This window comes from Gymnogyps californianus, chromosome 7 (assembly GCF_018139145.2).
Source record: "Gymnogyps californianus isolate 813 chromosome 7, ASM1813914v2, whole genome shotgun sequence".
Lineage (NCBI taxonomy): Eukaryota > Metazoa > Chordata > Aves > Accipitriformes > Cathartidae > Gymnogyps > Gymnogyps californianus.
In genome coordinates, this window is record NC_059477.1 from 36,784,839 (window position 1) to 36,856,927 (window position 72,089).

At 37.8% G+C, this 72,089-nt stretch overlaps 2 protein-coding genes across 3 annotated transcripts in view; both read left to right on the forward strand.

The window, feature by feature from the left end:
• Positions 1-2,973: 2,973 nt before the first annotated feature.
• R3HDM1 (R3H domain containing 1) lies at positions 2,974-58,011 on the forward strand. Its single transcript, XM_050899469.1, is given in 27 exon segments — positions 2,974-3,037; positions 3,938-4,148; positions 12,109-12,150; positions 12,598-12,687; positions 18,284-18,398; positions 20,949-21,027; positions 22,593-22,652; positions 22,734-22,874; positions 25,396-25,504; positions 25,602-25,697; positions 27,188-27,225; positions 27,308-27,358; positions 27,508-27,734; positions 30,500-30,577; positions 30,580-30,753; positions 34,225-34,379; positions 35,859-35,960; positions 39,671-39,931; positions 40,434-40,554; positions 45,481-45,635; positions 46,213-46,361; positions 48,639-48,742; positions 52,625-52,788; positions 53,012-53,156; positions 54,608-54,690; positions 55,506-55,590; positions 56,599-58,011. Coding segments are annotated over 26 exon segments (3,363 nt in total). The 5' UTR covers positions 2,974-3,037; positions 3,938-3,977; the 3' UTR covers positions 56,967-58,011.
• Positions 58,012-65,391: 7,380 nt separating this feature from the next.
• UBXN4 (UBX domain protein 4) overlaps positions 65,392-72,089 on the forward strand; it is a 16,786-nt gene continuing 10,088 nt past the window's right edge. For both annotated transcript variants that reach the window (XM_050900172.1, XM_050900171.1), the window contains exon 1: positions 65,392-65,473. In XM_050900172.1, coding sequence (XP_050756129.1) covers positions 65,392-65,473 — 82 coding nt within the window. The remainder of the gene's footprint in view (positions 65,474-72,089) is intronic.

Below are 72,089 nucleotides of genomic sequence, written 5' to 3' on the forward strand. Positions count from 1 at the left end.
TATGTGTGCTTTGCTGTTAATCTGAAGCACAGGCTTTGTCATTTACTTATGGGTGTGCATATAGTGATTCCAGCTGGCAAAAAATAGCTACATCCTATAAACCAAAAAAATATATATTTCATGTGTATTGAAACTACACAGCTTTTCCTCTGTTCTGTCCCTTTTACTGTAGGTTATGTAGCACAAAGTGTGCAGGCTTTAAATCTATCTGCAGGTGAAAAATCTGTTCATAACAAGTTATAAGCAGATTTGCAGTTAGGTTGTTGTAGAAAGTAAAGGACTCTCTTCTTGTGCCTCAGTTTTCTGGATTGGCATAGGCAAGAAAATGTGTTTGCAGCATGAGTTTTGCTAACTGAGTATGCTGATACCTTTTTTTTTTTTAAATGGTGTTGCAAAGGGACAGGAGCTCTTAGTGAAGTTGGTAGAATTAAAGAAAAAACTTCAAGATGTTGATTACAGTTACTACATTTCTGACTTGTGTAGGGAGTAGCAATTAAATTACACTTAATTTCCAAGATTATATTTGCCACTGGAAATAAATGGGTTTTTTCCTGTCTTCAGCCTGTAATATTTTTTAACATATTTCTCTAAATACAATACAAATCATATGTCAGTCAACAAAAACAAACAGCATCTCTATTGAAGTCTTGTTTACAGTAAAGGTTGTTAATCTGAGCTTCTTCATAAGTCTTAAATCGCCATCTGGATTGTCTGGAAAAACTAGCTCAACAACCAAACAGTACTACATATCCTTTGTTGCATTTCTGCACCTTTTTATTTGCAATTTGTTCTTTCATCTGTAATCCTTTCCCCTCCGTTAGATTTAGTGAATAGAGTCTTTTACGGGCCTGAATCACAGCCCATCTTTTATCTTTCTTTTCCATACTTCTTTGCAGCAAGATTTATTAAGTCAAAATGTCTATAGTATCTCATGTCTCTTATCAAACTGTATGTTTCCTCAGATCTAGAAAAGTAATTGTAGCCAGGCTTTAATCTCACCTGCAAGGAAACCTGGACGTCTGTGGGCCATTGTGCTGCTGTTTCATGCCATTGCAGTCTTCTCAGTCATACCGAGGGAGTAGTTCAGCATGACGAGGCGTTCTCCTTAGAGCTGTCACTATCTATGATGAATTACGATACCGTAGCACTTAAGGAAGAGGTGTTAAATGCTACACACTGTTTAAATGATAGTTTAAAATTCTTCTTACCCAAATGTCTTTTGCAGGGTTTATTTGGAGGCAAGGGGGAAGAACATTATTCTTCATTCTTTATGTGCATGTATCTTCTGAAGTGTTGGTTTCTGCTGGTTTTACAATTGTTGTTTTCCAGGAACGGATCAAGAGATTGCAGTATCTTTCTGTGCATACAAAACAATTTGAATACAAGCTGGTGATACTGTTGTGGAATGTAAAGAATATAAAGTATTTGCTTTCTTCTGTTTCATTGTAAATCCTACTTCCCATCTTCAGTTCTGCAGGTTTTTCTTCAAACGGGATATGGCTTTTCTCTCATGTAAAGTCAGTGTTATATTTAGCTAGTTCTCTGTTACATTATTTTATTTTAAACGCTTTGTTATGACAAAACATTAAAACTGATAAAAGGCTGGGCACTGTCACAGCCTGACCTTGTAATTTTGCTATTAATTGCTTTCTAGTGACCTCATACTACAGAACACAGAACACTTAAATGCTTTCAATTCTTGCAGCTAAGATGCAGCTTGTTGGAGACATTAAGATCTTGCACGACTTGTCTTTCCATCCTTTCTTCGTGCATGTAGTGCAACTCTTCATTTTGAAAGAGAACAGTTTAGTGCAGGTTCTTCACCTACATCGATTAAAATAGTGTTTTATAACCATGGTGTAAACGTCTCATTTGTTTCTTAATTTCACTTCAAACAATTCTGATGTTTTTCACTTGTTTGTTTGTTTTCCTGAACAATTCAAATTAACATGTTACTCGCATGGAAATTAAATAGCTCAACTGAGGGGACAGAAGGTATTCTTGATGTTTATTATCATTTGTACTGGTTTTAATAAGCCCCTGACTAGTCATGAGAAAAGTGTTTGGGGACTGCAATACAGAGATCCTTTTCAGCTATTTTATTTCAGTGTATCTTTCACAGGTTTGATAGTTATTTGTGTTCTTTGCTTTAGGATATTTATGCTATGTTCATAGGTTACATTTTGTTTGCTCTTAGATGTCTGTTGTTGCCTACCACTTCAACTGCATGCTTCCTTGTGGGCAGTGATATTACTTATTTCTCAGAAAAGCAAATCTGAAAAAGAGGGAAGATGGAACAGTGTCAGTTTTGTAGAAATTTGTAAATCCTCATTTAAGGGCAATTACTTTGTTGAATAAAATAAAATTGTCTTCTGTAAATCAGGTTGCCTAAAATATGGGTTATGTGTTGTGCTTGTAGATTATTAACTATGACAAAGAGAAAAATGCTGTTATGCTAACAGGGATTTGTGAGCTTTCATGGCCTATTACTCCTCCACACCTGCTGGGCTGCTTATTTCAAACTGTCTTTTCAGACTCTTCTGGAAGATATCTGCTTGTTTATAGAAACAGAGTTTCACTAGGAGTGCCAACAAAATGTTTATTATGACTACTTGTTAACTCTGTAATGCAGAAATATCTTGGAAGTCATAATGAAAAATATTATTGCTGCTAGATAAAGCAAGTAGAATGAGTAGATATGACAAATGCTGATTTCTTCTGTGCTTTTTTTCCTTGAAATGACTATTTAAGTTTTTGGGTGTCATCATCTTCCCTCTCCTCTCCCACCCCAAATAAAAGGATCATGTATTTCCTTTGTTGATTTCTAGGCATTCGAAAGGGATGTTCTTGCTGATTCAAGACAACATAGTTCTGTCCAGGACTCTACACTGGGGATAAGGACATGGGACTCCTCCTGCCAGATTCCAGATGGTTCATTACAACTGACATCTTGGTTGACAACTGTGAAAAGGAACTTTGGATTATTTTATTTTATTTTTGTGGGAGACCACAATCCCCAAACTGTAGGACATATCAGGTACTAATCAGATACTTACTTAGACTTTTCCATAATGTTATTTGATTGTTATTTGTTTTCTATGAAGGACTTTAAGCATTCAGATCTTATTCTTTGTTTCTTTTAAGAAATTGAAAATTTTTGTTTTTACATCTTGCACTGTAGCTGAGTAATGACAAGAAGTTGTATTTCTTATTTCTTAGGGTAAATTGGGGTGGTTCTGTTATAGCTTTGATCATTAGAGTTATCTTTATATAGTATTTAAAATTATTATTATAAATTATAATTACTGATAATGGTTGTTATTATCCTAATTACCAAAGCTGTCTCTTTCTTTCTTTTTTTATTGCTTTTGAGAGAGTGCTTAATTTTATTAAGACTGGTTTTGCTACATTTAGTAGGAAAGATAGTTCCTACATTCAGAACTTGTCCAGCTGTTACCTGGCAACTAGGAAACTTAAAACTTTTAATGAAACTTATGAGTGTTTGTACACTTGGTGCATTATGATTCATCTATTTACTTTCAACCCTTTTTAAAATAAATCTATATATAATGGTCTCTTCCTTTCAAATGAGAAAAGTTTCCCTTTTTTCTGTTGGAAGCTAGTTTGATTTGGAGTATCTGAATGCTCAGGTATTTATTTTAAAATACAGAAGGGAAAATCTGCAAGTGTTGTCCTATAGTGTAGCTCTTAGTTCTCGTTTGTATAGATGTCTGTTATTATAGGCCTATTGATAAAAGTGGTTAAAAAGAAAATGATCACTCTCTCCCTCTGATACAAGACAGGAAAAAATATTGTAACAGAAGGGGGAATCCTTTTTGCAGCAAAATTGTGTTTATTTTGGATAGCTGTTTAGGTATGTAATATTGTAAAATTAATTTAAAATTACTCAGTGATCCGCTTTTTCTTTGTCCTAAAGGTTCCATATTTCCTGTAGAATTTTAAAATAACCTTTTCTAATGAGGATGTCTGATATTCTGACTGTAAAAGATGAAACTGATGCAATGAAGGGTTCAGAAGCTGAATTTAAAGATACAGACCCAGTTGAAAACCTTATAAAATCAGGAAGTCAGGAGCAGATTCAAGCGGAAAAGGATGAAAATTGTCCTGATAGCAAAAACAATATGCCGGTAAGAAGCTTTTCACTTTATTCACTAGTATATCACGTTAAATAAGTCTGTGTCTTGTTCTGCTCCCTTTCTCATGATCCTCTTACGTGTTTCTTTGGTACAGGTCAGAAAAACTTGACCGGTGTTAGGGAAGCAAGTAGGATGATTATTGCTTCCTCTCTCCTCCTTTGCCCTAATTCACTGTTTATATTCATGTGAATATGAGAGTCAGTCATTTTTAATTGTTTGAAGTAGATGAGCGGTTTTCATGGGAACCAGACAATTTGTCCATATTTGTGTTTTTCTGACTGCACATGTGAAGTTGAGTCTCTTCATTGTAGCAGAACAAGGGAGAAACTCAGCACTCAAGCTGTCTTTTGCTGTTGCTGAATCCTGACTGAGTTTCAGAGACTGGGCTGCGTTAAGAATACACTATATAGTAATAGTGTGGTTTGATCAAAACACTAAAATGTTGAATGTTGCTTGTATGAACAAAGCACTACAGCACAGCTTAGCATGTCTGCCCTGAGTAGGGGTGACCAATCTGGGGCTCTTGAGCTATGTGCAGCTTACAGGTGGCTCAGGTGTAACTTTTACAGCAGAGCTGTACAGCCTAAGGCTCAAGTAATCAGATGTAGGTAATCCAAATCCCCGGGTGTCAAAGGAATCAAGTCAGCAGAGCTCCTGAGGCCAGTAGGTCTGGGTTGTGCCCTAGCCATCTGCAGAAGGCCCAGCCTCTTTCTCCCTACATCAGTGACTGAGTGAGCTGGTGAGCTATCATCCCACCTTGGCTGCTAGCTAGTACTGCCCATACCTTCCCTTTTCCTCCGTTCTTCACCGCTTGACAATTTTGATATGTGATTTATTAGGTAGGAAAGCTTAGGCAGACCTCATGCATACGCTGAAGAGCTGATGCATATAAATGAATGGCCTTTGCAAGGTGGGAGATGTACCTATAAATACATTATGGCATCAAATTTCAAGTGAGAAGGAGGCGGGGGAAATAGTATGAAAATATCTTGCGTTAAAGGAGAACACACCAATAAGGATGGGTTAAGAATTTACGGCAGCAGATTTAATACCTCTGAGGTTTAGTTGTGCAGTTAGTATTTATGCCCAAGAGTCCTGAAAGATGGGTCTCTTCCACATGGGACAAACTAGCTAACTCCTGGCTGAGGCTGCCCACTTGGTCATTGAAGGCTCTAAGTGTCTTAGATGAGGTGAGGAGTTAAGGAAAGCAACAGAAATTTTCTGGCACAACCTAGAAAACGGGGCAAATTTCTAAGAGAAAACACAGACGCTTGTGTTTGACAAAAACTAGTTTTCTATAGGAATTTTGTGTCTGTGGGTTAATAATAAACAATTTCTGATAAAAATCCTGGGAATATGGGGTATGGCAGTATTCTCTTGTGGGTTGCAAAAACAGGACAGTAGCTTATTAGATTCGTGTTATTGAGAATTGAGTAAAAGGTTCTTTTGGGAGTAGTTTTGTTCAAGACTAACAATTCAATATTCCACTGAGTGAAATAAGCTCTATCTGCTATGTTAAATTGCTTCCAAATAAATCTTGTAGACCACTGTAATAACAATACAGTTTTACACTTTAATATCTGCTGGCTTTATTAAGGCTAGCATCAGGGTAGAGAGATAATTTTATGAAAAAAAAAAAAATCCATAAAATGAAATACTTCTCCTGTAACATATGAGAAATAACTGCTACTGAAAAGCTGGTAGATGTTATAGCTGAGCTTGTATTTTCTTTAATCAGTGGAATATTGTAGTAGTGAGCCTTGAAAATTAATTAAGGTCTATTTATTTTCATACAGTTCAGTAACTTGGAAAAATCTCATTCACATTTTCTCATTCAACAAATCTCATTCAACAGATTTTAGTGTGGAAACTTCTATGAGACTCGAGTGGCAAATCTGCCTTCCTGCAAACAAATGTTGCTGTATAGTCAGACCTAGTCTAGAGGAATGAATCTGTTGGTGCTGTCAGTGGCTGTGGGGTTTGGCGAGGAGGTTGGTTGCTTGGTTTTGTTCTTGTACAGGAGTAATAGCTGGTGGCTGAAATAATTATCTAGCGTACACAAGATGAACTGAACAACGGTGTAATGAAGTTTGTTTGATGGAGACAGCTTTAGTGTCGTCTTCGTTTAGTGTTGATGTGAGTGTTGTGTCCAGGAGTCTCCATCAGAATCAGAACACTGCTGTTACTCGAGTAGTGTAATTAAAAACTGAGTTTGTAGGCTGAGGATGTTTATTTCCAGAGTGGTAGGAAGACAGTCAATTACAAAGTGGAACCTTGCTAATGTAAGCCCTTTGCAACAATTGAAGTCAATAAAAGTTAATGTCACTTGTACTGTGGTAGCTGCTAGTACAAATATTTGTGTCATATATTTGAGGCTAATTCATTGAAAGCATGTTTTATGCTAAAATACAAAACAAAAATTTTGGCCTGTCCATAGTAAGCAAAACTTCTGGGAACAGTAGAGTAGTCAGCAAGTTTTTTAACTACTGGATGATTAAATAGTTTGACTAGTGAAATTTCACTGGATGTACTAGTTTTCATTAAGTGCAGGTTAAACGTTACTGTAGTGGTGGGAAAAAGAGCAAAGGATTTGCTGAGAAATGTTAGAGAAGATTATCAGAAGCTTATTGGAATTTGTTGTGTTCTTTTGTTTAGTAATTGAGTATATCAGAGGATGGGTTGGGGGATGGGAGTTGTATGGGGTTTGGTTTTGGCCTTCCTAGCTAGTAGCTAATTGCTTAATAGGTTTCATACCTATTGGCAAACTACAATAGTATTCCTGAGTACAGTTATCACTTGATTTCTAACTTCTTTACAGCCAAGTAAGAAACAGGCTATGATCTTCCCTCTGTCTAAACCTATCAAGGTTTGAATTCAGGTATGTTTCTGGATCTTCACAGTTCCAGAAACTGGTGATTATATTCTGAAATGTAATTGTGGCTCTAAATTCCAGATGATTTTGAGATGTTGTGCATTAGTGACCTATTTGCTGTTGTGTACACTGTTGGAGGTACAACGTGAATGAGAAAAATATCTTATTAGAGTACATGGCTAGCACTCCCAATTTCTTTAAGCAGTGCGAGAGTAGTATAATTAGTATAGACATTATTAGGGAAGATTTTTGAATTGTCATATTTTGAAGTGACCATCAAGTAACATTTAAATGGGACTGGAAATAAGAGGCACTCATATGAAAAGTACTTTTACAGAAGTCATGTGCATGTCAGCACTATGGTAGTTTTTGTGATCAAAAAGGTTTTGGTTCACCAGTCACTGTTGTCTCCCACCTGTTAATCTTATCCAGGTCAGGTGACAACATATTAATTCTGAATTAGCTAGAATACAGGGTCTGAAGTTTGTTGCCTTTGTCACTGGGTGCTAGGACAGGCAATACTTCATCCACTATAAGGACTGCTGTTAGAAAGTTAACGTGTCAGGAAGTACTGACAAAAAATGAAATAAACAGCCTGGATTTATCTTACAGGATAGTGCCTTTTATTCACTATTAGGAATATATTTTTTTTTAAAACCAAAAAATATTTAAAATATTTAAACTCCATAACAATTCACGTTGGCTTCTGTATAATCCAGAAAAGGAGATTTGTTCTTATTCTACAATACATGAATTAGGGAGGTTGGGGGGAAGAAGAATGTTAGTCTTAAATACTGTCATCTCTGCACTGAAAAGTAACCATTAATGAGTAGATACAAGGTCCTTGATGGGATGATGATTGCCAAGGCAGTAAAAGACTGAGAGAAAGAAAGCTGCATATCACTATGTATCAGGAAAAGTACTTGCAAGCTGTGGAGACTACAGCCAAAATGCCACCAACAGAAAAAGCCTCACGGAAGGATGGAGGCTGGTGCATGACCGCAGGAGTGGTATACATCCACCATATGATATGGGCAAGGCAAATGTTGTATTAAGTGAGTAAGATTCTGTTTTGAATTTATGCTAATTAAGGAGATATCCCTGTCCTTTGGAGGAACTAGATTAATTTTTTTACTTAGCAACTAGACATCTCTCTCTACAAGTTTCTTCCCTCCATACTAGCACAAAGCTTTTTCTCCCTCTGCTCCACAGCTTGAGTTCTCTGAAGCCTTTCTTTGCCTCCTCCCAAGCTGTTTTGGTCTTGTCAGATTTACCTGTCTTTGTCTCCAAAATATGTGACTTAATACTTTTTAATAGATAAATGATCCGGCAGATTCTGTTTAGTTACTTTTGAACTGTTGAAAATGCCTCTGTGTCCAACGGTGAAACTATTTTTCCATCAGTCATCCTCTGCTGTGTCATGGAAAATTGCTGTCACTACTCACTAATACAGGACAGCAAGTAACGATAGACCATGCTGTTCCTTCCTTCAGTATTACAAAGCTATCTGTGGTTGTTAGGACTGTAGCCCTTAACTGGATTTAAAATTGAGACCTAATTTAGAAGAAAGGTGAAAAACTGAATGTCCTTAGAACACTCTTTGTTCAGGTCTGTCATGTCATGCCTGTCCTCTGAAATGTCCAAATGGTACTTCAGAAATAGATATAGTACCTTCTCACAAAACCTTTCACACTTCCAAGTTTGCCATCTTGTGCCTGACCTGTTTTTATCCAACTTGTTTAGACAGCATAGTGCCGATAGAGGAAGGTGTGTAACAGCTCCAGATCTTTACTTTGTATTTAATATATGTGATCTGTGGAGGTAATCAGGAAAAAATAAAATAGGCAAATACTCCTACTGAAAGCCTGGATATATATGATTATATGTGTTTGCTAAACTCTATCTTAATTCCCTTTTTATTTTGTAGTTGGAAATGAAGCATAGCAGTTGGTCTTAAAAGTTAGCTTTTTTTTTTTTTAAAGACAAACGTAATCATTTTCATTATCCAATTGTTTGGAATGCTTACTTTTAAACACTATCTTGAAATCATGCCCATAATGACTTTAAATGGGGCATAAATTTATTTTTAACCTTGCTTTCATTAACACAGTGTTTTCTCAAGTCAGTAAAAGTCTTTGAGAGTTGCAAATATAAAGAAATGGCTTAATTTGCAATCACTAAGGATTACATATTCTAAAGTAGCTATAAATTGTTTTTCACAAACGGGGAACATAAAGATGCTCTGTAGGAGCAAGACTTAGTAAATGCAGAGAAATTAGGACAGAACTAAAATTCACAGACCTGAAAAGAGAGAAAATGTGCGTTAACAGCTACAACATGCATTGACTACCTATTGTCCTGGAATTTCAGTGGAAATGTAGTTATCCTCAGTCAGTGTGGTTTTGCCCAAGAAAGAAACTGTGCCCAATCATCTTCAAGTTTTGTGAGTGCAGTTACTGTTGATATCACAGGACTTTGGGTTTTGTATTTCCAGGCGCAGACCGTACATCATAGGCCTTTTCTCACATTAGCTGTCCCTGCAGTCCAGCCGTACCAGATTTCTTCCAGTGCTTCTTACTTGTCAAGTGTGTGATGCTTATTCCTCACAGTTACAGCTGGATGTGGGGGCTTGTATTTCAGATTTTGACATCCTTAGTCATGCAGGAAAGCAAGGAATCCATGCCTGTCAAAGGATTGTTTTACAAGGCACTTGTTTCTAGATAACAAGTCTTAGTGTGATGGGTGGGATGATACTTATCTCATATGTAACTTTGAGGCTTGAGTCATTTCAGTCAAGGGAGAATCTCCCTCCTATAGTGGCCCCCCAGCTCTCCCCAATGGTGTTGGTGTTGGTTTGGTCCCTAAAAATTGTCAGGTGCTCATGAAATTGAGCACCATGGTATTCAAATACCTTAGTTTACTACCCTGAATATCCTATAGTACTTTGATTAACTTATTCCCCATAGGTTGTGAACACCTATCTTTAAAAAAATCTTTAAATGCAGCATAATTGATAGTGTCAGTTGGGTTGGCTTTCCAGCCTGGAAACAGAACTGTAATTCTGCAAGCAAAATGAAAGATGAGATACAACACACGTAAAACACTTAAAGGAATGTACCATCAAACTTGTACTATTGTGATTGAAATCTGAAAATCACGTTAATTTTAAACATTCTTACAAAGAATTCAGATTTGATACTAGATCATTTCAATATCTCAATTAAATTTTGAGGCATTTGCTTCACTTTATCTGGCATGAACAAACATGCTTAAGTTCTGGCTGCAATGGATTCCTGAGACTTTACTGAGGTAAGGTGAGGAGGAGATAAGTGCTTTGTACAGATCTTAATTAAATTTAATTATTATATGGTTCCTGCTTCCCAGCAACAATCTCTTCTCTGTTTTTTTTGAAATCGCTCTTAAAAATAATTGAAATATATATGTCAAGTTTATGCTACTTGATTTGAACCCACCTAAGATAATTGATGCTGGAGTAATTGATACGAGGCTGGGAACTCATCCAGTTCTTGAAAGTTCAGTAGCTTGGTATAATAGAAACTTTGCCAGAGCGACAGCTTTCAATATGCAATGTATGCTTTCAGCATAGCTGATTGAAAGAAAAAAATAATTTGCAGGTAACAGCAAAACTCAAAGTCTCTGTATTGTTCCAGGTATGAGAACATTTGAACTGTCTTTGCTCAAAATCTCAGCAAGCTTCCTTTAAAAAACTTGTGATGAGTTCAGTTAGTTTTCAGTGCTGCTATTTAAAATCCTGTTATATAGTGAAATGAGCTTAAATGAGCTCCCCTTCTGCTGTTCTTCAGCTAAGCTGGTGCAACAGCCAAAAAAGACATTTGGGACTTGAGGAAAATGAGAGAAATAGCGGTTCTTCTACCTTTATGTGGTAGAACCCTTTACTGTAGGTTAGGTCTTCTTTTTAGCAATATGTATGTCCTGCTAAGAAATTAAGGCACTTGATAGACATCTCCTATGAGCCTAGGGCAAGGAGGGCTGTCTTCATGTAGTTTTCAAACGGAGTTTTTATTTAGTTTCCTTCTGAAAGGATACCCTTTTCATAAAGGAGGAAATACTGTCCATTAAACAACGTTTAAAATTATATTACCAAAGTTACTTTCTCCTTACAAATATTAGGCCTGTGCTCAGTAAAACCAGTTCTGTTAAAGGCTTGTCTATTCACCAGTTTTAGTTCTACAGTGAAACCAATACTTAAATTAAATTATGCCACTGTAAGTGCTTCTATTCCTGTGTAACTGTCACAGAGGGTTGAGTTAGTTTTAACTATGCAGTTAAGAAATTGTTAAACACTTCTGTTGATTCAAATGTACCTTTCAATCGTGCATACTGTAGTAAAATTCTGGTAATGCTTTTTTTTTTTTTAAAGAAACAATAGTAATAGTAGAAAGGATATGGGAGCAGAAAGAGCAAATTAATGCATAGTAAGTTACTAAAATGGCTCTGGGAGGAGAAAGAGCATATTAATGCATAGTAAGTTACTAAATTAAAGAAAAAAAAAAAAGACCAGTAGCCTATTTTAAAGTCCACTTTCATACGTCCTAAGATGAAAGAAAAAACCCACATACTTTAACCTGCTTATGATAGGTCATCATCTGTTCCCCTGGTAGAGGCAATGCTTTTTTTGTTGTTGTTTTTGTTTTTTCTTTTTTTCACATAATTTTTCCAGGTGGATTTCAGGAATAGGAAGAAAAATTATAAAAACCATGTCAAGTTGCCAAGGAAATTAGGACACAACAATTTAAAATGTAGGAGCTGGCTGAGAGAGTAAACTGCTTGGACCTTACTGAACAAGAATAATGCTTGCTTCCTGTTAAATTCCTGTAATATCTGTTGTTGATAAATGAAGAGGAGAAATCAAGGACAAGCATGATGAAATTGGGAGGGCATATAATCCTTCAGCCAAAAGCATTTGCTGTTGCTTTCACAGATTTGACCATCATGTCAGTAATAACTGTTAAAACTTTCTCTTATACAGACTTTTGCATTAATAAAATTGTACTATTAAGTTTAATATAAACCTTTTCTGTTGTGCCTATCATTCAGCGGCCAGTGCAGTCTTTTGGACAGACAGCAAAAAGGTCGAAGGTACAGTAGACTTGTGTGCTGGCATGCTAAGGAAGCCCTTCATGCTTGATGAAGCTTTGTTACTTTGTGAAAAGTGCCTTTAGTTTTATTTTTTGGCATTGAAGCTTTGTTTTATTCTGTTGGATTTTTGTCTTGCCTAGTTGTCTGCTTTTGTGGTTTGCCTTTATATTTTTGGTGGCTTTTTATTGTTATGGAGAGAAACACTTTCCCAAAGATTTTATTTACTTTTCATTAGATGTGCTCTATTGTGCTGACAGTGCCTTCAAAAGCTGCAATTGCTTGGGTATTTTCATCCTAAAGGAAATTATTTATTCTGCTGAAAATAGTAAAAATGCAGTTTTCAGCCATTTTGTTTTACATAAAATGAATGGAAAAATAACGGCTTATGGTATATTTATATAATTTTTTTATAAGCCATAGTTTTTAATTTTACATACTTTCCTTTAGTCAAACACAAAGTTAAAGTTAGTTCGGAGCCTTGCTGTATGTGAAGAATATCCACCACCTCCCACAGCTGAAATTTCACAGGACCTCCAGGTAAAAATCATGTTACTGAAGTTTCTGAAACAATTTGAAGTAACTTATTGTTTAAAAGAAAATCTTCTGGGTACTCTTTAAATATGCAGACACCATATGATTTTAACTTATTTTTTTTTAATACAGCTTTAATAGAGGTGATAATGTCAGACAAAGAATTTGCTGCTTTGTTTTTCTGAACTATAATGGTTGATATCTGGGGAACAGGAAGAGGGGTTTTGTTGTTAACTTTCTAGTGTTACAGTGCACTTGAGGTAGTCTTAAACTGCTTAAGTGCTGTCTGCCATCAGTAAGACAGAAAAATGATTATTAATATGCAGCATAATTTATTGGCTTTTTATATTTAGAAAATTTGAACAGTTGTAAGTTCTGATGTTTTAACTGAATTCCTGCATATTAGTCATAATTGCTGGTAGTTCTATTAACACACGCCTGAGGTATGTCTGAAGACTAATCTATTAAGATGATATAACACACTTGAAGTTCCTAAATGCTGGACACAATATGTAAAAATACTTTAGAGAATTTAAAACAAAACCTAGCTTTCCTGACTTTACCTTCATACCAGTCTGTATTTTTAGAGCAAAATACTGTTACTGGTTTTAGTTCTATGCATGAATGAGGGGCATCAAAATGCTTTTCTTTTTTCACTCCTAACAAAACTGAAATGGTCCTTAGTGGCTTACTCATAGAGCATGTTGACTTATTTTGCTGTTATTTGAAAAGCTTCTAAACTGTCTTTTTGTGAAAAGTCTCACTTTTCTTAACAAGCAGAAGGAGCCAGTAGAATAGCAAGGTGCGAGGGGGTTTTGCTGGGGGAGTGGTAATTCAGTTTTGGGGAGGGAGGAAGGTTGAGAACTCATGTAGGTATTTGTCAAGCTAATTAAAATTTTGTAAGATTGAACCACAAAGTATCTAGGTTGTTTTGTTGGGGTTTTTTTGTTTGGTTTTTTTTTCCCCCTTGGGAAAACTGAGAAAATAGTATTTTTTTTTTGTAGTCTTTCACTAATATACCAGTATTTGAAGAGTTGACCAGAGAAATTTTGAAGCTGGGCCTGCTAATTTGATTAAAATCTAAGTCTTAGATTGGTATAGGCTGCAGAGTAAGAGATTAAAAGACAACAGAAAAGCTAATGCTATTTACAAGGATTTACAACCCTGCTGTAATGTTTTGCGTAAGATTAACAAAATTGACTGAGAGATCTAGTTCAGGCTTAGTTGTTTAGTCTGAAGCAGTAGGGTTTAACTTTTTCAGTCACTGTATCTAATTACAGGAAGAGAGAATCCTAACTTGATGGGCTGTTCATCCACAGTATATTTCAAATGTAAGAGACGTTAGGATTTTAAAAACCTCCAGCACTATACAACACCATGTATTTAATGGTTTAAAGTCAGACATTTATAATAAGCGTTCTCTGCAGATGGCATTTGTTACTGTGTCCTCTGGGAATCTATCCTTAGCGGTGTACTGCAAGGTGGTTCTTGAAAGGAATTATTACAATAGTAGAAGAGATGTAAAGGCCAGTTCTACAGAATTAATTGAATTGTGTGATAATCTAAGTTTGTACGAAAGGAATACCATTAACCAGATTGTATATTAAGAAACAAAATTAGATCTAGCTGTGAGTTTTCTTTAGAAGCAGTAATCTAGAAAAAATGGGTTATGAATCCCAATAACTATGCAAATGATTGAGAGAACAAATTTAATTCTTCCCTGTAGAGTGGAGAAATGCATGTTGAAGAGAAGAGTTAGAAGTAGGAATTTGTTAGAAGTTCTCATGCTGGAGTGCACATCCTATGGGGCACAGGTCTTCCATGACCCTCTGTAACAACTCATACAGGCAATTTCTTCACCCATTTTGCTTTCTTTCCCAAAGAATCTTTGGGAATGGCATGGAAGATTTCTTCTGTAAGCACCAATCGGCTGCTGGCTGTCTCAAGCCCCACACTTTGAAGCATGATGTGTATACATTAATTGTTTGGGACGTGTGGGAGGTTCAATGGCTAGGTGAAGTGAGAGACTGTCTTGCACAGCGCTCTCTGTCAGCACAAGAATAACCTCTGTGATTGCTTCCCCTTGCTTGAAAAGTCACTGCTCTATTGTTGAGAGATTGCAACTGAAAAATGGCTTCCAGTTTTGTGTTAATACTTAGAATGGATTTTAAGAGTTAGGAAGAATAAAATTCAGGATAATGTTGCTGATAATTGAGGAATCCCAATTTTTAATGATTAGAAAGTGTGAGCCTTGATAGGATGAAAAATATACTTATTCAACTAAGAGCTGGTGTGAGTTTTGGGATAACTCTGTAGTCTTGCCTGTGACTGTTTATCAGTCACCCCTTCCACACTAGTGTGTACAGCAGCTCTTAGCAAGGTAAAACTCCTAGGCACATGCAGGTGTAGAAGTCACTTAGCACGTCACTGCTGCCGCTGCTGGCTGCTTCTCCTCAGAAGGCTATAATGAAAGGTTGACAGACCGGAGAAATTGTCTCAAGCAGATCAATTTATTTTCTGATATACTTATTTATATTTTCTTGAGCTATTGCAACATGAGGAAAGATACTGTTTCTTACTGAGAAACCTAGGTAAGAGCTCACAAATTTTTAAGCCTTAATTGTTAAAAAGCACTGGCAGCCCTTTACTAAAAGGTGCTATGAAAGTACAAGCTTATCAATTTATTGCAGGAAGAAGAACATAACTGATTTATTTCATCTTTTATCTTGGTAAATACTCTAACTCTTTATTCTCTTGCCGTCCTTTGTCTAAATATTAGGTGCTGGGGTTGTTCTGATTCTGTATGCTCTAATACAAAGTATGAACACTAGCAAAGGATGATCCATTTCAACTCTTCTTAAGAAAGGGCTGTTTTCATATGAATGACAGTTGTTATTATGTGTAACAAGTAAATAAACCTTCAAATGATTGAACTTTTTCTTCTTTAACAAAATAAAACAACCCAAAGGAGGGAGAGTGGGGGGAGAAGATCAGGGTCTGTAACGTTTATACTGACTTGTGTAAATTCAGGTTGTTGTTGATTTTAGAGATTGCTGGTAAAAAGCCAAGACCCCAGGACGTAGGGCCTTTGAGTAATATTCTGTAATGTTTCCTGACTCTTACCTTTTCCTCAAGTGTTTTAAGCTGGAGGAATTTGTTGGGTTTTGATGGTTTGGGGGGGGTTGCTTTTTGCTTGGCTTCTTCTTGTTTGATCAGGATTTGGTGACAATTTCTTCTGCTACAATGAGAACTTCAGATAGGTGATCTGAGTTATAGCGAGGAGTCTGTTAAATCAGTGTGCCAGCAGAGACCTGCTACAAACAGGGTGGGATTAAAAGAATTTTAGGGGAATATAAGTTAAAAGATTTTTCGGCAGCTTTCCAGTCAAGTAGGTCATATTTAATTAGATGCTACAGTTTTTATAGCATGAAATCACAAGAAAGTGCCCTTTGGTACAGAGTTACATTGTGTCACACTTTGAAGTAGAATTGTTGGTAGTAGAAGAACTGGCTGTTCAGATGGCTATTCCTTTTTTAGCTCTCGTTGGGAAAAGAAGTATGAAAATGATTACTTGCTGAAATCCTTTGACTAAACTATTGCTGTATGCTTTTACTTCAGATGGGTTTAGAATATGTAGTCAGTCAATTTTGTAGTGAAGGAAAATCAGACTGTGAAAATTTCCTTAATTTACTGATAGTTTTGTAGAGTATTATTGCAAAATGGAGAATAACATATTGGTGGATCCAAGTCAGAAATAATGTCTTAATAAGACATAAACATGTTTGTTTCTTTCTTTTTCAAATAACTGTTATGCAGCTACTAGGTGAACAGTAGATGTAATGCACTTTGAAGTGACAAATAAATTGCTCATTTGAATTATATTCAGGTTTATGAGGTGAGGAATGCAAAGGTTTGTTTTGAACTCTTCAAGGTTTGTAGCCAAGTGAATTCTCAAGACTAGGAAAGAACTATACAAAAGAGTTCATTATTAGTGATTGGTAATGGTTTTTATCAGACTTGGTTATAGATAATCTCATAAAAGCTGAGAAGTCTTCACACTTGTAATGCTGTTTTGCAGGGTGTTCATGAATTAATAAGTTTAATTAGAGCATTTAATGTGGGGAAAAAATCATAATGAAAGGGAGAGCTGATAAAACCATCAGCTAAACTTTTTTCTCATTTGAAAAAGTTGTTACTCCAAAAATGCATATTGAAACTAGTTTTTAACCATAACGTCATTAGTATAGGGTTCCCGTTGCCCAGCTCTGAAGGGACCAAGGTAGAGAGACCAGTGTGGTGTGCTAGGGCAGGGAGGAACGTTACTGCAGGTTGTGCAAGGATGTGTTTGCGTGTGAAACAGTCTTTAGCCTTGGTGAATCCTGACTATATTTAACTCTGTCCAGCTTACATGAGTGAGATCAAGTCTGTGGAATAACACACGAGGAGAAGCTTAGAGCAGGTGCCTGGATATGGGTAAGAATGGGTTTGAAGGAAGAGTGATGACTTGCATGGGAAAGGATTAGGTGCAGGACAGAAAAGTGATAGTCAAGAGTGGGTGAGAGGCAGGTTCTTTGGGAAGGATCAGATGTTCTCGGGTGGGGGGTGACAGCATCAACTCAGTTGGCATTTGGGGGAGCAAAAGCGACATTTGAGGGAGTTCAAGATAAAAGGTAATGGGGGAGTCTCACTCTTACTGGACTTTGCCACTCAACCTTTTGGAATCATTCAGACATGTGGTGTCTCCGTTTCCCCCTACTTTGTCTGATTTTGCTGTCTGAAATATGTTAGTCCTTCACTGACAATCATGTTAAAGAGGCATGAAAAACAAATTGCAACCTTCCGCTATTTAGGGGAACATTATGTCACTATAATTTCAAAGGGAAGCTCTTTTTTTGCTTTATTTGGGAAACAAGTTTTACGATAGTTCACCTACTTGTATAAAAACATGGATTTTGAGATGATTGCACACAAAGCTACTCTGTCAAAATATACAGGAAGTTAAGAATCTAAGCCTTGATGACAGTAAGGTTTGCAAATTTTGCCTTGATATATTGTACTGTAAATATTTCCCTTTTTTTTTGTGGATCTGGGAATGCTGGTCTGTCTGAGATTTAAAACATTTGGGTTTGTTGTTGGTTTTTTTTTTTTTTTTTTCTTCTTGGTATAAACCAAACTGAAACTTGAAACAAGCTTTTATAATCAAGAATTTTGAAGAATGAGGAAAAAAAAGCATCGTGGATGATGCATTACTTAAAAATTTAGAAGCTGTACAAAATTTATACATCTGAAAAGCTGGAATATTTTCATACGTGTATCAAATAAGATATTTAGGATTCGTTATGAAATAGCATTCAGGGCCTGGAAGTGTGTGTAAATTCTAAAATGTGGTATGGTACTTTCTATGCCTTCTCAATAGTTTTTGATTTACTGATAAATAATTCCATTTTGTGGTCGCATAAAGTACATGTGGGATCAGAAAAAATATGAAGGCAATTATTTTCCTTATTACTTATTTATTTTGCAGGTAATACAGTACAAAACAGTTCTCCTGCAGGTATTGTTTGAAATAACTTCCATGATGACTGATTTTTACTTTTGACAGGAGAAAATTCAGATCCAGTTGTCACAGTCTTTTGAAAAAGAAGAAAAGCCTGCAAAAGATGAAATGGAAAAGGAAAAATCCAGTGATAAACTGTCCAGAAAAATGTTATCAAGAGGTTTGCTATCTGTCATTGTGCTTTTAAATGTACTATGTAGATAAAGAATATTTAGAGAAAATACAGGTTGTCATTGCATAAACATTGCTCTTTTTTTTAGCAAATGAAGCAAATAGATCAGATACCTTTGAGCTGGAGAAGGAATTGGTCCCAGAGGATACAGTGCTTTAGAGGCTTCATCAAACACATGTACTCCAGTAAATGCTTTTCCTTTCTCGCTTGTCTAGCTATGCAGATGAGCGTAAAAGCAATTGTGTTGCCTCAGTTGTGTCCAAGTGTTCTTTGGAAAACTGACTTTACTAGTTAGTAGAACTTACTATCTTATTCCTGGACTTTGTTACAGGATTTGTGAAACTTAAGTGAGAATGACAACGACCTTTGTACTTTTTCTGATCTTTATTCAACAGAAGTCAATGTTCTTGTTTGTTTGTTTTAATTTTGATAGTATCTAGAATTTTTTGGTAAGTTTTGGAGCAAGGGTGGAACTACATAAGTAAAAATTACAAGTATTACATTTTCACTTTAATTTTCCTGCATTCTGGATTGAAGATCTATTCTGTCTACTGAAAATCTTTGTTTCTTAACCTGAAATAGAACTGTAGAATTAATGACTTAAGCCTGTCTCTGTCCATGTTACCTAATGCTTCCTAAAGGTAGAAGACTTTATGCATTTAAGTTGCCAAATCATTGTATAGCTCTTGCTTTAAATAAAGGATCCAGAATGTTTATCTAAACGTCTTAGATCAACCAGTGTGTAGGAGATATCTTTAAAGCTAGAATTCTTTTTGAGACAGGGAGCACTTGTCCATCTTGTGTCCCTTCAATTCCATAAGGCCTTCCTCATGTGGCATTTCAGTGCATCTTGTCCCAGCTGGCAGCCAGGTATTTGTGAAATAAAAAGCACTGGGATGGAGAACTTAACTGCATTTATAGATCTCAGTCTTTGAAATGATGCCTTAAAAAAAAATAGGGTGTTCTTTCAGAGCTAACTTGCTCAACTGCTAAAGTACATGCCCACCTTCTAAAATTAAAAAAACAAACCACATCCCCACCCCCCTAAAAAAAATACCCAATATATTAGGAGTTGAGAGTAAAGTGACAAAATGCCTAAGGTAGAGGTAGCTCTTCTAAATTCACCCAATATCTCTTCTGGAGGTTAATTACTTCCCAATTTAGGATGTGCCAAAATAGAAAATGATGGAATTTTAAGCATCAGTCTTCTAGTAATTATAACTAAATTATTGCTGACTTGCAAATTAAGAAAATTAAAGTAAATAATTATTCAATCGTAAAGTTGTTTTACCAGGCATACCTTCCCCCTCCCCCCCTTCTTCCCCTCCTCAGAATCAAAAGTAATCCCAAACCATAAATGCTCAAACTTGCTTGGTTTCATTCATACTCTCTTGATAATATATGGGCAGGATTGACAGCATAACAGGCTCTGCAGATAAAGGAACCCACTATCATTCTTCTTTAGGGAACTAGAGATTCCCCGTCCTCAGGTGGACTTGGATTTTCTCCAGGAAAAATTTAGGTCTCTTTTTTGAAGATTGGACGCTTTGGTCACCCAGTTTCCCTCTATGCCAAGAGGCTGCTCTGCCAGCACTGTTGGTTCTAATGGAAAAGCTTGCATAGATTCTGTCTCCAACGAATCCTACCCTTCTTTGTGGAGTAGTCCCCTCATTTCTAATAGAAGCTAATTTGCAATGACTGCTCTCCATATTGATCACAAAAAGACCTGGAACAGCTAGGACCTAGGCATAGGTTTGAGCTGTGCCTAACTTGAGACTAGGTTAACACATAAGTAGTTCTTGGAAGAAATCTAGTTCCAAAAATATTTTTAAAACAGCTATAGCTTTGAGTTCTAAGACCTGGAACTGTGCTAGGTGCTCATGTAAGGGAAGATTTGGTGTTAAATCATGTCTTTCAGTGACAGATTTTAGAGAACAAAATGTAACTTTGAATACTTTGTTTCACTGAAACCAGAAAGGAGGCAGAAGGTTGTGAGACTTCTTTTTTAAAACTTCTGAACATTATGTTGTGAAAACAAAAATCCTTGTTCTGTTGGGCTTTAATAATACAAAATAACATTTGTGAAGGTTAAACTGTTACATTGTGAATTACAATATTTCTTCGGGCAACATCCAGTAATTCTGTAGATCAGCTGCTGGTCCACAGAAGCGTGTACAACAGTGCAATGTGGTATACTGAGAAAACTTGGAAGGTTGATGGAAATCAGGTGACTCAAGGTGATATACGGCTTCAAAATATATAGCAATTTGTTAATAGATTGGCAGTGTTACTGAAGCTTTTGCTTCTGTATTACACTTGAATTAGAGGATTGGGGGTGATGTTGTTGGGTTTTCTGTTTTGTTTTTTACTTGTGAGCCTTTTCCCTGGAAACTGTAAGTGTTTAATTTGGGGAATAACAAACATGCCTAATAGTTATATAGTATTGATCCATAAATAGTATGTTCAGCAATAATTGGGAAAAAACTGTATTAGTGTTTTTTCAAAGTGTAATTTTGCTCTCTTCCCCCTCACCCTTAGATTCCAGCCAAGAGTATACAGATTCCACTGGTATAGATCTTCATGAATTTTTAGTAAATACATTAAAAAACAATCCCAGGTAAGCATCAGTAACGTCAACTTTCTGTTTTTCTTTGTTGTTGTTGCCTGAGGTGTCACATCACCTGTTTTTTGTTTTGGGTTGTTTTTTTTTTTCCCCTCTTAAATGTCTAACACAACATGTCAGTTATTTAGGATGAGATTTTGTTGTGCAGGCTATCTGAAAGACCAATCCACTGTAATTTGTGTGTTATATGAACAGAGGTTCAGGACATTGAAATGGTTTAAATGCTTTTAATGTTTAATAGGCAAATAATGAGTTCTGTCTGTATGCAGTTCTCTCCCTGAAGGGACTCTAATACTATGTCTCTAAAACTTGTACTCTCTTAGCATGTGCTTGCTAGAGACCAAACTGCCTTCTCTCACTTTAATCTGCCTTGCATGGAATTTATAGACGAAGGAATTTTTTTTAAGCTGTACCATATAACCATAGTTAGAGATATACATCTTCATTCTGCACATCAGAAACCAAATCTGACCTAATTCAAGTCCATCACTTGTTAGCAACAGAGTTGACATGGTTTTGTTGCTTTGAGGTTTGCAGTATGTTGCTGTCTATCTTGTTTGTTCTTTTCCTCAATGGGATTTCATACTAAGTCTGTGGCTATATGTACAAAGCAAGAAATTAACTCGGTGGAATTGTGCTGCTGTTGCAAAAGCTATTCCACTGCTATTTGTTATGCATTCGTATTATAGTTATGATTTCCAATGTGATAATTTATTGGGATTCCATTTTATTGGCAAAAAATGTAAAATGAGCTATAATAAGGGGCCAATGTCATTTTGTCCTATAGAGGAAAATTAGAAAGCACAAACCTCTGCTGGACTCTTACATTGTTCCTATTTGAAGTCATAAAGCATCCCAATGAAAATAAGAAATTCTAGGTGTGGGTCCACTGTGGGTTTACATGCATGATAACTGGGAAGCTTAGTTATCTGATGTGCACAAATTATCAACTGTGCAACAGTTAATTTCATTACACGTTAATGATTTATTGGAACTGGCATAAGCATTTTTAAGGCTAATGTTCATTTCTGTCACCTTGAGTTTTAGCTTTTTTGTGTTCTCATAATATCACGTTGTAATGTGTGCCAGCTTTTAACCACTTGGTTGTTGGTATGTTGTAGTAGTGCCTCCCGTCACTCTGTGTCTCAGCGATCCCATGATGTGCTTCACAATCCAAGGGGCAGTTCAGGCCTTGGCAAATCTTACTACCTATGCTAACCAACAAGAAACAATCTAGTCACTGCTTTTCCTCCTTCTTGAGACTGTCTTCTCAATGACTGTACTTTCTGTTGAGCCTCCTGGGCAGAGATTACTTTGAGGATCTTTGTATTCTGATTTCTGAGATGAGAACAGCATGTTTCACTAGGCGGGTTCCATACAATATAGCCTAGTGAAAAATGAATACTTTGTCCTAAAAATACTGCATTTGACACCTGGTGGTCCTATTTACAGTCTGCCATCGTCCCTTGATCACAGATCTTATCTGTGTATTCTTAAGATGAATACAACTGCAGTTATTGGAGTGTCTCATATGTGAGTTGCTGTGTTTTTATTTTCAGGGACAGAATGATGCTGCTGAAATTAGAACAGGAAATTTTAGATTTCATTGGTAATAATGAGTAAGTACTGTACTCTTATAGGAAAAAAGAATTCAAGAGTGTTCCTGTTTATTTAATAAAGCTACTATTCCTTTCTTCCAGAGTTCCAAGAAAAAAGTTTCCCCCAATGACATCTTACCATAGAATGCTGTTGCACAGGGTAGCTGCTTACTTTGGATTAGAGCACAACGTGGACCAGAGTGGGAAGTCAGTCATAGTAAATAAAACTAGCAATACAAGAATGTAAGTGTAAAAGTCTTGAAAAAACTTTTTGATGCGTAGATTTAACACTTAGGATATATTATACAATGATGCTGCATCTGTAGCAGCAGGGGTCTGTCTACTCATTGGGAACCATGCATCAAGGAGAGGTAGTTGCAAGATCTTTACTGTTCATGTTCCAGTGCTGTGTAATAATGTGATCTGTTTCATGTTTAAACTTTGGGGGAAAAAAGGATGTTATCTGTAAATTAAGAATTTTTGTTCCTTTTCTCGCAAAGATGCATTGCTAACTTTGTTTCCATGAAATATGAATTTGTATCAACTATTTATCTGTTTAAAGATTTACGCCAGTAAAGTGTACAAAGTACATTCTTTGTTTCTTTTAGAAACATTTCTCATTTGGTGAAGGGAGGGGACAAGACTTGTACAACTTTGGCTTTTGTACTGTAAAAACCTACGGGGAAAACTCAGGCATTGAAGTCTTTTGTTGGAATAACGTTGCTTACAGATCTCACAGGGCCTTACAAAATAAACGTAGCAGGGAAAACAGGCATCTCATCGGTGGAAGTGTCAACCAGGTTAACAAGTCATGGCATGCTACTTTACTGTGAGGGCTGGGGAGTTTTTGGAGAAACCACTAGGCAAATCCATATTACAAAAAAAGTAGCACTGGGCCCACAGCAACTCCAAAACCCATGCGTAGTTGACCTTTTCATTCAAAACACCCAGCTGTTCTCTGTCCTCTGCACTTGCTCTGTCTCCTCATTCTATCTCAGAAAGACAAAGGACTAATGTGTGGTATATTTATGCCACCTAGTTTCTAGTTTTAACTTAAAGCATTTGCCTGACACCATTTTTTTGTTGTGTGTGTTTGGGTTTTTTTTAAGTACTCTATGATTTGAACATGAAAATAGGAGTTTACAGCACCTGCATCCTAATCCCAGTCTCTGCGTGCACTCTCCATAGCTTTGGGAGAAAAAAAAAATCTAGTTATCCACCCTAATTTTAGAGTCAGTAGAACTGAAATAATATGCCACACTGAAATTTCACTTAACTAAACCGTTTCCTCCTCAAAAGTTTCTAGAAAAATATATAGAGCCTAAATATATGTTAAATAACTTATGTATTCATGTATGTGTTTTTGCTTTGGCTATACGTTCTCTATCTAAGTTGAGTTATAAAGCCATGCATTTCAAATCTGTTGCCTTTGCATATACCAGCATCTCTAGACTGAAGCTTCAGTCTAGCACTTCAAGTGTGCAATAAGAACTATTAAAAGATGATTTCTTCATTTTTATGCATTTTTTTTCCTAGACTGTATTTAAATAGCTAATGGCCTCTGGAAGCCCCCTATAGGTGTAGTTACTAATTAGCAGGCATTTCATCTAACCTGCAGACATTAAGATTCTTAATGTTTTCAGTATTCTTATTTTAAATCGCTTTGGATATAAAATAAGAATTTAGAAAGAAAACCTTGGAGATCTGCTCCATGTTGAATAAAACCAAACTTACCTTTTCCTCATAGGCAGATTCCCGGCTCCATCACCGATCAGTGATGTTACTGACATCAACAACCCAGTGCATACTGGGACGTCTCAGTGGAGTGGGAAGTTGGTGATTGCAGGGCAGTAAATTCAGGGACCTTTAAAAGAAAGAGGTAAGACAGTCTAAAGGTTCTCTGAAATGCCTGCTAATTATGTTTGGGCATCCAGTAACTAATAGTTAGGCTTGGCTGTTTTATAGAAAAAGATCTCCTGACTCTATACAGATGTCCTGGGTAATGAATAAACAAACAGAAATAGAGCAGCGTATACATATGTTTTGTCTTTTATTAGACAAGTATTTCCTAATTGTCTGACAACTTCTCTTACAATAGTCGTAGTTCTATTGTCTAGGTACTTGGTATCTATTTTTAACAACAAGAGTTTGCAAAATATCTCATTTTCTTTCACAAAGTAGATAAAATACCAAAACAATATATAATCTGTTGCTTCATCCTATCACTGTGATCTTGTGAAGCTCTTGCTTGCCTGCATTGTACTGTTCTTCTTCTCTTGCTTATTTCTACTTAATTTTGTTTTAGAAGTTTGTAAGTGTCAATGCTTTCTCCTCTATCTTCTTATCTTCTGTTTCCCTTGAAATGAATTCTGAGGTATTACAGCTCTAGCAGAAAGCACCTATCTTCACTTCCATGCATGCCCAATGTCCATTGTATGGCACCAGTCTGGATGCAAGAGCACTTCTGATTCCCCAAGGGCATGTGGTTTGCTTGCCACCTTAATTGGAAATTGAAGCAAAAGCTTTGAAGGAGGAAGAGATTTTAAAAGCAGGTTTGTTATGCCTCAGGAACAGGACTTGTCAGGGGTACACATCATCTTACATTTTTGGTACCTTTTCCATTGCCTGGACAACCAAAGTCTATCACTTCAGTTAGAATATTAAGTATATTTAACATTATTCTTGAGCATATTTCAGTTTGTTCCACTGTGTATAGTATATTTTTGCAAAACCGTAAATCTTTCTTTCTAACGACTTTTCACAGACCTGACCAAAAGTTCTGTGAGCATATAAAGGATGAGAAGAGTGATGATTTCCAGAAGCGGTACATCCTTAAAAGAGATAACTCTAGTTTAGACAAAGATGACAACCAGGTAAAATACATATGGATTATTTCCTTCCACTTGCTGCATTTGACTGTGTATTTATACTATTTTCCTGTAGAATTTGACACTGTATCACTTAATTTAGATGAGAATACGATTAAAAGATGACAGAAGAAGTAAATCCATAGAAGAACGTGAAGAAGAATATCAGAGAGCTAGAGAAAGAATATTTGCACAAGATGTATGTATCAAAGAAAATCTTATGGTATTTTGTATGAATACTTCACACACATACATGCACGTGTGGTTTTTGTTAAAAGATACTTCTTTCCAGGAAATTTTCTGTTTCTGAAGGGGACTGAGCAGATAAGAATCATTAGTGTGGCTTGAGTGAGTTTTAAATGATATTGAAGTTACCTAGAAGTCTTCTGTTTTCTCTAATTACTACTGTATGAAACTCAAGCAACCTTCAAGAATTATTTTGGTGCATTATCTAGCATTGCCTATTTCAATGCATTATTTTGCCCTTTACTGAAATTTAAGTTATAGAGTTTTGGTACTGCAGTCACTTCAGCTGTTGTTCTGAGCAATAATTATTTAAAAAAAAAAAACAAACAAACCCAAACAAACAAAAAAACCACACACACAAAAAAAAGAACACCCCAACCACAAAAAAACCCCAAACCAAAACCAAAATGTTGGTTTTTCTCACTTGTGTCTATCTGAAACACATCTTATGACTGGTCACAGTAAAATGATATGAATTCCCTTATGTGAAATTTCAGTCAGAAATCTAGAAGTCTAGTCTCTCTTGACTGGAGTTATCAAGCAGGACAACATTGTAAACTATAATTCAATCATAAGTAATGATTATATTTAATTATATTGAGTGAAACGGAACAAATATGTCTTCAAAAATATGTGTTACTTCTAATAATCCACTTTTTCTGACATTTATCTGTAGCTCTTACACATCCAAAACCAGATTCTTGTTCTGAAGAAAGAGTAATGAGCTCTGAGAGGCTAATTTGCTATATCCAAATATTTTCCAAAAGCCTTCCCCCCCCCCCCCCCCCCCCCCCTTGTTCACCTTAGTTACGAACAAAAAGAATGGACTTTTGGATATAAAATTACCTTTTCCTTTTGCGTACTCATTTACCATGTATTGTACCATTAGAAGCTTTGTACCAAATGTTAGAAGCCACAGTCAAGGACAACGTAGTTGAAGTTAACAATAGCCTTTTTGATTGTATATTCTGTCTGCTTTTTAGCATATGCATACTTGTACCCAAAGAATTCAGTACAGTTATTGCAGTAGCCAGCGTCATCTTCTACTTCACACTTTCAAGCAGAAGACAAGGCAACTCAGGTGGTGTTAACAGACTTGTGAACTCACACATCAGCTGGAAGTTACATAAGGCAGCGAAGGCCCAATGGAAGAACTGTAACTTCAGAAAAATACTGATATAAACAGAATGCTCAGCGTTGTAACTATTCTAATGCTAACTTTTATTTCCTGCAGATGGGCCTTTTTATATTGTCTCTTTTTCCCCATAACATGGAAATTATCCACCAAAGAGGTTAAGTTTTCAGGCAGCTTAATATAAAGAGGATGCTATAAAAGTCCATGTATAATACAAAAGACTCCAAATTGCAGCATGTTTGTTACTGGACTGTAGTAGAGGTTCTAGATGCCATTCATATTAATTTCTACACTTCTTTGCCCCTCAGTCCCTGTGTTCCCAAGAGAATTATTTCACTGATAAAAGGTAAGAAAATTTGCAGTTTAATTCTGTTTCATTTTCCTACTTTCTTAATAAATATTAAGCTATCTTATTAAAATGTCAACAGAATCCAGGAGGAAGAAACTAATAGTACACAACAAAGACGACAGATACTTAGGTATTTGATGCTTTCTTTAAAAAAAAAATAAAATCCCAAAGTATTCTGCATGCATTTCACCTTTTCTTTTCTGTCTTTTTTTTTCTTTTTTTCTTTTCCCTTATTTTGCAATTGATGCTTGTGCTAAAAGTTTAGTTTATAACTTACAGAATCAATAAGGAAACATCAGGGAGATCAGCCAACAGCCATCAGAGCAGTACTGAGAATGAGCTGAAGTATTGTGAACCCCGTCCCTGGAGCAGCACCGACTCTGATAGCTCCATCCGCAATCTGAAGCCAGCTGTAACGAAAGCCAGCAGCTTCAGTGGGATATCAGTTCTGACAAGAGGAGATAGCTCTGGAAGCAGCAAAAGCACAGGCAGGCTGTCTAAGACAGGTATAATAAAATCTGTACAAATACATAGTTACATAGCAGTGAAGTACCTGATGGTTTGATACTTGATGCGTATTGCAGATGTGTACATATGTAGAGGCCTCAGTCTCGTAGGTGCTCCATGCATACAACTCCCTCTGGATACAGTGGGTGCTGCATACATAGAATGACTACAGACCTAGCCCTATAGTGCATAACTGCCTTGGAGAGCTAGAATTCAGGTAACAAATTAAATGAAGACTTTTGACTTTGGAAGTAGAATTTTAAAGTGCATTATAGATGGCTTTAAGCTAAATGCATTTCATCTCATACAAAGGATTTGAAAACATTTATCAACATAAGTGGTTTATACAAAAGAAAAATTTAGAGTTCAACTCTCTAGTTTCAGTGTGGCAAAGCTGCATTGTGCAATCTTAGGAAACTGTGCACTGCTATCCTACTAGCTAGGAAAAAAACAGCGTTAAAGCCTATGAATTGTTAGTTATATTTATTGTGTTATCTTTCAGTGCCATTGTTAAATTTAAATTAATATGGCTAAAAAGCTTAACTTTTACGTTGCTGAAAAATCAGATCAGTGGAACAAAGCGTACTGTTTAATTTTAAGATTCAGAAATGTTGGGGAAAAATACTCGTAAGAGTCTGGGTTTTAAAGATGTGTTAACTTGTAATTAATATCAAAACAAAATCTCAGAAAATATGGATATAAGTCTTCTGTTGGTCAAAAATGAAATTTAGTAAATATTTGTATTCTAAACGCCAACATAATTTGATCCAATAGATAATCTTGGTTGTGGAGAATTTTGAGGCTTGTAATACATGGGTGGGTTACGGATGCACTACTTCAGAATTTGAAGTAGAACTGTAAAAAAGCAGAACATTATTGCTTGCCTGTATTATGCTTGGCTTTGATCTTTATAAAATTTGTTTCTAATGAGGATCTGTTTAAATTTTTTGCTTTCCCTTAAACCACCACTACCTTATAGGTATATCACCACACTTCTATATCTTAATGCAGTAAACCAGTTACAAATTCTGGTTGTCCGTTGTATACTTGTACAAAAAAATACATTCCAAGGTACTTCTGCATATGCTGTAAAATTGTGCCATCATGTTGAGTTATTTCATTTAGCAATGTAGTAATACTATTTGACACAGGTTGAAAAGAAACTACAACCTGACAATAGTGTATATATAAAACACATTCTTAGAAATCTTTGTTTTCTAAATTGCAAGAACATAAATGGATTCTTAAAATTTCGCTGGAAACTTTATTTTGGCATTCTGAGAGTTAACATTCAAAGTTCAGAATGCCTATCTCGATGGTGGTTGCTTCACTGCAGTTACAGGTTGTGGTGATTTTGCATGTGTTGACATTGGTTTTGTTTGTTCATTTTGATCAAGGATGTAGTTGGCTTTAATTATGATGGCTTCAGCCTAATTTCTCTACATAATCTAGAAGTGGATACACTTGTAAACAAATCTAATCAAAGTAGCTCTGGTCAGGTGAAGATTGTTTTACAGAGCTGGGATATGCTATTTCGCCCAGTTTACAATTAATAGCTTTGTATTTCACTTCATCTAGCCATAGAAAAAAGGTTAATAGCATCAGCAAATGCTTCAAGGTATACTCTTTTCATACACACAAGTAAAAGGGTTACAATTAGAAATTTTTCTGAAGGACTGCAAAGTAACTTCAAACAGTAGATAAATTTCATCACAGCCCTTTTTGAGTCTTGCTTTCTCTTCTAGATTGTATAGAGGCTGCTAATGAAGAGTTCTTAAATTTAAACAACTATATTCTGTTTCCAAGTACTGCAAGTATCATAGCAAAGACTTAATAAAAAGTATGATAAACTGTATACCTAGAGATCTAGGTATACAGTGATCTAGGAACAGTGCAGTTCTACAGACGTCTCCATATAGGACTTTTGGAATATCACTTCTAGCTGCATGCACTGGCTTTCAGAAAGCTCAGGGTCTGGTTCTCCACTGCCTTGCAATGTTTATAGTCATTCATATCTGTAAAATGATTACTGCTTTCAATCAGCTATTTCATACTCCTTTTGAACTTTGAACTGTTGCATAAAACTAGGCTAAAGCTACCATATTGCCATAATTTTTTCCAGCTGTATTCTTGATTTCAGTCTGCAAATTGTCAGAGGAGGAAAAAAATAGTTTGGGGTTTTTTAGTATTCTGCAATTTGTCCAGCAGGTGAGTCAGAGATGATCTCTGACATCTAGTAGTAAAAAGAAAATGGTCATTGCTTCATGCAGGCTATGTTTACAGAGCATGTGAATTTAGCTAGCGTATCTGAAGGGACATTGGGCCCACTGCATCTGCATTACCCCATGGCCTGCACATATGCAATAGTTGTAGGCTGTGTGTTCATCACTTCGATGTATCCAATTGATACATGTGCATGCATCATTTTGGAATAAGTGATCAATCACTTCAATGAATTGCGGATGAACTGAACATTAGCACATGTGCATATGTACAGGCATGTATTTTCTGTCCAGAAAATCAGAGCTGGATATGAAAGCCTCACTTTACAGTGCAAAGCAGTGCTGAATTGACCCTTAGTTCACAGAAGGAATCTTGTAATGGTATTCCAGGGGAGATGAAGGGGGAGTTCATTGAAAAGGCCACTGTTTAATAATGTACTTAATGCTGAGCTTTAAGGGTAAGCATTTACAAGTATATATTTTAAGTGAGCATGATGTTTCTGTCTCTAGGTAAAAACAATTTCTCATTACTCCTTTCCTAGGTTCAGAGTCTTCTAGTAGTGTAGGGTCATCCACGGGTTCTCTTTCTCACACCCAGCAGCCTCTTCCAGTGCCAGCTCTAAGCAGCCTTCTCATGGCACGCCTGCCGTCTATCCAACTGTCAGCACTAGTAACTCTCTTTCCTTTGATGGTGGCATAAGCGGGCAAGTGGCACCTACTAGCACTAGCTTCTTTTTGCTTCCCTTGGAAGCGACAGGCATACCGCCTGGCAGTATTCTGATCAACCCTCAAACAGGTTGGTACATGCTTGTGGATGTTTTTGTTACAATTGAGAACTTGGAGAAAAATGCACGAGTGTTTACATAAGACTGAATGTCAGTATTGTCCTTTCTTTTTCTCTTTATTTTTTTTTCTGTGGTTGTGTTTGTTCAGTGCAGTTAATTTAAAACGAAAGCATGACTCTAGGACCAAAGGAATAAGTAAACTCACTTGATTATTCTCTAGTAGAGTTCTAACTTATACGTAAAATTTTAATAAGTGACTTGCACAAAATATGAAAATCCTGTGATTTATTATCCAGAATGCAGAATAACTTAACTGAATTATTTTGGCTTTTTTCGGGAGAGGGAAAAGTCTTTCCCAGTGCTACTATAAAACAGTTTCAGTGAGGGGAGAGACCCTGAAGAAGTATTCATATTGACTTGAAAGAATTTATCATCCTTCATTTTGTTTGTCACAACATATTCTTGTGTCTTTATGCTCATGACACTGACTTAATACAAGTGAAAGAAATAAGCATGAGATTACGTGCTATTTCTAAACTCCTGTTTGTCAGTTTAAAACGGGATTAAATCAATGTTGGCGTAGTTGGCCAATAGTGATATTTTTAGTAAGTAGTAGGAAATTGATACTTCATAATATAGATGGAAGGAGATATGTAACTACTTGTCTGGATTAAATGACTAGTTAGCATTCTCTGGGCAAACTTTTACTTTATTGTGGACGTTAAGAAATCCTGAAAATTTTAATTTACCTTTTATGTAACACATCGTAATCTTTGGAAAATTATTATATTTTAGTTTAAAGATTTATTTTCCTTGTAGAAAAGAAAATACTTCAGGATATATTTCCCATCATTCTGTAGATGGACTTTATTATGTTTGAATATAACTGCATGTGATGTTTTAAACTAAATTTTTCTCATTGGGGTTGTTAAAATGATCAGTTATTAAATTATTTCTCTTCTATAACTAAAAGGTTTAATATTGAAATAGATAAACTTCTCTTTTTCCTTAATATAAATCAATTGCTGTTGTATACAAAATTTGAGATTTCTTTTTTATTAATGATTCTGCATATTGATATGCTGCTTAAGGTTTCTCTTAAATGCCTTACTGTATAAATGAATAGTTTAAGCCAAACCTGCTAAAAAATTGGTTACAAATGACTAGCTGTAGCATCTAATTTTCATAGATAGCTATTGGATTTGGAGGAGGATGTATTTGTCATCTTAGATCTAGGTTCTGGACAATAGCACTATTGACTCAATTGTTCTAGTTCTAATATGATAGTTGTACGTCTCATACATGAATTTTCCATTGTGTGTGTGGACCATCTGAAGACAAATACGATTATTGAACAAGTTTTGCTAGAAAAATAAGTGGGTTTAGTGTTTGTATACACTAGAGTACTTTGTACTCTACATTAAATATGAAGAATGTTGGCCATCATTTTTTGTATTATGAGTTTATAGCATGACCATGCTAAAATCTTTAGAGTTACTGTACAGCAAAACAGATATTGTAGGCACTGAAACGATACCATCAGCTTGAAAGTGATTTCATGTAAAACATGATAGAGTTTTGTAATTTAAAAAATAGCAGGTTTTGAGTCATCTTCATTTCAGTTATGTGCTTGTCAATATTTTGCATGTGATTAGTTTCACTTTCTTCCTCCTGTACTGTTGGTCATTTTCCCTGTTACATTGATGGGACTTCCACAGAGCAACAGGGAAGGGCAGAGAAACAAATGTGATTGTGAAAGTTTTTCATCTGAAAGCATCTTGTACTTGCACCCCCCTCAGAAAAGGCAGCAGAATTGTAGACTTGAATCTGTTTGATATTCATTAAAGTTAGCGTGATTTTCAAATTGTGATTCTTCCTACGTTTTATCCATTTTTAATGTATTTAAACCAGTCATTAACAGTCTTTCATAACAGAAGATTATGTTAATATCTAATGAGTGTTTAATAGAAGTACACTTCCAGAACAAGGAGTATCTAGGTTCAGATAAACTTTCGACTTACAATGTAGTTGAATCATCATATTCTGTAATTGTTCATCTGGCTTTATTGTTCCAAATGACAGTCAGAGTTCAAAAAACATAGATGAGTTTCTCAGCATTTCTGACAGAGGATCTCATCACCTTAGGTCAACAGAGTCATTCTTCTCGGTAGTTGAAGACAGTAATTAGGAAGGGACAGTTCTTATTCAGGCACGACAGGAAACAAGTTAAGCTCCCATGATTACCAGAAGGTGGTAGAAGGAAATAAGAAAATCTGAATCTCTATTTATGTGAACATTCCCAAGTCTTGAGCATTAAAGAGAAATCCATTAAGCTAAATTGAATATAGCTTGATCACCTGCAGTCCAGCTGCATAATACGTAGCTTATTTTTGCAAGTCTGTTCAAGCTTCCTGTCTATCTTTTGCATTGCCTCAGTCCTCTCTTCAGGAACTTTTACACTTTTATGTTGGCCAGTTGCATTTAAATATGATGGGATGAAGAAGTCTGAAGGAGCATTAGTCTACTTCGACAGGACCCTGGCTAGGGTGCAAAGGCTTTAGTCTCAGTTTATACCTTTCTGGAAAGAATCTCAGACAAGAAAATATTTATATCTGAGGAGAGAAAAATTTACATCAGTATTTGGACCTTAAGCATCAAAATAAGCCAATGCAAGACACATGTCATTAAGCAGCTAGACACAGGTCCTTGCTAGCTAATCTGTTGTTCCTTTGATTTGTTTTGTTCTGTTTTTTCCCAACCGAGGCACCAAAATAAATCGCTGTTTGTTTATAATTTGCTTTTAAGTAGTTTATTTTTTAATTTTTTCATTAGTCCACTGCTGTAATACTGAAGTTGCAAATTATTAAATAGGAGAATAATACTACATTATTTAATTTGAAAGCTAAAAGCCAATTCATCTTTGAATAGGAAAAGAGAGTCCTTTAACAGTAATCTCATTAGCAGTTATGGGCATACCATTGCAGCTACTGCTTTATATATATTTTTTAAAATATTTGCCTTTAAGCTCTCCTGTGTTGTGATTGGTGTTCAGACTGATTAAAGGACATTCATTCAATTGCCTTTTAAAAGGTCCTTAAAATGGTATTTTTAGTAGTGTTTTCCTTTATTACTCCTGCCCTTTTCAATCCACTTAATTAAAAATGAGTTTTAAAGATAAGCAGGATACAGCAAATATTTATCTGTGTTCACAAAGTAAAGACTGGGGTATCTTTTGTTTACCTTAAATGTTTTGGTTTTTAACTGCATGTGGTTTGTCAAATGAGGCCTGTTTAGTCATTGCTATTATAAATGTAGTTGTGGGGATTTGGCATAAATCTGTCATGTAAAACAGTATGACTTATTTTCAAATTTTACTATTTTGTTCATTTTGCCTGCTGTAAATACATTTGTCTTTATTTTCTCCAAACTTAGAAGATGCAGCTGGCTGTCATTTGGTTGTTTGTTCTCTTTCAACTTTTCAGGTCAGCCATTCCTTAATCCAGATGGCACTCCAGTTGTGTACAATCCTCCTATGCCTCAGCAACCTGTTAGGACCCAAGTGCCTGGACCTCCGCAACAGCCACCTCTTCCCGCACCACCTCAGCAACAGCCAGCAGCTAATCACATCCTCTCACAGGTGCACATGTCAAATACATGATGCTTGTATTGATGACTGATACTGTCATATTGCTGTCTGATAACAAGGGATCAGTAGGTTTGTTCTGTTGAAGCATAGGTTAAGAAGTAAGAGCTACACAGGTATGGGTAACTGGACTTTTTCCCCCACAGTCCTCAGAACTATCAGTTCTGCTAATAACTGAACATGGTAGGCAGCCTTTTCTTAGAAATATAGAAGATATTTTGGTATGAAAGTGTTATGGTATCAAGAACGTACCAAGCCTAGATTGCTCTGGAAAAGAGGCCTGCCTTCATCCTTAGTCACGCTGTGTGGTTACTCCTGGCATTAACAGTAATATAGTCAGCAGTCTGGGAAGAGAGTTAATCCAACTGAAATCTTTCTCTCCTTGTCTTAAGGTTATTTTTCAGCCAGATGAATTCTTGGGCTGTACTGCACAAGCAGGACTCACAGCTCAAAAGAGGTAGCTTAGGAGTGGTAGAGTATGGATGCCTCTTTAGTAGCACTTTTGGCTTATTCTGCTCACAAAACTGCACACTGAAGTACAGGATATATTTTACCCTCATCTTGTACAAGAGGAATTTAGTAAAATAGGCCAGATCAAAGATGACCTCAGCCTTTGAAGAAAAAAAGAAAAGCAAAGAGTGTGTATGGGTAGGAGAAGGGAGGGTTCTACCTCTTTTCACAGCAGTTATTTCAGGCACCAAGCTACTGGCTGTAGTCTCCTGTGGTATTTTCAAATTGTTCTCAAATTTTATCAAAAAGTTATTTATAGAACTTCATCTAAACCTTTATCTTTGTTCATTTTCCCGGTTTAAATCTTCTGTTCAGTTTACCTGTGTATGCCACAGTAGAGATGGTCTGTTTTGAAAAAGGCTCATTTGTACTCTTTCTCCGTATCTAGTTTATGGAAGTGTGTATGTGGTATTTGTAGTTTTCGTCACAAATTCCTTACTACTTCTATGATTGCCTTCTCAATGGATACTGGAGTTGAACCTGCCCGAAATATTATCAGCAATGATACCTCTGTAATGTTCAAATAACCACAGTCTAGAGAAAATATTTTAGTATTGTTGAATAAGTGAAAGTAATATGTTTTAATCTGTGGTTAGTAGTAAATTCATTCTGTCTTTAGACGCTTTGAAACAGCTTGTACTTAGAATGCATGTGTAGTTTTTATTTTATAATTTCAAAAAAACTCTCTAAAAGAAACAGTAAATGTTAAAGAGAAGCAATTTGCTGACTTTTAGCTAATATAATGTATAACAAATAAAGCAAATGTATTTCTGCTGGGAGACTGAGATATTGAAAATTACTTCTGTTTTACTTCTATGCAGTTTTGAGCTTAAAAAAAGAAGTATCCGTTCCCTTTCTGGTAGTGGAGCATAGTTGCTTTTTTCTATTACAAAAGACTTTGACTTCGTTTTCACTTCTCTTACTCTGATGTTAACCATGTTTATAAACCTGTTATTTCTTCAGCCTATGCGGCCTCTGCAGCCTTCTTCCCAGCCTGTTCAGTACTCTGCAGTCTCTTATCCACCCCCGCTCCTGCCAGTCTCCTCTACACAGCAATATTCTGTGGTATTATATCTTCTGTTCATCTCCTCTCTGCATGGGTTAATCTTTAGTGGATGCTGACCTTTGCTTGGTTGTTTGTAAGTGGTGTGCGATACCAGTGTAATGACTGGCTAGCTTTTCAATCACAGTAAAATATTACCTGAGTGGGGGAAAATAGTTCCTGAGATTTTAACTTATCTCTTTCAAGTTCAGCAGAAATGTATACAATTAAGGCTATATCTATATATCTCTGTATTTAGATATTTAGATATATATTATTTCCCTTTGTAAAGGAACAGCTTTTCAATGCTATTGTTTTGTTAGCCAGTCAGTACCTTTTTTATGTCTCTGGACTAACCTCTTTCCATCCTTTCTTGTTGTTTCTTTGTCTGCTTGCTCTTCTGATGAACCCTAATACATTTTGAGGGATCAGCGATTCTGGTTTTTTGAGGTTACCTTTTTCTAGCCTCTTTGCCAGAACTTTTAACACTCCCTCTTCGCTAGCATCCCTTGTTTAATAAATAGAAGCTGGAAATGAAATAGCTTAGTCTTTTGTGTTTAAAAACCAAAACAAACAAAACCCCCACACAAATTGAAACTGAAACCTAGTAAAGGAGAAGAGTTATCCAAGGCAGAATCTGAACTAGAGTCCAGGTCAAAAATTGAGGGTTCCCAACTCCCCAAACTGCTCTGATACTCTAATGAATACATGGTTATGTGGCAAGGTTTTGGTAGCAGTGGGGCTGCAGGGGCGGCTTCTGCGAGAAGAGACCAGGAGCTGCCCCCATGTTGGACAGAGGCAATTTCAGGCAGCTCCAAGACTGACCCTGCGCTGCCCAAAGCTGAGTCAGTCATCGACGCTGGTGGCGTCTCTGTGATCGTGTATTTGAGAAAGGGTAAAAAAACGCTGTGCAGTAGCCATGAGGGAGAGGAGTGAGAAACAACTCTGCAGACACCAAGGTCAGAAGGAGGGGGAGGAGGTGCTCCAGGCGCCGGAGCAGAGATTCCCCTGCAGCCCGTGGGGAAGACCATGGTGAAGCAGGTTCTCTCCCTGCAGCCCTTGGAAGACCATGGTGGAGCAGATATCCACCCTGCAGCCCACCCTGCAGCCTGTGTAGGATTCCACACCGGAGCAGGCAGAGATGCCTGAAGGAAGCTGCAGCCCGTGGAGGGCAGGAGCAGGCTCCTGGCAGGAGCTGTGGCCCATGTAGGAGCAGGTTTTCTGGCAGGACCTATGACCCCGTGGGCGACCCACACTGGAGCAGTCCGTTCCTGAAGGACTGCAACCCGTGGAAAGGACCCATGCTGGAGCAGTTCGGGAAGAAATGTAACCCATGGGAAGGACCCTCATTGAAGAGGTTTGTGGAGGACTGCCTCCCGTGGGAGGGACCCCATGCTGGAGCAGGGGAAGAGTGTGAGGAGGAAGGAGCAGCAGAGATGAAGTGTTATGAACTTCATAACCCCCATCCCCCTGTGACACTTGGGGGAGGAGGTAGAAGAGTTGGGAGTGAAGTTGAGCCTGGGAAGAAGCAGGGGGGTTGGGGAAAGCTGGTTTTAGTTTTGTTTTTATTTCTCACTATCCTACTCTGTTATTAATTGGCAATAAATTAAATTAATCTTCCCCAAGTCGGGTCTGTTTTGCCTGAGATTGTAGTTGGTGAGTGATCTCCCTGTCCTTTTCTTGACCCATGAGCTTTTCATCTTATTTTCTCCCCCTGTATTGCTAAGGATGGGGGAGTGATAGAACGGCTTGGTGGCCCATCTAGGAGCCAGCCAAGGTTAACCCACCACAGTGTTATACAATAGCTATTTTAGTATGTATTCAGAGTTTTATTTTGTTATTATTTTCAACATTAATCAGAAATGTCTTCTAATAATAGATACAGAGTTATCTGAATTCAATAGCCTGCATATAATTAAAACTATATTGTAACTGTTATCTGTACTTTAGATATACAATTCTAAAAGGAATTGCACTTCATGGAGGGTGGTTTTTTATTAGTGATGTTGTTTCTCATGTTATTTTAGAGTTTGAATACATGTGGACTGCAGTCAGTATAACTTACCTCCTTAGTAATGAAATGAGAATGGTTTATTAACCAATGTGAGCTTCCTATGTGAGTTTAGTATATGACTAAGTTGCTGTTAGTAGCAGCTAGTTCAGGTGTCTCTATGCTACGATTCACAATCATTGTTAGGCATATGGTTGTTAAAGCAGAGAATGAAACTCCTTCCAGGTTTATAATAATTTCAAAGCATTTCACATTCAGGAAATGGGTTCAAATACTAAGTGTGCTGGCAGTTTCAAAAATGTATTCCTGCTTAAGTAACATAGTGAAAATGATTGATGGGCTTGGTTCATAATCTAAATGCAACACATCTGTAGTTGGTACGAGGAAAGTTTGCTTTATCTGTTTATTGGTAATACCATGTTTCAGTGGTTAATCATGCTTGTACTACACATATTACTGTAGGACAAACTGACCAGATCAGAATTTACTCATATTGGTAGTGTAACAGAAATAAAGGTGTATTGCTTGGGTCTGTCCTTTGAACATTTTTAGAGGTAATATTAACTCATAATTAAATATCAGTATCTGCTCTCTAAACTAGGTATTATGAAAAGCAGAATGTAAAATCCGATGTAGAAAAGCATTATAGTTGCATTAATAGGCATCATTAAAGAATGAAATGCCAAAGGCAAAGTTAGATTGTTGATCTAATTAAAATAGGGCTTTTTAGCTGTAAAGGTATTCTAAATAAAGTTTTAGGTGCAAATTCATATTTCTAGTGATAATTAAGAATGTCTTTGGCCTGGGAACTATAAAATTTCATCATAAAATGTGAACATAGCTAATCAGTAAAAGATAGGGCTTGCGCTTACTCTTTCTTGATTAACTCCTATCTTCTTCAGGATGATTAAAATATTTTTAATGTTCCTCCATGTTTGGAGAGTCCACTTTTGAAGTATGAACCAAATCTTCCTATTTAGCAAAAAAATACAATACTAGTGATCACTTCTAATTGCCAGGACGTTGACAATTTGATGCTAAATTGCTTGTAAAGAAAAGGAGCTTGGGGTTACATAATAGAATTTTCAAATTTCACAGAACTCCTGCAGTGCTCAGTGCAATCAGTATCACAGTTTCAGATGTTAATAAAATACAGATAGTAGGTAACCACTAGAATACATTTCTTGCAGCTGTTACTTGATTTCAGGCTAAAAAAAAATTAATCCTTGCATGTAGTATAATACCAAGTTAGAGGAATGTACCTTGTTATTCAGGATTAGAGCCTCATTAACTTAAGCTCTTAAAACCAAAAATTACTTTAGCAATACTAATGCCCTCTGGTATTTTAACTGGGGTTAGATGTTTTCACTCAAGCTTTGGAGTCCAATCAGAAAATGTTAGTGACACAAATTATGACTTCATTTTTGACAACTGAATTCTTACAATAAGTAGATAGAGGCAGATGTAATCCAAAAATCAAGTATTTGCAGTGAAATGAGTGAAGTCTCTGAACGTGGATGTTCTCTCTTGCTGTCAGCCCTGAAGATAATCTAGTACTGTGTTCCATCTTGTTCTTTCCTGTTGTTCTTTGGCTGATGTTGCTAATGCACAGTAATTTGAGACAGGCATATCTGAAACTTACTGAGGTATTTGGCTATTTTATTCTTTTTGTCTTGAATGTACATTTGTGTGTGTAACTTCTCCTTTTTTTAACTATTACAGCAAGACAACCTAGGATCACAATTTAGCCATATGAGTCTTGCCCGCCAGCCACCTGCTGATCCAGCTGAACCTCATACTGCTATGTTCCAGTCCACTGTAGTCCTCCAGCCCCCACAGCAGTCTGGTTATATCATCGCAGCTGCTCCACCTCCACCACCCTCTGGCCAACCAGTTTCTGCTCCGGGCTACTCGACATCTAGCCACCCTGTCAACCAGCAAGTACTCCAGCAGCAGGGATATATGCAGCAACCTGTGCCACAGGTACAATGGCTCTGTTTCCATCCTCCCACAAGCTATGTTTAAAAAACTGATCATGCTGTTCTATTGATGAGCTTTTTATACGGTGTGGGGCTCCCTGTAAATTGCAGCTGTGTGCGTTTATTCTGGGGTTGGGGTTTTTTTTTTCTGGCTTATGTGCTTTGAAATGAATGACTTCAGTTTACGTGAGGAGCAATAATCACCCGGGTTTCCCTATTTGCCTATAGCTGGGAAAACGCATGTTCTGCATAGTCTTCTAGTGTCTCAGATGTTTCTTTGTGGAAATTGGGAATTGTTACTTCTACAGTCAAAGTAGAAGAAATCGGCTGTTAAAGAGGGAATTTATGTAGTATAAGTATTTTTAAATTGCTAAACTATTTAACATTAGTTGCACCTTTTAATAAGTTTTGCAGCTTCTTTATCATGTGATTGTTTTTCCGTTTAGATGTCTGCCTTCTATAAACTTGCAGATTGTGAATCTCTTTAATTGTTGTTCATTTTTTAGATGCCAGCTTGTTATTGTACTCCCAATCAGTATCCGCACTCCAGTCAACAATACCGACCCGTCTCTGTCCATTACAACACACAGCAAAACCAACCATTGGCACAGCCTGGACAGCAGACAGGTTTGTTGAACTCTTTCAGCATTTCCTTAGAACACCTCGTGTGCGTTTTCTCCTGGTTTTGCTTTTTAAACTTATTTTGCTGTAAAATTTCAAATAAAGTAGAAGTTCAAATATGGGATACAAAGTGTAACTAACCTAAGGTGGAAAAATTTGAGTCAGTTGTTCATGAAACGTGAGATTTGAGCCATTGCTATGAGTGGCTCATGCTGGAACTTTAATTACAGGGTAATTTTTTTTTTTTTTAAGTTTAGAACTGAATAATTTAAAAAACTTGTAACTTAGTAACTAACTTTTTAGTAACTTGCAAAGTATGATGAATCAGTACCTTTAAATGATGTAACATTGCAGAGATGTACCTTAACTGAAAGTTCTAAACAAAAGATACTAATTTTACATGTTGTGGCATGAGAAGAGTGCTATGCAGAAGATACTGGTGATCCTGCTTTAATTTGTCTTTCTGTCCTATGATTAAGGGTATCTGGGTATTGAATAGAATACATAATGAGGCTTAAGTGGTTAGAATTAGTTTTCTGCTCCTCCTGTTTTTAGTAAAGACTTTTTTCAACTGTTTCTGAGTTACCTTTCTATGAATTGTTATCAAGCTGTATTTCTGTCTCCTTTCTTTCCTACTGTCTTTTTTTCCTTACAAATTGTAACTGTAGCTACCACTATTCTGATAATCTGTACTTAAAAATATTGTTATGACTTCTTCAGTAAGGTTTGGATTCCTGAAACAAATTTACTTCTGAGTAATATCTTGACTCACAGTCAAAACTTCCAGAAGTAACTAGTGATGTTTGGAGGCAGAGATCCTTAAAAATCAGGCTTTTATACCGTGTCTTAGTTGAATACATTAGACTTAGTGTCCTTTTGAGTTTCCTTCAGGAAGAAGGATTTTTTTAATTCCTCCCCCTGCCCCCAACTATGTGTTGCTCTACAGAAATAGGATGAAAGATCAGCTTTTACAAATATTAACTGGATTTCTTTATAGCTGTTCTATGAAGTAGCCTGTAAGAGGGATGGCTCCTTCTTCTGCAGTTCTTCTAGGAAGTGCTCCAATAGCGGCAACACTTGAAGTTGTTATTCAAGGTTCAGTTCACAAATTTACATGGGATTATTTCATTGCAGAATCATCAAGATGTGATGCCCACTTATGGTAGGGTTGTCAGATCATTTTAAAATACTGTTAGTACCTGCTTACTGCAAAATAGATCACCGCTTTTCACTCTTCAGAAGTGAAAGTATATTGACATTTTTTCAAAGGAAAACAAATTACTTGTTTTTGCAACTTGTTTTATCCACTGGTGTTAAAGATGTGTTATCCAACTGTGTAACACAACCTGCTTTCCTTCCTCAGAATTTTTAATACCTACTTAGTAGCAAAAAGTCTGAGGCTCCACTGAGGTTCCTTCCCCATTTAAGGGGACACCGTATGTGAATAGCACACAAACTCTCTAAATCGGAGAGAGCCCAGTGTATATGTGTAGCTAAACAAAACAATCTGAATTTGAATGCATGGGGTGACGGTGCATCAGCACCAAGATCCAAAGGGAGGAATCGGTTGCTATTAGGTAAGTAAGTTTCTTTCTTGTATGTTTTTAGCTCTTCATGTTTTAACTGAATTTCACTGCCTGTAATGTGGACAGAGTGAAAAGCATCAGCACCTAAAATCTCCCTCTGTGTCCTAGAAGAAATAAAATAATAAAAGCTGTGCAGACAGCTACGTTACTGCTTTGATAATGTGCCTCGTACCTGTAACCCTGACATCAAGGGATCATGTTTAAGTAGTGAAGGGGTGGTCCAGCCAATAATTCCATTCAATCCTGTTTGGTTACTTGGTGTGTACTAGCACTAATGGTAGAGAGAAGTATTTTACTAGCAACTGCATAATTAGCGTTTAACTCAAAATCTCCAAATTGCTACCAGCCATTGGTGGCTCTCATTTACTGCTTTATAGGCAAATTTGAATTGGCATTCTAGAGATGGAAGGTTCCACGTCATGTTTTCTGTTCTGTAGACTGCTCATGAGATAATGTATTTTGAAACTATCTCTCTTGCAGATTTATTTTAAACCGTAAATGTTTGTATTAAGTTGACACAAAGCTACATCCGAAATGGTTGATGCATATTAGCAACGGCTGGTTTTGAGACAAAGGCAGCATGTTACTTGGCTAATACAGCAACGTGTCTGGTCAAAAATGAGAATTAACAAATCCTGTATTACATAAAAGCCGTGGGTTTTATTCATCTTATAAAGTGGCTACTAACTATGAAATAACTTTCCGAGCACAAATTTAGATAAAAGATGACAGCTTCTGAGAGCATGGCAACTGAAGCCACTTCGGTTTAATATTATGGAGTGGCCTGACTTTATTTATGAGCTGTTGGATTCGGGGCCGTAACACTGTCTGAGAGGTTTACATTTCTCACAGTGAACCGGTCTCTTTTTCAGCTGCTTCCTGGCTTCCTTTTTAAAGGGGTTTCAGGTGAAATATTTGGGGGGTTCACTTTTAATAAAAATGCTTTGGTTGCCCAAAAGATGTTGGGAGAAGAAAACTCTCTTTAAGAAAAAGGCATTTCCAATTGCCATGATAATGAGGGCCCAGTTACCATGAGACCTAACTACAGGTTGATTAAAAATCTTATCTGAACTACAATTACGGTAGGAACACCAGCTGAAGTTCAACTAGCTGCTTCTTCACAACAGCCAGTGATAAAACTATTACAGTTGTAATAATAGCTGTAGTTGTAATAGTTGTAATCAAGCTATACTCATAGCTTGTTAACCAAGTGATTGTACTTGCTTTTCTGTTGAGTAAAGGCTGTTTCTCACTCTTAATGTGTTATTCAGAAAATGTATTTCTATATTCTGTAAGTTAATTTTTCTTATATCAAGAATAATTTCATTTTAATTATGTAAATATTAAGAAGCATGCTTCTTTTTTTATCTACTGTTTCAGAGCATTTCTGTGTAATGAGACAATCTGCTATGGCAGGTGTGGGTTTTCTGCTGAGTGCTGCACTTCTGTCAGACCACTCTCTATGCAGAGGTGAAATTGTGAAGCTAAAAATAGAGCATTCTTTGGAATGCTGTGGGGAACCTTCTTGGCAGTCAATTTGTATTGTTCCAGTTCTCTCTGCTTGCAAAATTGATCATGTCTGTTTCTGGAAGTGTCAGAAAAAGCTGAAAAATATTCACAGCTACATTGCAATTTCTGGGAAATGAGGGGTTTAGGTTGCAGACGTAGCGATTGGATCTGTCATATACTGCGACGTCGCATTCTGCTGCTTTTGAGGTGCCATAGATCATTTTGTAACACAATACATTTAAGCATTTTGTTTATTACAGATATGAGATGGATTTTTGTGCACAGTTCAAACTTAAGAGTTATTAAAAATTCTAATAACTAATCCTAATTCAAGCATGCATTGTTCTGAAGTTTTGTATAGTACTCTGAAAATATTTAGTGTTGTGTGTTTCTAATGAATAGCTCTCTTGGTTTTAACAAACAACCTTCTTCCCTTTAATTTTCTGAAGCAATATTTGATTATATTAAGTCTTTTTTTTTAAGCCTTTGTTGTTGCAATTTCTATAGAGATAGCCAGCTGAGACTGTTAATTCACAATGTTCATTGTACCCTGTATGTATGTAATCAATGAACATTGGTGGGCTTTGTTTACAAAAAAGTGTTTTGTGTTAACTGAATTATTTTCAAAATAGACCATGCAATTTTTTAAACACAGCTTAAAAAAAGTCGAAGTGAGTTTTTGCAGCCTTATTTGGTTTATTATAGTTCCATACCAAGGTAGGGAGCATGGGGAATGTCAAGGTCAGTCGAATGTGAATGTGTCCAAGTTAAATACAGACTCTTCTTGCTGTCAGTGCATCTTGACAATCCCAGTTTTGTTATTCTGGAGTGATAACTGGCTTTGTCTCAGAAACACTGATAGTTATGGTTTTTTGCTGATGTGGTAAGTAGCACATAGCTGTATAATAGAATGTGACAAAAAGAACTTTACTTGTGTTCTGCATGTGTTTTGATCGCGGCAGCAGTTACCTACTATATGCTTTTTAAAAAAAAAGGGGGGGGGGAGTTAAGGTTGGACCTAATAAATGCACAGATTTCCTGTTTGGCACTCATGCTTGGGGTTTTTTTTGGTTTTGTTTTTTGGGGGTTTGGGGGTTTTTTAGGCTATTTTTGAAAGATAGCAGAGGATACCAGTTTAAGCAATAATAAATTGTTGTAGAGGCACGATAGAGGGGTGAATATGAAAATCTTTCTTTTTTTCCCCAAGATAACTTTGAATATAAAATGTCTTCCACTGTATACAAACATAGCTTTTACCTGGAAGATTTTTCTCAGTTCCCAGTTGGTTTTAGCATTACAGATTTCAGTAGAAATTGCCCTTTTTAAAAAGATTTGCACACATGCCTTACACAAATTTTCTTGAAGTGTGATTCAGTTTTGAATCATACTGAAGATGCTGTCATCCCTAGGGCACCTGAGGTACTAGTAGAATTTAGCATAACTAGAATTTCAAAACTAAAGTACCTAGAATGGCCTTGTTCATAATAATAGACAATTGGTTTTTATATTGTCTAGCATGCTTTGTTCAAATGCTTTCAGCTTTCACCTATCAAATCAAGGTGTTAATGCATGTAACTGACTTAGAGTGTAAATAAATATTGCAAGCATGTGAGAGCAACATTGCAAATAGTATGTATAGTATTTCACGCTGGATCCAAATGAATAAATCTGTTAATTATAATGTTGGCTTCTTTTTATATGCATGATAAGTTCAACTCTTATGACTTTGCCAGATTTAAAAAGCCATTGGAAAATGCTACACATACATTTTCACATAGGCAACTGTGTATAAAATGTGTTCATTATTTCAAAATAAAATTTAAATGTATAATTTCAGGTTACCAGGTTTTGCCTAACCAACAGCAAAACTACCAGGGTTTAGTTGGAGTTCAGCAGTCTCAGAATCAAAATCTAGTCAGTGGCCAACACAACAACGTTGGGAATCAAATTCAAGGTGTGATTGTTCCATATCCTTCAGTGCCATCTTATCAGGTGGGTGATTTATTCATAACTTTCCAGTCACTCTTCTGTGTGTTTGAGTGTTTTTGGTTTTGTTTTTTTTTTTTTAAGAGCATTGCTTTGTCAATGGTAGAAAGCTGCAAGCAGGTGTTCAAAGGTGACTTTGGGGACAGAAATTAAAAAACAAACAAAAAAACCCACAGTTGAAGTGAGAAGAAAATCTATCACAAGTGTACCAGTTCTAGTCCTGTTGAAAGCCAAGTGCTATGTTAATTGCGATTCAGAGGATGGGGAAGAAAAAGCTCATAAGATTTCCCTCCCCACCACCCCGCTTTCTATTGTAGCGAAAATCTCTTTTGTTAATTGATGGAGTCTCTTGGAACCAACACTTCCATTTTGGGGGAAGAAGATAAAAAGTTGTTTTTTTTTTTTTAATAAAGCACTATTATTTCAACTACTGTTATCACTAGTCTTCTGGATTTAGAGAACTCCAACAGATCTTTCAATTTATGTTTTTTTTTTAAAAATTCTTATATAAACTAGGTGATGGTCAAGAGGCAGAAGGAAACATCGTCTGCAGAAGAAAATCTTAACGTGTTCTCAATTTTAGGTTTCGGTGCCTCAAGGTTCCCAAGCAGTGCCCCAGCAGACATATCAACAGCCTGTTATAATTCCCAGTCAGTCAAATCAAGGATTGCCCACAACAGGAATGCCAGTTTACTACAGCGTCATTCCATCAGGTCAACAGAATAATTTAAGGTGAGTTTAACTCAGTTATTTGATTTCTCAGCAACTAGGCTTAATTGCTTTGTAGTAACTGACAGGATCTGCTATAGTATTGCATATATCAAAATGAATTTGAACGGCAGACTTACAGACACTTAATTTATCAATTTATTTTTGCTCTTATGCTATTAACTAAAACAACCAGTACTGCTTTAATTGGGACATACTTGTTAGACTGGAAAACATTGTTCCATATCACTTTCAGCAATACTTTACTACAGTTCCACTTCTTAAGTTTTCTGCATTCCTTTTTCTTATACCTGAAACACCAGTGTGTTCAGTAGCAATGCCTTTTTGCAGTAACATTTAAGATGACTATCCATATTCACTGCTTATGTCAAAGATTCTATTTTAATAAGGCGTAGAGAAAAGAGAACTTGAATCCCAGAAAAAGACTGACTGACTTCTTTTTGTTGGAGTTTTGTCTGGAAGGAGCTTAGCTTACTTTGTCTGTGTTGCTAATGAAGCCTGCTGGCACAAAGCTGGCTATGAAACAAGTATAGGAACTTTTTCCTATGCTCGGCTTTTGTTTTATAAATAACTTTTTTTTTTTTACCTACCTTGGTAACAGCAAATTGGTCTACATGTACAGACCTCTCTGTGTATACATCTGTGTCCCCAACACAATTTGAGTATTTGTGAGAGAACAGATAAGCAGATACCTAAAAGAATTCATTAGGATCAATGCTTGTTACAAGTTTTTCTTTCTCTAGTTTTTTGAACTTACAAATGTGCATCATTTAAAAATACCTTGCTTGCAGCTTTTAAACAAGCAGCAACAGTATGAAGCTTGTTTCATCCTTTTGTGAGTGCAGAGACTTAAATAGTATTTGTCATCGCTACATGGCTTCATCTACTTAAATCTGAATTCTTGTTCTTTGTATCTGAAAGTTCTTTTTATCCTTTTCTTCTGTAGTTGTATTTGCGGTTGAATGAAGTCATAGGTAGACATAATCCCAGATGTTTCTTGAAGTAAGTTTTGGTGCTTGATCTTTTGCGTCATTTAGAATGTCCCTCTCTCTTGAACAGGGAAACATTTGTTAGGAATTCAGAGCAGACTAGCAACTAATGACAGCATCTTGCTTTTATCAAAAGAGTTATGTTGCAGCACTTTGACAAGGAAAGCAGAATACTGTTCTGCAGGAACTGAATCGTCTCAAACCTACAGGTCACTATTGACAACCACAGTCAGAGTAGACAGATGAGAAGCTGTGTGAGAGCACACATCCCATGCAGATATAAAACCATCTGGTTTAGTTTTCACTGAGTTTTGTCTGCTTTAATGGAAGGGAATCTTTAAATTAAAATTATATAACTGAACTGTGGGACAAAGGATGGAACAAACTTCTTGTGACGACATAGGTAAAAATGGTAAGTCCAACAGGATTACACCTACTTTTTTCCACAATTTGAAGTAATATTTTTTTCTCATTCCCTCAGAATGTTTACTTTATCTGTTAGTACAGAAATGAAGTACAGGTTTCTATAGGCTCCATTCTGATTATGGTCCACCAACCTGATGTTCTGGCTCTGGCAGTATGATCAGTTAGTGGTATGATAGAATTTGCCTATGTCTGTTACTTACCTGTTTTTTCCCCTGAATGCCCTGAAAAATACCTGGCATAAATAAACTTTTAAAGTTATCCTTTTCCTACATATTACAAACAAATGTAAGGTTGTTTATCTCTTTGAGTCATCTTCCTTTTCCCACACCCTATTTGGTAAAGCCATGGAAAGGCAATCATCTCTTTTAAGCTGTGTTACTTTACACTGAAGCAGAGGTGTGCTCGTTTGGTGTGCTGAATAAGCTGGCTCAGCCGCATGGGGCCAGCCTCCAGCTGAGGGACTCCATCTGAAATCCTCATGGCAGGTTCTACGGTGATCATTTAACTGAGACCTAATTCTGGTTAATTGGGCAAGATAACAAATTGTCTTTTCATTATTATTCTACATGTCTTTATACCGATACAGCACTATCGACACAAAAATAATATATCAAAATAGGTGAATTAGTACAGCTTCTTAATGTATGCAGGACATAAGTTTTTGCCAAGGAAGAGATGTGAAACTTCAGTCTTCTGAAGAATGAGTAGATTCGGGGGTAGGTGGGAATATTATTGATCTTAAAATTAACAGAATCTCAGTGATTTGCAGTACATGTAGACAGCAAGTGCAGCAGTCATGATTAAATAAATGAGTGTAGCGTAAATGCCTGTTAGTCATGTTCTTTTTTTATTATTATTGTTACAGTTCATCAGTAGGATATTTGCAGCCTCCTGGATCAGAGCAGATACAGTTTCCTAGAACATCATCACCATGCAACTCACAGCAGCTTCAAGGACAGCAGTGTGCAGGTTGGGGGAATAAAGTTTTTATTGAAAGATTTCAAAAATGTCTAGCTATTATTATGCTGAGTGATTGGATATTTGCTATTAAGGATTTGATTTAGAATTAACTACTGTATTATATTTCCTTCTGTGTTCCATTTTTGAAGTTATATTGGAGACAGGTTAACTTGACATCTCAATTTGTTTATCATTGAAAGCTCTCAAGTTACATCATAATGCCTTGCGTGTCTGCTTGTGAGTTGAGACAGAGATGGGACCTATATGTTGTCAGCAGAATGGCTTTCATCTTTTCCTGAATAGCTACATGGGTCTGAAATTTTTGAGATTTGGGTTTACATTTGATAGAATGGGCAGGGTACATTTTGGAAGCAGTACACTTGGCTCTTCTACTCAAGAAGCACTCCAGATTTCAGTTAATGGAGTAGGGTTAGTGATTTTCTTAGGAGTGCCCGAGAAGAGGGTGAAAACTGTAAGTGTTCTAGGTTTGGATAGAGAGGAGAGGTAGCTTTTTGACCTGCTGAAAAGCTAAATGAAATACTCTGAAGCTGTGCGGGGTATTTTGGTTTTGTTTTTACGGTAGCCTTATTTACTGCTTTTACTTTCATAGTTTATAGCAACCATTCAAGTCAGAAGCCATCACCTCCTACATTATTGCCACCTTCATCAAAGTCAAAGCCACAACAGGCTGCTTCCATTGTGCACTACAGCATAGTGTCTCCACCCTCATCATGTAAAAGTTCACCCACTGGTCTTTCCATCATGCAGCCGATAAAAGGTATATTTTATTGGGATTTTCATCTAAGCCATTCTATCTAGAAATCTGTTGTAAATTATCAGATTGATTTCATGGCCAACTGCTAGAACAACTGCAACTTGAGTGCCACCTCTGCAAGTACTTTTTTTGTAATTCTTCATCTGAATTGCTATTATTGTAACTTTTAAAATGACAGCTTGGAACTTAAGTGAAACAATAGCCAACTTCATGGGGGCAGCCTGGAGGCAGCCTTCAGCAGATAAGTGTCACTTAGCAGAAGCACTTAAATCAGGTTCGGAATGTTTTGATCTGCAAAATATTTGGGTAGCTTTTAGAAGGTGTAAAAATAGCAGCCTCAATGGCATGTGAAAACAGTGGTGATATAGAGCTTGTCATATCCATGAAATGTTTATAAATGTTAATGTCCAAACACTTAAAACTCTGAATTTCCAACCATAAAATTAATGGACTGGTCAGGAAATTAAGAGCACTAGGGTTAGCCTCCAAACAAGAGGTTATAGAACAATCCTGTGATCATAGTGGTACTGTCTTTATTTTACCAATAGGGAATTCGATACATCAGAGGTCTGGTTGGCCAAAAAGGGGTAATCTCAAATCCTACTATCTCAGTGTTTTGCAAGCAAGCAATAGATTAAACAACTCCTGGTCAATGACCTAGATTCCACTGCAGATGTGGCGTTTCTTACAAACATTTATCTTTTAAGATATTTTTAGAGCCTGTTTATTAGTAAATAGATAACACGCGGTTAAGTGGCAAGATAGCTGGATTAGCAGTGTATTATAGTTCATGGGCAGGTTTGGTTTTGTTTCCATTTTCTTTCAAGTTTGTTTGGCTTTAATTCTGGAAGACTGTCATTTCAGGATGTCTAAAATCGGTCTCATGCTAGTTTGTTCTCCTACCCTCCTAATCTATCCTGGAAGTGCTGGTTTTACGCAGTTTTGAAGGCCTGGTTCAAACCTGTTAAACTGCGATTTAAAGAAGTTTGGGGAAGGGGGAAGCCCTCTGACACAGGGAGAACAAATTTTGAGAGAATAAAGAAAAGCATGCTTTTCAGTAAGTGATATTGAGATGATGAATCAAGGCCACTGAGGTGAGGACATACGCAGACAAGCAGCAGAGTTGTGTTTCTTTTCATGCGAAAAAGTTATAGAGGACCAGACTGCAAATCTGGGAAGCCTTTCAAGGATTTCTTCTGGGTTTCCCTTCTGATGGATTGTGACAAGTGATAAAGTGTCTGCAAACTGACTTATGCGTTCTGTGATGCTTCATTTTGTCAGGATGCTTGTTTAGGAAAAGAATTCCATTTATTTTCATTCACTGAAATGCAGCGGAACTAGAAGTAGTTGCAAGAACAAGTTTTTCTAGATGTACAAAGTTTTCTTTTGCAGTTTAAATAGCATTTTCAGATTGTGATACTTTTTTAGAAATGGTGCTGTAAATGGTTTCAAAAGACAAGCATGTTTTTGTTGGGTGTTCAGTTGTCACAGAACAGAGATAAGTCGAAAGAGTATGCCAGAGTGCTGCAGAATAAAATACTATAATATTTTAAAACAGTAAGATGTAAATAAGTATCATAATATTTATAAATACATGCATAAAATATTGAAACCAATTTTCTTGTATAAAATGTAGTGTGTGTATAGATGTTTGTCTGGTACATCTCAGGTTTACGTATAGGGATTATGTAAGTTTATGGCTTTACCACTTGGAAACTGTTGTGTTATGTATTATTCTGGTTATGTAGCAGATATCCATAAATAGAGTTTTTGGGGGGTTTTTTTGCTGCGCAACAAAATAGAAATATTTGCAATGTGGCTCTTACAGGGACAGAGCAGGGACTCTTAAATTTAAATCCTCTGCTAAAGTTGGCCATATATCTGATGCTTCCATTTCAATCTGTAACACATGGGTAGAACTCTTTGCCATTAAAAAGAAAGTATAGATGTGAAAACATTGCTAATGTTACTTCATTTCTTTTTACAAATATCAATATAGTAACTATTTCAGAATACATTTTACAAAAGCTAATATAGTTTTAATACTATGAGTTCATTATTCTACATTGTTTGGTTTGCTTTTCAAAGGAGTCTGTTTCTTTTTGTGGAGCCCAGAGGTAGCGATGAAAACAACAGCCCATTTTAGAAAATACAGGATGAATGCATTTTATAATCTGTATCTGACTGCTCCTAACTGATGCTATGACGTAGGCAGTAAATTGAGAAGATTGTAGACTCCCTCTTTAAAGGTGGATGATTAAATGATGTTTAAACCATGTGTTTTAATCGTGGTTTCTGAGAAATGCTATAAACAGTGGGTAGAGCAGAGCAGGAAATTGCAAACAACTAGTTACAAGTAAACAGGACGTTATATAAATTACCTGGGACAGAGCCAGGTCAAAGGGGGAAGACAGCTTCTCTCTCGGGCAGCCTCTCGTCACGACTCCTCATGCGAAACCTTATGGAACAGCGTTGCCTGTTCAGCTATTTTCCCAACTTTGGCATTTCTGTAGCTACCACAGTAGCCAAGTGGTACAGGATGTGGGGATCAGTTTGCAGTCTCTGCCCAGAAAAACATTCCTATATGGAACTTGTAAATGAGGGTAATTTTGCCTAAAGATTGATTCCAGCTCTTTCCGATGTATGCCATCGTATCAGAGAAAACCTTTTGAGTCTGTATTTGCTGTATGTCATGTAAAACTAACTAGGTAACTTCTGTTTTTAAATAAAGTGTATTTTTGCTTAGTATCACATGTTCTTCAACACATTGCTGTGACAGTAACTACCGTGAATGTTGAATACTTTCAACTACTATTAAATAGAATGAGTTCTTTCAAAAATATTCTCAATACTGAGTTTCAGTGGTTCCACTGTCTTTTCTAGTTCTGCGAAGCCCTCTCTAAGTTAACTATCGCAGATTTATCTGATAGTGGAAATGGAATTGTACAAAAGATACTGCTCTAGTTTTCTAGAATTCAGCAGCTTATTTAGCAAAACATTCATTATGTTATTCCCCCCCCCCTTTTTTTTAAATTCACGTCTGTTCTGCTAAAATGAAAATTGAAATGTATGATGAACTAACTGTATCCTACTGATTTCTTGTCTTGTAGCGGTAGCACCACCACCAGGTGGAGGAGTAGTAATGATGCAGCTAAATATACCTAATAATCCTCAGCCTCGGAACCATTCACCTCCACAATGGAAACAGAATAAATATTACTGTGATCATCAAAGGGGGCAGAAGTCCACAGAACTTAGCACTTTAGACAGTGCTGCGCAGGTATGAGGTTTTTGTTTTGTTTGCCAGGATGACTTAAAATTTGCATAAATTGCATTGTTGCATGTTTTTTCAAAAGTTGTTTTTGGGGACTAAAAATCTGCTCTGATACTACTTAATTTAGCTATTTTAACTTTACTTCTGTCTTTGAATGCTGTAGGTGGTGTTTAGCTTGTTCAACTAGGTACCTTTTAAAACACTAACTTGTTGTTTATTCCAGTTGCAGCATAGTCCTCAACTAGGTAGTCCTGTCACCTCACCGGCCCAATCACCAGCACCAGCTCAGCTATCAAACATGAAGAACATCCGTCCCACATTAACACCTCTTTCTATTGTGTCCCAGTTTTCTAGACCTTTTGTCCCTGGACAAGGTATATTTTTAGTTAACTAAAATGTGTGTATGTTTTCTATTTGAATGTTTTAAAATACAAGTTATATGAGGATTTTCTGACAAACGGTGGCTCACTTTAGTAGTACTGCTATTGAAGCAGGATCATCAAAATTATCCACTCAAGCATCATGTAAAATTTCACCTTATCTCTCTGCACTGACACCGTCCCCCGTATTCTCAAAAGTTTTTGATTTTCCCATTATTGTGAGAGCTTCTATAACCCACTAGCTTTCTCATATGTGAAATTCCCCATTTCAGCATTGACAATATTAATAAAATGTTTGATATAATTTAGCTTCAAGTTTTAACCATAAATCAAGAACTTGACACACTGTCACAAAGGATATAATTCTAGAGCTGCAAAGATAAAATAAATAATGTGGGACTAGCTAATCTTAATACATTAGGTGGGCATATTATCTTTTGGGGGAAAGGATATAGAAATGTGATGTTGAGATGAATGTTCTGCCAAACTCACTTATTAGTTGATGATGCACTGAATCAAACCACTGCCTAAGTGAGAATTCTTCATTTCTTTGTAGAAAAACTAGCATGATGGGACTTGAGCCTCTAGCCAATACTGTTGCTACTTCAATTAGTATTTCAGATAGTACCCACGCAAAGACAGAAAAAATTCCTTGTAGAAGAATTTCAGTCCTCTGCTGCCATGTTAACAGAAAAACAGAAAATAGGGAGTTTTCACCGAGATGTGATAGTTGATAACGTTTAAAAACCAAACGATTAAAAAAACCCTTTTTCAGTGAGCAAAGACGTCCTGGTATAGTTCTCAAACTCAAAATTAATGGGTCTATTTTAGAGAAAGATTTACTTTAAAGCAAAACTTACAGAAAATTCTGTGCGTCTTCCTTATTGATAAAAGAAAACCGTATTTTCTTGTCTGTCTTTGTCTTATCTACTGCATAATCTTTATGTCACTGCTTTGTATTCCGATGATGTAAAAATTCCAAGTTGCCTGTTGTAAAGTATACCTCTCAACTTTCTTCTGTGATTACTAAAAACTTCTATTCCACTGTCTTTGTGGATCCTTGGAGCAAATGGGAATGTGAAGATGTACCTGGCTCTACTCAGGGATATAACCATGAAAATTATTAAATTAGTACACTGAGAGGAGCTTTAGCCTTATTAAGCTCATTTTGAAATGAGAGGATGCAATGAAGAAAAACTTTTAGTGTGTTTTTCAGTGTAATCCTTAAATGCAAGAAAGCTTGTACCTTTTCACCTTGTGATCAGTACGTGACTGACTTACACTTATTTAATCGAGCCAAATCTTATTTTGTTAGCCTAGCCAAGTACACTACTTTGTGCATAGTTATTCTGCTCTCTCTTCTGTGTAAGATATACATCGTAAGAGGAACTTGGAGGATGATTTCATGTAACGGAAAAACCCTTCTAATTACCTTTCTCTTTAAGGAGATGCCAGATACCCATTGCTTGGTCAACCCCTGCAATACAATCCACCATCTTTATTACGTGGACAAGTAACAAGCCAACAGGTATTAAAGAGAACAATCTCCTGCCAACACTGAAAAAAACCAATTCAGGACTACCATTATAACCACCATGAGCAGGGGAATATCTTATTGCATTAGAAAAGTAAATGAGTGGAAGGTGCTTGCTTTCCAATAACGGTTTTATTCTGTGTTGATACTTCCCATTGTTCTTGTTTGTTGTATTAAAAAAAAAAAAGTGAGAAACATTTTCCTGAAATTTAGCTTTAGGCACAGTGTAGATTATGGTGTTTTGTTTTGTTTGTTTGTTTGTTTTAAGCAATTCACCAGCAGTTCCAAAAATCACAGAGAGAACAGTTGCTAAAAGGATTTTCTTTTATTTGAATAACTATTTAAAAAAAAAACGGAAAATACATGTGGGTATTTCTAAACAAAGAGTGGGTTTGTTTCTTATAAGAAAAACAAAACCAAAATACTAGTGTTAGCAGAGCTAAAAAGTTTTGCCATCTATTTAATTTTTGGGACAGGCATACAGACCCCCTGCCTCTACCTTACTCAGTTCTACCTGAGATCAGCCAGAAGATGTGATGGATGGGGGTGGGGGGGGGTGTTCCAAGAAGATTTAAGGTGACTTTTTCATCGTTTCCTCCCTTTCTTCTGAAGCCAAGGACTGAATGTGCCTGACTGCAGGATTGCTAAACTCCAAGACTAAAATTGGACGTGAAAATCTTTTCTGTACCATGGTAGCGCAGGTTATTTTCCAGACATTCCTCTGCACCGTTTTTCACTGAGCTAACCTAGAAATGTTAAGATGCTGGTGCATTGTCATTAAAGTACATCATTTATGTCAATCTTTCCAGTGTCAACCTGGAAACAGACATGGAAACAGGGGAAAGAAACCAGCAAAGAAGGCTGCTTCAGCAGATCTTGGTGCAGGAGAACCAGGTACAGAATTGCTGACTGACACAGTCCTCCAGAAAAATGAATTATGGTGATGGGCTGGGAATGTAACAAGAAAAGCACAGGTGAGAAAAGGGCCAGAATGAAGAGTAATTGGACAGAAATGGACACGGCAAATTCTGGAAACATAAGGATGGAGAGGAAGACTTGATTTGGAGAGAGGGGAAGAGGGAGGTTAAATGAGAAAAGTGTAGTTGTGAAGGCTGGAGAAAAGACCAGAGAAGATCAGGATTGGACAGTACTAAAAGGAAAAGCAAGTTTGTCAGTTTACTGGACGTAAGTTCTATTACATTGTTACCTTAAATATTGTTATATTAAATATACATACCCCTGCTTCCTTCTACTTGCATGAAATGTGAAATCAAACATAAACCACAAATTAGTTTGTGCTTCTTTTTCTTTTTTTTTTTTTTCCTTCTAATATAAATAAGCACATGGATTTGGGGGACATACTAGATCTACAGATGAGCTCCTTGGAGTTGGTAAAGATGTCATCCAAATAAAACCTGACATCATCTATCTTCATATCTTTACTGGAAAGAATTTTTGTTGCAAGTGTTACCTACTGTGAACTCTTTGCAGAAAGTTACAGATAAATCAGCTTTTTCTAACAACTTACTGGAGAGGATTTTTTGAGGGAAGATGGACTAGTTTTTTAGCATGGTGATGTGTGAAGAGTTAACAAGCAAAGCCAGTGAGGTGCTATAGTGAGTTCTCAAACCTGCTGCAAAATTAGGTGTTGATTATTTTATTATTTTTCCCTCTCTCTTTTGAGGGCCCTCTTTGTGTTCTCAGCTTTTATTTGTACACTCATAGCTGTAAACAGTGCTAAATGTGAAAGCAAAAGGCTCTCTAGAATACCAGAAATGGAATGCCTGTGTATTTGGTATCAGCCAACTGGAGATACAAGTATGAAATAACTCATTTTCCATTGTGTTTGTTGTATCATTAAGTACAATGACCAACTTAGATTCAATGTTTTTCTTGTTTCAGTTGTGGGAAAAGTTCTAGAAATTACTGAACTGCCAGAAGGCATAACTCGTATGGAAGCAGAAAAACTATTTGGAGAACTTTTAAAAGTTGGTGCCAAGATTCGGTGGCTAAGGGATTCACAGTGTCTACAAACACAGCAGCAGCACCATCGTCGTTACTGTGGCAGCGGAGACAGTAGCGTGAGCACTGAGCCATCCAAACCTAGTGACTTGGCTTCCACTTACACAGTTCTAGCTACGTTCCCTACAATGTCAGCTGCTCAGAATGCATTGAAGAAACAAAGCAGTACCTCAGTGAACAAGTTCAGGCTGAGAACAAGCAAGAAGCACTACGACTTTCGTGTTCTGGAAAGGGCTAGTTCTCAGTAGCAGTTACATCAGTGGACACTCAGCCTTTACTACTTCCATGTCCTCCTCTCCTTGATTGGCTTGATGTTATGGGGTTTCTGTTCTCTTCATAGAGACTCCTGGGATGTTTTGTCATATGACATTAGCCATTGAAGAATAAATAACCCAGTGATCCAGCAAGACGAAGAAAAAAAATACAGAGTTAATCCCAGACAATAGCAAGGAATCATCTTTGAGACAGGCAGCTTTCTACAAGGAATGCTGTTGAAAAGCCCCCTACTTTTTATAGTAGTTTTGTTTTATATTTTTGAATTCTTGTATCAGATCCAAAGTTCTATTGTACAGCAAACGTTCATAAAAATCCATATTCAGATTTGTATTTTATAATCCCTTTTCACAGCCAGCACACAGCTGTCCATTCCAAGGCAGGAACCTGAGGATTGGTGGAGGGGAAAAGAGAACCATTTTCAAGGAATTACGCTCATTTTCTAGCAAACTAACCCAAATCTTCAAGTTAACCTGTTCTTTGTCCCTTATGTTTTTCTTTTTTTTAAGAAAAAAAATATATAATTTTAGTAACTAACTCCTTAGATGGTCATTTTCTTTTGAAATTCATTCAAGCAATGTCAAAAGAAATTAGAAGTAGGTTGTACCCTTGAAGGATTCGCTTCTCATCCAACAAGTTTAGTAATTATTTAAAGGGGAATATGAATAGGTTACAAAGAATGTTCACTGAATCACATTTTAATATTTCTTCTTTTTAGCAAAAGCGTGAAGAAACTAAAATGTATCTTCACAAGTGACAAAATGTTTGCACTTTAATTGTGTTCCCACCGGTATGGATCTCTTTCTCTTCCTTTTCACGCTAAGATAATTGTGTTTGATAAGTGCTGGAAACCTTTTTAATGGTTTAAGTTTTCATCATTTGCAGATGCTCACTGGACATTAAAGATTCACTGCACATAAATGAAACAAACTTTTTTCAATTTGTGTAATTTGCAAGGCTGTACAATGTCTGCTGATGCAAGCCTTTTTCAGTTCAAGAAAATAAATGTTTACAACCACAAACTTTTTCAGTGCACTTGTTTAAACTTCTAGGAGTCTTCTGAAACCTGGATGAACACATACTAATGGTTTGGATCCCTTCAAATGTGAGAACAACTTAAAAATAACACAAATGCTAGAACTTCTCAAAGAACCACTATTGCTGTTCCTCCTCTTGAAGCATTTGTTTACGTTATCCTGCCCTTCATAATTTTTAAATGTTTCCCTATATAAGTAAAAAGAGGGAAACCGATCAGACACGAGAAGGGACTGCTGCTGGTTTTTTATTTTTAGCACAGGCACTGATTTGCTGTGTAGACGAGCAACTACTTGTTCCCTTCTTAAGGCTATCGCTTTGTAAAAGATGCATTTGTAACTTCTGTAAGTGGAAACTCAAGGTAAATGTTATGTTTAAAAACGTATTTTACAGAGGAAAAGTGAAGAATTTAGGTGCCTAAACCAGCATTAATTTTCATCTTGTATACCAAAAATCCTATCCCTGAACAACCAACCATAAACACATGAAGTGGCAAGAACAGTCCTATGCATGTTCAATTCTTAATAAATCCTTCATGTGATCAATCAAAGTACTTGGAAGAAAACTGACCTGTCTGGGAATAATGTAGCCTAATAAATTAGGTATATGAGACTTGATTCTGCAAAATGCTGTAGCAACAGGTATTTACGTGACTAGAGGTAAACTTACACTCAGATGCTCCCCTAAAACAGAGGGGAAAATGTTCAGCTTCAAGCCCCTAGCCAAAAGGCAAATTACTTATCCCTGTCTGCTTTTCTAAAACGATGGTACTTCTTGGCATTCGAGTTCTTGTACTGCTACTTGATGGAATATACTACTTGAACGAGGGGATATATTTCTTCCTTCTCAGGTTGGATTGCTGTAGTTTACTGCACCCAAACCCAAAGATGGTAAGAACCCCAGCTTATGCAGATTATAGTATTTCCGTCCTCTGAATAGCACAGAGATAACATGACTAACGCACAGGTTCCGTCACTGCCTCTTGCTGATTTCCAGTGCTAGTTTCAGATTGTGGTTTTAATCCTGTAAAAGTAGTTAACAGATTAAAGGTCTGTAATGACAGGTGTCACAACCCAGAGAGGCAGCTGCCTCCTGTGGCTAACACATTCCAGGACAAGATTTTTCATTGATGCAGAAGAGTAGTCAATAGCTGAGAGCTTCCATCTGTTCTGAGTGACCTAAGAACTAAACCTAACATCAAACCAAACCATTTCCAAAGGATGCCGCATGACTTGCTTCATTTAATAAACTTTGCCCATAATAACCAAAGAGAAGAAAATGTAATGAGAGAGGTAAGCATGGAGAAGACAAGCAATCTAAACAAAAGGAGGGGAGGGATACACTGATTAGGAACGAGGCCCAGCAAATACTTAATTCTTATCAAGTAAATTGTATACCTGAGCGCGAATTGCCCTAGAAGAAAAAATTAGAACATGTAATAAGCCAGTTGTATTCTAATCCTGAATCTGATACTTACCTATAATTACTACAGGCAGGTCACCCTTTCTGAGTATGTTTTCCTCTGTGTTAAACAGGGGCAGTTACATCTTTTTGATCTGGACATGCTGATACGAGCCACACAGATACAATTAACAGGACTTGGGAAGCGTCAAAGGCCTCTGATGTCTACAGTGGGCCCAGAATTCAAATATTTCTGCTTTACAGTCTTGTTCATTCCTGATTTTGTGCTATTTCATACTGTCTCTGGTAGGTGAACACGGTGTAAACTCATCTAACCAAGACCATTTGTACCATCCTGGCTTTTACACTTCTGCCCCTTTTGGTTCCTTAAAACACACAAGCCTAGGGACTGTGTACAAAAACCCTGGAACTAGATTTGTTCCATAGAGTGGATCACGTTCTAGAAAGCAAATAAAAGCACTTTATGGCATGAAATAAACATATGTAAAACTAGCATTCTCAAGTGTTCTCAACAAATCTTCTAGTATTCTAGTGTATTTGAGCTTCCCGTCATTTAACATTAAAGCTGTTTTTAAAGCAAATAGTGGCAAAAGGAATTAAGTGGGGACTTAAATTATATTGCAGTAATTTAATACATTTCATTTGGCTGGGAACATGTCTTCTAACTTTTAAAGATGAGAAAAAAGTGCTGGACGAATAACCAGAAAAGCCAAACAAATCTGGCTGTTACCTACTCCACCAAAGGCTACTATTTCTTGATTTTAATTTTTAATTAATACAGTTATATTACTGTGTAAAATGCATCCCTGAACTGTGAACAGATTCAATGTTATTTGTGATACTACAGTGAAAATGATAATTCAAAATTAAGAAAACAAATTTAAACCCCATACTCTGGGAACACTCAAAACCACATAGACCTGAGGTTGGATTTGGGTAGATCATAACAGCACACCTGAGAATCTATTCACAGCCTCCACATGGCTGCCGCACTACAGCCTCATGGGCCTCATGTTTCAGTAAGACTGGATGGGTATAAAGTGAAACCTTGGTAACAGGCCTCTTGCATCTTACATGAGACTCCTCCCTGAGCAAATTTAACCTGTTACAATCTGAAATCCTTTTCTTTCACTCGCACACATACACTGAGAAAATGACATAAAAAGTAGCAGAACATCTGCAAAGAAAGAAATCTAGCACTGAGGCGTGCAGAAGACTGCAGTGCTTAGGTGTTTCTACCTGCCACCATCCCTAATCCTTATGGGCCTTTTGTAGAACACACGTTATGTTTCAAGATCCAGGTGGTGCAGGACAGTGGTACATAGATGGGAGTTCAGTCTTGTCAAAGCACAAGAAGAATTGTTTAGCTTGACGAATCAAATAAGGTACTTTGATACGCAACATGCCTTTCACAGTAAGACCATTTTTTTGGTCTTGTCCTGTTCAAATAGCTCTATACACCTTTCCTATCTAGTCATGCAAGCCACTTCCCTCTCAAGGGGGCATAAATAGTTATTATTCTCATGCTATGACACTCATTTGTGCCTTAAAACTTCACATTTGACATATTTGTTGTTTTGAGTTAATCTTGTACTAACTTGTTTGGATGTCTGAAAGGGAGTCAAAATTGCAACTAACTTCTTTTATAAATATCTATTTTAGCTCCATGACATATTTTTTCCCTAGAAAATTGGTGCGGGCTGTAATTTCCTGTATTTAGCCCTGAGGCAAAGAATGTTTATATGAAGTTTTGGAGAAAATTGATCAAACCACTTTTACGTTACAGGTCACGAAAAATTATTGTAGCTGGAATTTTTATATATTTCCAGCTGAGAAAGGACTTATTTCAATCTCTTCAATGTTTCTACAGCTCAGTCTTCATGAAGGTTGATGTGCTGCCTCTATTCGATGTCATGCTCCTATTCACATTTAAAATGTTTTGGGTTTGGGTATTTTTGGCTATTGATGTCAACAAGTATAAACTTAAAGTGCACAGTGTCAACGTGACTTCATTTTGGAAGCCTTATTTCTCGGGTGTAGACCAGAACCCTTAGAAGGGCCTAATTTCCAAAACATTCTGAAAATTAAGTCCCTTTAAGTTCTCTTATTCTGGAACCTGAGAGCAAAGTCACTATTCACATCTGAAAACTTCAGATGCAAGGTCCAGTGTAAACGAAGTTGCCTCTTGGCTGACTTGAAAATGTATGCAATTATGTTCTTACCACAACATGTATGAGCCTCCTTTTAGTTCAATGTCTGCCTTGTGTGTTTAGGCTTGTAGGGCTGGAGTTTGGACCTGACTCTGTTTGGCAGCCCCTTATTAGCAAGGTTTATCTTTTATCCTGCTTGTAACTACTTGACGTTTTGCGATGTTTGCCGTTTGTCAAAATTTGTCAGGTTGAAAGTGGATCTTGCGTAAGAGATGATTAAGAAGCATTCAAATTCAGTCCAGGGCACAAACACTTTAGTGTTTGCTGCTTTTTTTTCATTTTCAGTCTTAACTGGTAAAGCACACAAGCCTAGTCATTATATGGGATGCATGCAACTGCAATGAACTGTTTCTGCACTTCTGAAGAGAAACCTGAATATCAGATAAGACTAGTGCTGTAAACCAAAGAGCTATATAGGAAAATCTGTATGTTGCTGACAGTTGTATGCTTTTAAAACTGGTATAAATTATAAAAATAAACTGTGCTGCCGTGGATAATGCTTAACAGTGAGGTTTATTCTCAATTCAGTTCCCATGCCCCAGTTAACTGAGAATCTGAATTAGATTAAGGATTGATGATAATACACCGTGCTGACAGTAGTGAAATTTTTCAGATGCCGGTGCAACAGAGGTGGAAGGCATGCTAGAAGCTGGCTGCAATATGGACTAGCTTCAACTGTAAGTGATCGGTTACATTTAAGTTCCCAAAATTACTTGACAGCAAACAAAAAAAACCCCCACCAGCAATATCGCACATCATACTTGACTTCCAGAGGACCTCGGTTTGAACTTGAGAGGGGAGACACTGGCATTCTGCTTCTTTCTAATATCTTAACTTTTGCACTAGTTGGAGGATTAATTAGGGAGACTGATATGCAGCACAGCCTTGCCCTTCTTACGGTTTGCAAATTAGTTACTCTAAGAAACAGCATTATTAAGTGTGCTACGATAGTCTGTCACATTGATTTATACATACTAGGAAATACACCAGAGCTTGTCTCCATGTTTACTCAAATTTGTTGCCTTTTTACTTGGCTTAAACTGATACTTTGATTTGTTAATGAACCATTGATTAGTGTGAAGCAACAGTGCAATTTAAAAAAGTAATTCAATACTAAAAATATTTTCCTTTTTAATCCAAGTAGATCTGTGCTGGTTTGGGAGGAAAAAATTAATCTCTTAAAATGTAAATGACTGTCTTGCGTTGTCTTCCATACCGATTGCTGAATTTGGTTTTGTGTATTTATTTTAACAAACTAGCTGACATTTCCACAAGAGTAATTGACGTAATACACACACACAAAATTGCCGAAGTCAGCCAGGCTGAACACCTAAGTTCAGCACACCAAGGAACTGAATTCTGGGTAATGCTTCAGCTATCAAATTATTTTTTCTCAATGTTGTGGTTTAACCCCAGCCAGCAGCTAAGCACCACGCAGCTCCTCCCTCACTCCTCCCTGCATCTGGTAGGATGGGGGACAGAATTGGAAAAAAAAAAAAAGGAAAACTCATGGGTTGAGATAAGAAAAGTTTAACAACTGAAATAAAATATAATATAATAATAGTAATGAAAAGGAAGATAACAAAGAGACAGAAATAAAACCCAAGAAAAGACAAGTGATGCACAATGCAACTGCTTACCACCCACTGACTGATGCCCAAGCAGCGATCCGCCCCTCCCGGCCAACTCCTCCCAGCTTTATATACTGCGCATGACGTTCTATGGTATGGAATATCCCTTTGGCTAGTTCAGGTCAGCTGTCCTGGCTGTGCTCCCTCCCAGCTTCTTGTGTACCTGCTTGCTGGCAGAGCATGGGAAACTGAAAAATCCTTAATTCAGGATAAGCACTACTTAGCAACAACTAAACCATCAGTGTGTTATCAACAGTATACTCCCACTAAATCCAAAACACGGCACTGTACCAGCTACTAGGAAGAAAATTAACTCTATCCCAGCTGAAACCAGGACACTCAATAAAACTTTCTACTTACTACTTACCCCTCCCTTTTCCTAGGCCTACAAATTGAAGACCTCTGCTGTTTTCCAGGGACACCTGCTCTAGGGGTGCTCAGATTAATTATAGCAGCAGAGGCACATGCAACAGCAGCAACTCAGTGACCCTACAGTTAGAGAATTATACTTTTAAAATTGTACTTATTTGAGAATACAAATAGTTCTTGATGATGTAAAAGATTGTACACCCTCACAAAACTTACCTATCCAGTCATTAATAAGCCTTTCATGTTTAAACAAAATTTCTTCCTTGAAGTAGTGTAGAAATTTTTTAAAATCGTATTTGCAAAATAATTTCCAAAACATATGGTGTTCAACACTTCACTCACCCTTCTTATGTAACTCAGCTTCCAACTTAGGGTTTCAAATGTGATGCAATAAATTCAAACTACAGCTGTTGGAAATGCCACAAGAATTAGTGCAACACATCCAATTTCTCTGTAGAGCTTAAGATACTAACACACATTACAACCTAATCTCTTCTTCCATATGCACATGCACAGAGATGTCTTTTTGTTCATCTCCAAAAAATTTATAATCTAATACCATCCAACCTTTGGCATTGTTCTTAAATCTGTTTTGTACCATGAACAAAAATACGAAAAAATACCATCTCAGCAGAAAGCTATAGTGTTGTGACGGTTACTTCTTTAAGAAACTTGCAGAAGCACAATATGTGTATGCAGAGCTTACCCAGTGAGCAGGATTACTGTGACACATTTTCCACATGCTGCATCTTGAGAGAGGTAAAACGATTTTGAATATTGTTGTTAACGCTGATTTGCCTCTTTTCACTATAGCTTCGTAAGTTTTTTAGTTGTCCTTATCCAGTGACTCTTCTAATTAAACTCCAGGTTACACAAAGTACAACGGTGAAAAGCTTTCCAGGCTGAGACTATATTATTTGGCCTTCAAATGTTTGACAGTATCTGCCCCAGAATACATAGTCACAGTCCTAATTGTGTTTCAGAACTTCAGTGCAGCATTTTTTCCAAAATGTTATCATCAGAGCACTTGAAAGAAATTGTTGTGTCCTCATTACTGTGAAATATCCATCAAAGACACTGTCTGCCTTTGCTGGCTGCACCCCCACTAAGGCTGTGCTGTAAATGCCGCGCCATCCCAGTCACAGTCCCTCACACAGCCTGGCTCACCAGGGAGCAGGGAGGATGTCCTGGCCTCACCTCCGGCCTCTCATGGAGGATCTGGGCATGCCATACTCTCTACTGTTTCACATATTTCTGTCCAACTGTGCATTTCTGTCCAACTGTTACCTCCTCCATCATTTTTCCCCTCTGTTGCATCCTTGACCTTCCCAGGGTGGATGCTGGGGCCAGCGTTCACTGTGGCCATCCTGTCCTCACAGCCCCTCACCACAGGCCCTGGGGTGCACGAGCCGCACCTTGGCTGTGTGAGCCCCTTTGTCCTCGCAGCTGCCCCGAGCCTGCCTCAGCCATTTTACGGCGGGACACAGCTCAGGGGCGAGGCACTGGCGTGGAAACACGCGAGGCACCAAGCCGCCAAGATGGCGCCCGGCCGAAGCGAATCCGCCGCCACGCCGCGCGCGGCCGAGGGCGGGCGCGCGCCGCGCGCAGCCGCCAATCAGAAGGCGACGCCGGGCCGCGGCCGCCGGCGCACGCGCGCGACCAGCCGTTGGTGCGGCGGCGGCGGCGGCGCATGCGCCTGGCGGCGGCTCGGAGCGGCCGGGGCCGGCGGCACCATGATGTGGTTCGGCGGCTCCATCCCGGCCGCCATCGCCGCCGCCAAGCAGCGGAGCTCGGTCTTCGTCGTGTTCGTGTCAGGTACGGGGCGGGCGGGCGGGCGGGGGGGGGGGGGGCGGTGCTGGGCGCCGGGCCCTTCTCGCCCCCGCACTGACACAGCGCCTGCGGCCGCGTCGCCGCCGGCTGCGGAGGCGGCCGGGAGCAGCCGCCGCTCAGGCAGGCCTCTGGGCTGCGGTGCCGTCCCTGAGGCCGGCCGGGACGGCCCCAGGCTCCGGCGGCGCCCGAGTCGAGCGCGGTTCCCGGCCCGCCCGCTGCCTCGGGGGGTGCCGCCGCTGCCCGCAGCCTTCCCCGTCGGGTGGGCCCAGCCCGGCCGCGGCCCTGTCGGCCGGCGCTGCTCGTTCGCTCGCCCCCGGGCGGAGCTTGCCGGAGGCTCCGCAGCGCCTTCGCCAGCTGTTGCTTCCCCGCCTCCCCCTCCCGCCGTGCGGTGATTTCTGCTGTGTCAGTACGAGTCCCTGCTGCCCGGCCCGGCCGTGCGTGGCCTGCTGTAGAGGTGTCCCAGCCCCCTGGCCTTGCCCTTGTTGTGGTATATCTGTTCTAGGGCAGTGAAATTAGTTGTTTCGATGTTTTGCTTTTCCCTTCGTTATATCCTTGCATAAGCCTGCATTCAGTTCTTACTGCTGTAGCTTCCTTAGCTGTTTGTGTACAGTGTCCTTTTTCTTTTGAGTTCCCTATACTGTTCTGTAACTGAATGGTAATTGAAACCTATAGAAACTCACTTTGTCTTTGTGTGCATTGCCTTTCTGTCTGGAAAAATGAGGATAGGTGAAGAGAAAGGAGACATTAGATGGACTCTTCAGCTTCTTGTGGTTTTCTGTGTGTCTTGTTTCTTTTGTTTTTACAAAGCCTTAAGTGCTTCTGGCTTGAAGTTTTTTCCGATGCCTCATGAAAAAACAACCACGCTAAATGTGTGACTAGTGTTGTTCCCTTAAGAATTATTGAACCGTGGGCTTTGCTTAGCTTCAAGGAGAAGTTCACTCCCAAAGGGGATGTGAACAGAAAAGTGTGGTTAAGTTCCTTTGTTGACACAACTCTCCTTATACTTGGAGAACAGCATCTTCTACTGGATATTAAACATACTGCTAGAAGTCAAGATCTTCTCAGCCCACAACATGCTGTGTTGGTGTTGGAGGAAAGGATGGGGTAGTGTATGCAGACTTTAAGGCAGCATTTTAAAGCCCACAAATCATGATGGCAAGTGGGTGCTATGATGTGAAAGCCTTTTACCATTGGACTTTTTTTTTCTTTTTCTCATAAACATACTTTAGTGTGTTTACCTACAGCGCCTACCTGGTAGCTCTCTGCCTTCATAGTCAATAATGAGATGATCATAGCCTGTTGTATAAAATTAAATGGAAAGCCAGGTGGTAAACAACAAGAAACTTCCTGACACAGGTGTTTTGCAACACTTGACATCTTCACCCGTGAAATATAATGTGATATGATTTGTGTAAAGGCTGAACTTCCACCTGACTCCCTACTCAGGGTTAGAAGTTTTCTACTAAATTTCTTGGATGTTTCAAATGCTTTGTATTGGGTTTGTGTGGCAAGGTTTTGGTAGCGGGAGGGGGGTACAGGGGTGGCTTCTGTGAGAAGATGCTAGAAGCTTCCCCTATGTCCCATAGAGTCAGTGCCAGCCGGCTCCAAGACAGACCCACCACTGGCCAAAGCTGAGCCAGTGACAGTGGTAGCACCTCTGTAATAGCATATTTAAGAAGGGGGGAAAAAACCTGCACAACACCAACAGCAATTGCAGCCGGAGAGAGGAGTGAGAATATGTGAGCGAAACAACTCTGCAGACACCCAGGTCAGTGAAGAAGGAGGGGGAGGAGGTGCTCCAGGCGCCGGAGCAGAGATTCCCCTGCAGCCCCTGAGGAAGACCATGGTGAGGCAGGCTGTCCCCCTGCAGCCCATGGAGGTCCATGGTGGAGCAGATATCCACCTGCAGCCCCTGGAGGACCCCACGCCGGAGCAGGGGGATGCCCGAAGGACGCTGTGACCCCGTGGGAAGCCCGCGCTGGAGCAGGCTCCTGGCAGGACCTGTGGCCCCGTGGAGAGAGGAGCCCAGGCTGGAGCAGGTTTGCTGGCAGGAGTTGTGACCCTGCGGGGGACCCACGCTGGAGCAGTCTGTTCCTGAAGGACTGCGCCCCATGGAAGGGACCCACGCTGGAGCAGTTCGTGAAGAACTGTAGCCCGTGGGAAGGACTCACGTTGGAGAAGTTCGTGGAGGACTGTCTCCCGTGGGAGGGACCCCACGCTGGAGCGGGGGAAGAGTGTGAGGAGTCCTCCCCCTGAGGAGGATGGAGCGGCAGAGACGTGTGATGAACTGACCCAAACCCCCATTCCCCGTCCCCCTGCGCTGCTCAGGCGGAAGAGGTAGAGGAACTCGGGAGTAAAGTTAAGCCTGGGAAGAAGGGAGGGGGTGGGGGGAAGGTGTTTTTTTTAAGATTTGTTTTTATTTCTCATGATACTACTCTGACTTTTGATTGGCAATAAATTAAATTTCCCCAAGTCAAGTCTGTTTTGCCCATGACAGTAATTGGTGAGTGATCTCCCTGTCCTTGTCTCAACCCACGAGCCTTTTGTCTTATTTTTCTCCCCTGTTGAGGAGGGGAGTGATAGAGCGGCTTTGGTGGGCACCTGGCATCCAGCCAAAGTTAACCCACCACAAAGATTTTTTTAATAGTAATTCAGTACCTATGAGTATTTTGAACTTGATACATGTGTATCAGGGGTTGAGAAATGCACTTTGTAACTTATTTCCAATATTTTTTATGAAACTAAAATTGTACACAAAACTGGCCATTTCTTTTAGATGTGGATGTTGACCAGGTGGATATAGGAATATGTAGATATACAGAGTGGACATAAATTTATGATTGCAGGGATGTAACCGAGTTTTGACATTGTAGTATGCTGTAAGGATTTGATTTGTATTGTTTTGTTTGTTCTTATGAGCCCTGAAAAAGGGCGAGTGTTACTTAGGGCCGGCATATCTCCAAAATGAAAGTGTCGGAGAGTTCTGCCGAGTTCTGGTCTACGCTAGCAACGGTGGGATCAGGGCAGCTGACCTGTGATGGAGCTGATCGCGAAGCAGTTCTGTTATGCCTGCTGGGAAAGGGAATTGGGAAGCTCAAGAACATACTTTCTCACCACGTGTGGAAGCAAGTGTGTTTGAAGGATGCCGAGTGCTGAAAGAATAGTCTATTTTTATGCTAGCAGTGATTGAGTTTGTTAGTTGGGTAGATCCATGTTTAAAACCGCACAGTTGGTAGCGATGGTAGCTTTGAGTCTTCGCACTACACGCTTGCCCATAGACACCGGAGACAAGCATTTGAAAGCAGCTTTCTGAGCAGGAAAACATGCTTTCAGCAGTGTTCAGGGTTTCTGTTTTGTACACTTTGTCCGATAGTGTATGTGGGGACAAAAAATTAATAAAGGAAAAAAATTAGTGAGAGAAACGGAAAATATAAATTAACTGTAATTTTAGGGTGGCCACTGTGCAGGATAGGTATTAGATACAGCCTTGACAAAAATTACTGAATTCTGGTAGGTCCATCTCTGTTCGGTTTCTGCTACCATCTGTCTGTCCCTTTCTCCCTCTTCACTGCGCTTCTCTGAACAAGCACTAGAAAATGAAGAACTGGATTATTCTTTCTGATTCTAGAATATTTTCCAGTCAAGCAAGGAATAATGTGGCTATTTATCTTAACAATGAGGTGGTGTTTGTGACTGCAATTGCATGTTGTTCAACCAGGTTTTTTTCTGTAACATTTTTGTTTGCAGCTATAAGCCTACATTTTTTTAGGTCAGTTTTTAAAACCTTCAGGCATATTCTGGTGATGCAGTTGTGTAAGCGTATTAAAGATCCTGTTGAATTCACAGTTGCAATAAAAGGGGTTGCTCCATACTCTCCAGGGAGCATGAGGTGAAGCGTGTCTGCCGTACAAAACTGATTTTAAATATTAAGGTGAGATGTTAGATTAGAGGCTCCTGTACACACAAAGCAAGGAAGTTGTGTTTGGGGACCAGGTGAGTTACTTTGTGGCATCAAATAATTGCTAGTAGGTTCTGCTGCTGCACAGGGAAGAAGTATTCCTGATACTGAAACAGGTCTGGTGAATGTCTCTGGTATCTTGTTGGTAGCTGTTCTGCATGTGATTTTCTAGCCTGCAGAGTTAAAAAACTCTGCTCATTATTTGAGTTATTAATGTAAAGTTAATTGTTCACTTGATATGAAACCCCCTCAGATAAACACCTCAAGTGCAACAGAGGAGGTAAGATTATTCTTTCCAAAAGTTAGACATGTTCTGATCATAAAAATACCAGGCCACTCATGAAAAGTGCTTTTCAGAAGTGAAAAAATGAAGGGGGGAGAAAAGAAAAAACTTCAAGCTAAAATGTTTGTGTTTCTTTTTGGTAACATTTGTAGAAATACTCCTTCCTTTGTTCATAACTTTATTTTTAGATTTATCTTTTTACAAAGCACTGATTTGCAATCAACAAGCTATTTGTTAGTATTTTGTAGCCAAGCTGTATGAAAGCACTTTTTCAAGTTAAATATGTGAAATGACACAAAGGAGGAGGAGGTGAACAGCTTAATGTCCTAGCTTTCTGTCATTTCCAGAATGGGCACTCCTTACTCTTACTGAGTAGTTACGAAATGTTGGACATTGAGAAGTCAGCTGGGCTTCTCTCTCTTCTGAAAGGAAGACACTTTTCCCTGATGACTGTGTGCTGAGGAGTAGGGGAATTAAAGTCCTTTGACAACCTGTGATGGTTTTGAATAAGTTCCTCGTACAGGAAATAAATCATTGCAGAAAAAGAGTCTCTTCCAATTATCTGAATCACTTGAGAAATGATGGATACGTTTTCCCTATGTAGGTATCTAAGTTTACCTGACCAAATGTAGGAGATGAGCAAGTGTGACTGCGAATTGTGTACAGGTCTTTCCGCTAAGTGAAATAAAGCGATACTTTTGTTTGAGAAACGTAAGAAATCTGAGAGTCTTGGGATCTAGAATTCTGAGGCGGTTGCGATAGCTAAGTGTTTAGCAGAATTATGAATTCTGTCAAGTTTTGTTCAGCTTGACCTCTTGACTTTTCTGATGCTTTTCCTGTAACCTGGCAGTTTTCATTTCAGGATATAATTGCTACTACAGAACTGTAATAAATGAACTTTAACCCCCAAATGAGAAAGGGTTATCAAAACAAAAAGATGTGTGAGAATAAGCAACTATTCTGTGAGTAGTCGCAACATTAAACTGTGCTTCATGGCATAAAGCTTTATAAAATGTGAGTTATCAGCATTTTCATTCATGGGTCACATCTCTCAGAGACTGTACTGTGAACAGTCTCTGACCTGTTTGTGTCTTTCAGCATTCTTTTTCTACAGCAGTTGTTTGTATAGAAAAGTTAGTGTTAGGCAAGTATTTAGATATTTTTAGTGGCCTAATCAGATGAGCACGTGTCCTTTTGAAAAATTGTGTGGTGAAGCAGCTGTCCGAGCATTTGGAAATGGGGGTGGAGGCTGAACTGCTCTTGACAGAACAGCTGCATCCCTTGACCACAGTTGAGAGTACTGCAGTTAAAGGAAGAGGAAAGGTTCCTACATAAAATATCCTAAGTACTTACTTGCTTATGTAGAATAATAATAGAGATGAATTCTTTCTGATTTGCCTCAATACTTCCAGGGAAAGATCAATACATATGGTTGGAAAACACTTTTCCAAAATCGGTGTGTTTTTGATACATGTCTCTCTGAGAAGCATTGTGGCCAGACAGTCATGGCCTTAAGGCAGTGGTGCTTCACCAGGGGACTCCACATATAACTCCTGATCTTTAACAAGTAAAAAATACTGCATGAAATGGCAACTGGGATGAAACAAACAAATGGTTTGTTGTTGTCATTGAATAATGGACTACTATACTTCTGTACTTGTGACTCAAATTCTTCATCAAGAGTATAGTCGATTCCAAGCTGCTAGGAAGTAATACAGATTGAAGATAAACAAATGGTTGCAGGCCAGTGTACTTCTTGAGAGATGGTTAATATTCGTTGGAATCTGTTTATTAACCCACATCCTCACTAAACTGGTGCTTTGGAAGATAAATGTATGATTGACATGTTTCATCTGACTAAAATAACACTTCTGAATCTGTGGCCCCAGAGCACCTTTTCTGTTTCCCTTACTTAAGTAGCTCCTCTTCTACTGTTATTCTTGTTCCTCTCTGCTCCTCACTCCTTTGCCTCCCCTCCTGCTGTTACTGTTGATGTCAGGAACTGGAATACAAAACTAAATTACAAATAATCCTGCGAATAAAATGTTTCTTGGTTTGTGGGGTTTTTTTAACACCATCAAACTGTGAAACCTTGTCTGCTGAATTAGGTATTTACAAGGAGTGGAAAATACAGTTTTACCTATTAGCAGCTGGTGTACCAATATGTAATTAAATTTATAATGAGGGGTAAGCAGTGGATAGTTTTAGCATGTTAGGTCAAGCTTAATGTCAGGGAGAAGCAATGGTTCCCTCTCTGCTGTGGGATCTCCTTGCATATTATGAGAGTATACTGAAGCAAAACACTAAAGCGTAAGCATACACACTGTAACATGAAAATGAGGTCCTTTGGTAGTTGTGCA